General features: G+C 40.5%; 3 protein-coding genes across 4 annotated transcripts; all 3 read right to left on the minus strand.

The window, feature by feature from the left end:
- Positions 1–10,245: 10,245 nt before the first annotated feature.
- LOC104222347 (pentatricopeptide repeat-containing protein At4g02750-like) lies at positions 10,246–24,359 on the minus strand. 2 transcript variants are annotated; one of them, XR_709918.2, is made up of 3 exons: positions 22,831–24,359; positions 10,605–11,836; positions 10,246–10,540 (listed from the first exon to the last, which is right to left on the minus strand). XR_709918.2 is itself a non-coding variant. In XM_009773575.2 (2 exons), exons 1-2 carry the CDS (start codon positions 23,639–23,641, stop codon positions 10,857–10,859), a joined length of 1,791 nt encoding a protein of 596 aa, XP_009771877.1. In that variant the 5' UTR covers positions 23,642–24,359; the 3' UTR covers positions 10,246–10,856. The 2 variants fall into 2 exon arrangements, 1 of the variants encoding a protein (XP_009771877.1); XM_009773575.2 differs by having other exon boundaries at positions 10,246–11,836.
- A 714-nt stretch (positions 24,360–25,073) lies between these two features.
- On the minus strand, positions 25,074–26,755 carry LOC104222346 (histone H3.3). Its single transcript, XM_009773574.2, has 5 exons — positions 26,596–26,755; positions 25,969–26,040; positions 25,806–25,882; positions 25,635–25,725; positions 25,074–25,513 (listed from the first exon to the last, which is right to left on the minus strand). The coding sequence occupies exons 2-5, from the start codon at positions 26,038–26,040 to the stop codon at positions 25,343–25,345; spliced, it is 411 nt and encodes a 136-aa protein (XP_009771876.1). The 5' UTR covers positions 26,596–26,755; the 3' UTR covers positions 25,074–25,342.
- A 1,616-nt stretch (positions 26,756–28,371) lies between these two features.
- On the minus strand, positions 28,372–35,974 carry LOC104222345 (uncharacterized). Its single transcript, XM_009773572.2, has 9 exons — positions 35,094–35,974; positions 32,256–32,462; positions 31,931–32,173; positions 31,390–31,456; positions 31,101–31,292; positions 30,535–30,626; positions 29,299–29,478; positions 29,085–29,221; positions 28,372–28,982 (listed from the first exon to the last, which is right to left on the minus strand). The coding sequence occupies exons 1-9, from the start codon at positions 35,580–35,582 to the stop codon at positions 28,802–28,804; spliced, it is 1,788 nt and encodes a 595-aa protein (XP_009771874.1). The 5' UTR covers positions 35,583–35,974; the 3' UTR covers positions 28,372–28,801.
- Between the last annotated feature and the right edge of the window lie 36,115 nt (positions 35,975–72,089).

The following is a 72,089-nucleotide window of genomic DNA, read 5'->3' on the forward strand; positions in this document are numbered from 1 at the left end:
TGAGTCCGAGTTAAGTGAGAGTAAGGTCTTGAACTCCGCATGCATTGGCCCTTAGGCACTTTTATATTGGGCCTGAGGCCTTTTTAGGTCTTCGCATAGGCTCTTTAAGTTGGACCCTTCAGCCTCTAAGACGGCTATAATTTTTCCCTCTTTTCGGCTAAAAGACTTAGTTAAAATTTCTTTATGCCTTAGCATGTGTCCTTTGTACCTGTTGGGTTTTTCAAAGGTTCGATCAATCGGAACCTCATTTGTAATTCGTTTGTGTTACGATAATTGAATACCTCTTGAGGCTTTTTTCGAAGACTGATTTTATCGAAGCCTTTAAATTATTCGAGGGCTGATTTTATCAAAGCCATTTTTGCTTTTGCCTAGGGTAGCCTAGTTTAACCGGTTTTTAAAAGTATTTGAAGGCCTTTAACTTATGGCGGAAGTCGGACGTCTTCGAACTGCACTATTTCGACTGTAGCCTTTAATATGGTCGTAACCTTCGGGTATGTCTCTTGGACTTGTTTCCCGATAACCCTTTGAACTTGTTCAAAAGGTTAGTACCTGAGTATGATGGCCTTGGCCTTTATGTCAAGGGGATGCCTCTTTGAGGTCTTATGAATTTGAGTTTAGATGACTCGAATGTGTTGACTTTCGATAAAAGTCCTCGAGTATTCGAGGTGTATTCGTGTATTGGCCCTTGAGCTGTTTCCTGCAAAATCACAAGTATGATGTTCGTATAGTAGCAAATTTCTTTAAGACACAAAGTGTTTTTTGATATAGAAAGAATGCTTCTTTGAATAATTTGATACATGCCTATATGTTTTGCCGTCGGGGCTCGACTATTCTATATGTACAAGGTTCATCTAACCGTTTGGTCCATTACAAAGTTTTCCTATCGAGGCCCTCTTTAGCGTGAAGTATTTTCCTCAAAAATATAATCTCCTAGGGTGATGCCCCCCAGTATTTGAGGTTGATTGACAAGAAGCCTTGGATACTGTTGAGTTCTCCTTAGGTAGCACATAGTTGTTGCATCGTTAAAAACCTCGCCGGTAAAACCCATTTGGGACAAAATCCGATCTATGGGAAAAAGAGTCCAATGCGTGCTTTAAAACCCAAGGTCTTTGTGTGGAAAGGTGCCTTTAGCATCGATCGAACACCTGCAATGAGTTAGCCTTAAATTTAAATGAAAAAAGGAGAAGGCCATATCTTAGCAGTGATATCGTTTGAGTAATGATACATTCCAATTGTTTGACAATTGCTCGCCTTCCATCATGCCAAGTTTGTAAGATCTTTTGCCGACAACTGCGATGACTCGGTACGGTCCTTCCCAATTCGGGCCTAGTTTCCCTTCATTCGGGTCTCGAGTATTGAGGGTGACTTTCCATAGAACTAAGTACCCGATTCCGAAGTGTCGAAGGTTGGTCCTTCTATTATAGTATCTCTCAACTCTTTGCTTCGTGCAGCCATCCGAACAAGTGATGCTTCTCATTTTTATCCAATAGCCCGAGGCTAGTAGTCATAGCCTCGTGATTTGACTCCTCCGATGCATGTCAAAACCTGGCGCTGGTTCTCCAACTTCGACCAGGATTAAGGCCTCAGAGCCATGTACTAAAGAGAACGGAGTAGCCCCTGTGCTGGACTTCGATGTCGTTCGATATGCCTAAAGGACCTCGGGTAGACCTTCTCTCCATTTTCCTTTTGCATCGTCCAACCTTTTCTTTAGGTTTTGAATGATAGTTTTGTTTGTTGACTCGGCATGTCCGTTTTCGGTTGGATGATATGGTGTTGATAAAATCCTTTTTTATTTTGTGTGCTTCGAGGAACTCCGTTACCTTGTTGCCGATGAATTGCTTGCCATTGTCGTACACAATTTCGGCGGGTATCCTGAATCGACACACGATGTGGTCCCAAATGAAGTCGATAACTTCTTTTTCTCTGACCTTCTCGAAGGCATGTGCTTCCACCCACTTAGAAAAGTAGTTAGTCATAAACAAAATAAATTTATCTTTACCTGGTGTCGTTGGTAGAGGTCCGACTATGTCCATTTCCCATTTTATGAAAGGCCATAGGGACAGGACTGAGTGTAGTTACTCTCCGGGCTGATGAATCATTGGTGCAAAACTTTGACATTTATCACACTTTTTAACAAACTCCTTAGTGTCTTTTTCCATACTATCCCAGTAATACCCTGCTCTAATAATTTTGCGGACCAAAGATTCAGCGTCGGAGTGATTCCCATAAGTGTCACGCCCCAACCTCAGGAGGCGCAACCGGATCGAGTGAACCCAACTGAGCAAGCCTTATCAAACACTTCCTACCCAACTCAATATGAATAAGGAAACCATGCTTTCATTTATTTAAATGAGGAAAGGTAGTACATTCAATGTTGTTAGTTCATTTTATATCATAACGTTAAGCTGTAGTTAAGTTCCAAGAATCCATACAATTACACTTTAGAGAAGCAAGAGTTAGAATTACAACATAGTTCGCAGGCCCATCCAACACCCGTACATAACCCACACATATGTCTACGGAGCCTCTAAAGATGTAAAAGACAAGTATGACAATGCCGTCAACAAGGCCCCGGCTATACCTCAAAAGTGGAAGTCCACAACAAAAGATGTGCAATATAACCCCTTGAAGGAGAAAGGAGCTCCCCAAGACTTTGAGAAGAAGGTACTCCGCTTCACGCGATCGACATTATCCGCAATGGAGCCACCTACATTCATTTAGAAATGTAGTGCCCTCGGCAAAAGGGACGTTAGTACCATGGAATAGTACTAGTATGTATAACTAAACACCATCTAGTTAGAAAGAACTTTCATACAAACATAAGGAAAGCACAAGTATAACTCAAAAGCTTTAAACGATCACAACATTATCAATGTAGAAGAATCATACAATTTTCGCATTATGTTTCCATAGCCTTTAGTTTGGGGCATTTCATACTGTTCATCATTTTTCGCTATACCACCGCTAGCTTGAGCGGAGTCCGATATCGACCCGATCGGCTAGGTTGCCTTATTTGAGACATACACTTCAATCACAATCTCATTTTCCCCTTTTTATCCGGGGTTCAATATCAACACAATACCACAATGTGTGCGGCATGGCGTCCGATCTCGGCCCGATCGGCTAGGATGCCTTACCAAGGCGTTTCCCTTTTCCATCAATCATCTCAATTCAATCTTTGTATCACATATATCATTTCATTGGCACTTGGGGCCACAACTATCACGTCATATATTTGGCACTAGGCAACATATGGTAATTTAGGATAATATGTGCATACAAGAGCAAATAAAGTTATAAATGTAGATGAGACTTCACATAGAGGACACAACATATACAGCTTCAATCTCAATTTAAGGTCTAAGCATTTCAGTACATGATTCATATCCCTGACACCCTTTCAAGTTAACAAGAATAGCACATTTATCATATTGAGACACATCTTTCACGCATATAAAGTTGCAACCCCAAATTCATGTGAAACAACAATCCATACAACCATTCAACTCTAATTAATCTTACCATAATTACGCAAACACCGACGGAGCTCGATTTCTAAAAGAGGGGTTTTTAGCCATACATACCTCAATTGAGCTTTCCTTAATCCTATAACGTTCCAGAATATTCACATTTCAATATCCTAGGATGAAGGTTTTGGTGCTCCACTTGATTATCTTCAATGTTTTTAACAAGGATTTGTGGAGCACTTTTGATAAAAGACACTTTTCCTCTCTTAGACCCTCCTTCTCACTCTAAAAGCACTAGAAAATAGGCTCAAAATGAACTATTGCACAGAATATAATGACCGGGGGGTCGGGTTTAAAATTTAGAAATCTGGAGCCCCGACTCAGATCTGCGATCGCATATGAGATCGCAAAATTGACACGCGGCCCGCAGAATGGACCGCAAAAATGCTCCCAAAAACCTGAACAATTTGCCTGGGCATGCGACCAGAATGCGGTCCGCATACCCGTTCTATGGTCGCAAAATGCATCACAGAACTGCTCATCGCAAAAGTTCCAAGGGGATTATGCGACAACTATGCGACCCGCATATCGATTATGAGATCGCATATTTGGCCGCATAGTTGACCTCAAAATTAACCTTCACACTGCCTGACTCTGCGGTGACTATGTGGTCTGCATAGCTATTATGCGACCACAGAGTTAACTGCAGAATTGCACTTTTCTAGAAAACACTATTCTTTAACTTTGAAGAATTTTATGGATTTCTAACACATGATCCTAACTTGGCACTGCAAGACTCGGGTTTTTGAGTAGAAATTTCATGGGGCCTTACAACAAGTACCTTCATAGATTTCTCGTATAACATAATCGGTGTCCCCCTGCCCTAAACATAACGCTAATGGTCCATCGAATGTCCTCCTGTACAATGTTCCATCTTCATCTAATGTGAACCTAGCAGCCTTGGTTCATAGAGCCCTTGACTCTTTGTGGTCCAATGGGAGTTTACATTTTTCAAATAGTCGATGTTCTTATTCCTCTAATCCCAAGTCAAACTTGTAGAATTTATCTCGGCATGACCCTCTTCAATCACAGACTTCGATAATTGGATGACAGTCTCGGGGACGATATCATCTTCTTCAATCGATGATCCCAAATTAGCAAGTGCATCGGCCTCACTATTTTGTTCTCGAGGCACATAATCTAGAGTCCACTCCTTGAAGCGGTGCAAAGTTACATGTAGATTATCCAAGTACCGTTGCATCCTATCCTCTCGAACTTCAAAACTTCTATTTACTTGATTAACCACTAACAGTGAATCACACTTGGCTTCAATGACTTCTGCCTCCAAGTTTTTAGCTAGCTCGAGACCTGCAATCATGGCCTCATACTCTGCCTCATTATTAGTCAACCTAGAAGTTTGATAGATTGTCTAATAGTACTACCTGTTGATGGCTTCAAAACAATGTCGAGCCCGGACCCTTTCACATTCGAGGCACCGTCCGTGAAAAGGGTCCATACCCCCGATGATGTACCGATATTAGCAAAAGTTCTTTCTCCACTTCGGGTACGAGGGTCGGCATAAAATTGGCCACGAAGTCAGCCAAGATTTGAGACTTGATGGTCGTTCGGGGTTGATATTCAATATCGTACCCGCTGAGTTTGACTGCTTATTTGGCCAATCGGCCTGATAGTTCGGGCTTATGCAAAACATTTCGGAGAGGATAAATAGTTAACACACATATTGGGTGACATTGGAAATATGGCTTTAACTTTCTAGATGCGCGTATTAATGCAAGTTCTAATTTTTCTAAGTGAGGGTATCTAGTTTTAGCATCTCTAGAGTCTTACATAATAAACAGGGAATTGCATACCTTGTTCTTCTCGAACTAGTACCCCACTTACCGCTATCTCTGATACTGCCAAATATAAGTAAAGCTTTTCATCTACCTTCGGGGTGTGAAGTAGAGGTGGGCTCGATAAGTATCGCTTCAATTCTTCTAACGCTTGTTGGCATTCCAGGGTCCATGCGAAATCCTTCTTCTTTTTGAGCAAGAAAAAGAACCTATGACTTCGATCTGATGACCTCGAAATGAATTAACCCAAGGCGGTTATTCGTCCTGTTAGCCTTTTCACGACTTTCACACTATCCATGATTGTGATATCTTCGATGTCCTTGATATTATCGGGGTTGATCTCGATTCCCCGATTAGATACCATGAAGCCGAGGAACTTTCCCTAGCCAACTCTGAAGGCACACTTTTTCGGGTTAAGCTTCATGTTGTACTTCCTCAAGATATTGAATGTTTCCTGAAAATGAGTTAAATGGTCATCTGCGCGCGGGGACTTAACCAACAGATCGTCAATGTAAACTTCCATTGATTTACCTATCTGTTCCTCGAACATTTTGTTAACTAGGCGTTGGTATGTAGCTCTTGCATTTTTTAGCCCGAAGGGCATTACGTTGTAACAATAAGTTCCAAACTTAGTGATAAATGAGGTCTTCTCCTGGTCCTTTGGGTTCATCTGAATCTGATTGTACCCGGAGTAGGCATTGAGAAAGGTAAGGATCTCATGGCTGGTTCTGGAGTCGATTATGCGATCAATGTTAGGCAGTGGAAAAGAGTCTTTAGGGCATGCTTTGTTTAAATCTTTATAATCTACGCACATTCTAAGTTTGTTTCCCTTTTTAGGAACTACAACTACGTTAGCTAACCACCCGGGGTATTTTACCTCCCGAATAGACCATATTTTAAGAAGCTTGGTTACCTCATCCTTTATGAATGCATGCTTCACCTCGGACTAGGGTCTCCTTTTTTGCTTTACTAGTTTTAACCTGGGGTCGATGCTTAGCCGGTGCATTGTTATTTCCGACGGGATCCTTGTCATGTCTAAATGGGACCAAGCAAAACAATCCATATTATCGATAAGAAATTGAATGAGTTTTTTCCTAAGTTTGGGGGTTAATCCCGTTCCCAGTATACCTTTTTCTCGGGCATGTACTCAATTAGTATGACATGTTCTAGTTCCTCGACCGTTGACTTGGTTGCGTCTGACTCTTTGGGAACAACGAAAGTTCGAGGAGTAAGGAAACCATCTTCTTCTTCTTCGACTACATGTTCCTCCGGCTCGATCGGGACTGGAATCGGTGATTGCTATTTGGCCGCCTATTTATCTTTGGCCCCCGATTTTCCAAAGTCGAAGGCACTGGAATCGGTGTCACTTCATCGACTGCAAACATTTACTTTGCAGCATGTTGTTCTCTGTAGACCATTTTCACGCCATATACTGTTGGGAATTTCATCATCTGATGAAGGGTTGAAGGTACATCCCTCATGTTGTGGATCCATGGCCTCCCAAGAAGTGCATTAGACCTCATGTCGCCTTCGATGACATGGAATTTCGTACCTTGGATGGTTCCGGCCACGTTCACTGGTAGGATTGCCATGTCGAAGCCATTTAGGACTCGGGATGCAGGTACAATTTGATCTTGTAGACTGAGCTGCTCTACGACCCTCGATTTGATTATGTTTGCTGAGCTACCTGTATCTACTAGAATACGTTACACTTGAATTTTATTTAACAAAATAGAAATTAGCAGGGTGTCATTGTGTGGCTGAGATATGCCTTCCGCTTCTTCGTCATTGAATGGTAGGATGACCTTGGACACATATCTTCGAGTCTGTTTTTCTCTGGTGATCGACACATTGGTGCGTTTGAACACATGCCCTTGTGGAACATCGACACCGCTAACGATCATATGGATTACATGTTGCGGTTCTTCCTGCTCATTTTTCTGTTTGTATCTCTTTCCTTTAAGTGGTTCTTGGCTCGATCATTGAGAAATTCTCGAAGATGACCCTAGTTGAACAACCGAGCCACTTCCTCCTTTAGCCGCCTGCAGTCTTCAATTTTATGGCCATGTGTGCCATGATACTTATACATCAAATTTGGATTTCTTTGAGAAGGATCGTTTTGAATAGGCCTGGGCCACCTGGTGTCTTTGATTCTTCCAATAGTTGACACGATCCCCGATGCATCTACACTGAAATTATACTCCAATAATCGAGGTGCTTCCGCTTAGTCGGTATGTTTATCGAACCTATTCTTACTCATGAGTCCCCGAGATTTTTGACCTCGATCATTTCTTCAATCATTCTGAGGATCATTACGCCCTGAGCCGTTGTTTTTCCGATCTACATATGACTGATACCATTCTTTGTTCGATCTTGATTCCCTGTCTGTATCCCTCGGGGGCTAAGTTGTCAATCTATTAGGATGAACTGAACCCGAGGGGGCTCCCAACTGGTCTTCCTCGACCTTGATCTTCGATTGGTTACGATTATGCACGCCTGATCACGTCACAGCTGGATACTCGATAAGATTCTGCTTTAATTGTCGAGACACGATCGAACTCCGCTCGTTCAAACCCTGCATAAAAGCCTGTACTGTCCAGTCATCCGAGACCGGTGGTAATTCCATTCGCTCCATTTGAAACTAGGATACGAACTCCTTTAACATCTCATTGTTCCTCTGTCTTATCTTAAAAACATCTGATTTCCTCGTTGCCACCTTTATGTCCCTTGCATGTGCTTTTACGAAGGGGTCTGCTAACATAGCAAACGAATCGATAGAGTTCGGGGTCGAGTTGTGATACCAAATCATGGCTCCCTTTTACAAAGCTTCCCCAAATTTCTTCAATAATACCGATTCGATCTCATCATCATTTAAATCATTTTCTTTAATCCCGCAAGTATACAAAGTAATATGCTCATTAGGGTCAGTTGTCCCTTGTATTTGGGTATAACGAGCATGCGAAACATTTTAGGAATGGGCTTCAGAGCTGCACTCGGAGGGAACGACTTTTGTATGAGCTTTTTGGCATCCAAACCTTTCAAGATCCGAGGTGCCCCCGGTATTTGATCAACACGGGAGTTATAAGTCTCCACCTTTTTGTCATTATCCTCAATCTTCTTTTTCCCGGACTCAAACCTCTTGGTGAGTTCTTCGAGCATCCTCATAATTGTGGGGTCAGTCCCCGAGCCACGACCATTTGATCTCTCTAGCGCCGGTTCAGCACGTCGAGTGTTTTCTGGTTCGGCTATACTCGAAGTTTTATTCTGACTTTGAAGTTGATCGATGGCAATCTGTTGAGCTTGAAGCATTTCGAATATCACTTGGAGGCTAACTCCCCCATCTCTTATACCCTGCGTTCCTTGGCCACCAGATCGGGCTTCCCTGCGTACACTTCCCACGTGGTTTGTGCCTAAATCTGCGTTCAAAGCAATGTGTGAACTAACATCAACCGGTTCCATATTTGGCACTTTCCTAGGGTTTATTGGTGGTACACCGACCCCTACATTGTTATTTTCTCCATGAAATCCAAGACCATCGTTGTCGTATACATGTGCATTTTGCAAGTTTGACATGTTTTAGCCTGAGAATCAAAAATTCTTGACAAGAACAAGTGTAAAAATAATGTGTGTTATGAGAATCGGCACTGAAATAATCACTATTATCTTTAGCCCCACGGTGGGCGCCAAACTGTTTACCTCAAAAATACGAGTAACAATTAAATTTGATTTATGATTTTAAAGATACGTGATTAGTTCGATACCAATTAATAACCAAGAAATCTAAAGTATAAATGAAAGGAACAAGTAAAATCAAACCAGAATTTAGACCAGTCTCAACCTCGAGCCAAAGTGACCTCGAGATGGATCAAGAACGATAAAGCAAGAATAATAAAGCTAAAGAACAATTCTAATAAACAATGAACGAAAAAGTAAGGGAGTATATTCTTTGCCAATGATTAGATGATCTTTACAAATAATTGGGGTCCCCTTTATATAATAGGGGAACCCTAAATAAGGTACATTTCTATTTACAGTAAAGAATATTATTGGGACAGTTGTCTAACTGCGTAGTACGGATTCGTACAAATCTATTCCGGGATTTACGCCATGGTAATCTTGCTCATTCTGTTACAAATCCATAACGGCATTATCTCGAGGCCAATCACATTAGGCTCTGACATTTCTCGAACACTAGATTCTTCGAGCCTCGTACTCTTTCGTTGAGCTCGATCTTTGTCCCTCGAGCTCAAACTCGATCCATCCCGAACTCGGGCTTAAGGTGACCCTTCGAGTCCGAAAAATCGGTCATACCTGATTTCGACTGTATACAGTTATAAGCCCAAATACGTTCGAAGTGATATATTTGAATATATCATTACCTTAGATGTTGTCGTACAAAAAATTAGTTATTAATATGGTTAAGTAGTTTATTCAAGGTTCTAAAATATTTCTACTGTTTTCTTTCTTCTATTTTTTTAAAAAGATTTTGTACCTTTTTCCTACAAACTTCAATAAAAATAATAAAATTCACTATTAAATTTTTGGAGAACTCAAAATTTTGCGGCCTAAAGAAAACGATTTATTAGCCTCCACCTTTGTGCAGCTCCTGCATCTAATAAATCCTTTTCGTTGTTCAACAGTTTTGTATTTATCAGAAATCCAAATTGCTTTCCTTCCCCTAATACTCCATTTAACCACTACAAATATCATTCTCAATACTCAAAATTTCAATAAACTCATGACGGTGCAAATAGCTTGAAAATTGAGATAATTTTATTAGAGCAGGGAGGGGTTGAAAACAATTGAAGTCGATTACTTGACTACAATAGTTTTCACTTTCACAGCTTGAATTTTGAATTTCAGGTTCCTAATTATGATTCCAAATATAAATGTGTAAACTCGTTTTCTTTCGTCCTGTAAATTGATAAATCAAACAGTCTTATTACCTTCATTAAAAAAATAACATACTGTAAATTGAGATAAAGGAAAGGTAATAATAGTAATTATTGTCGGAGGAGGAGGGGAGGAGTGGTTCAGGAGAGAGTATAAAACCTTTCTCTAAGGTTATAGTTAGAGAAATATTGTTACTGAATAGTGCAGTGTTCAAATGACAAATCGCCGCCTCCCTTTTTATCCGCCTCCTTCTTTCTCCCACCTGTGGGATTACACTGGGTTTATTGTTGTTGTTTCCTCTATTCATGGACTACAGCCCCTACATTTCTGTATCATCCAAGAGCGATTATTACCAAACAATATGAAAAATGGGAGATCAGCTCACAATTACCTTTCATAATCTTCCAGCTTCCATGGTCTAAACTCTGATCGCCAAAGTCTATCAGTTCCCCAGAAATCGCATAAGAATGACCATTCTGCTTCTGCCTATTTAAAGACGATCATTGTGCTCCTGGTGGAAAAGTTTCATTTTGCTTGGACAAGAACTTGGTGCTAAATGAGCATTTCAGGCAGTAGTGATCCTGAACTTTCAGGGAGAGTCCAAATTTTGCCAAATTTGAATAGTTTACAGGACATAGATATGTTAATTACATGCGCATTCCAGTTCATCCAGGAAGTAAAAGTCGGTGAAATCCAGAACTTTTTCCTGGAATTTCATCTGCAAGTTCATCTGCTTGAGTGCTGTACGGATTTCTTGAATATTTGGATGAGAGATATCCCCTCCCAGAAAATAATGTACCTTATTTTCAATCTCCGTCCAACTATATGCCGGTTTCTTTTTGATGCCATGTTCTTTCATCAAGCCTCTCACTCTTGTAACCTCCTCCCACATACCTGCTTCAGCATATATATTAGATAACATAATGTAAGGCCCTGAACTATCACCACCTAATTCCATGACTTTCTCTCCAGAAAGCTGCCCTAGTTCTACATTGGAATGAGCGCGACAGCCAGCAAGAAGGGCACCCCAAGCAGCTAAATCAGCTTTAAAAGGCATCTCTTGTATAATGTTGTAAGCCTTGTCCAGCTGACCAGCTCGGCCAAGTATATCAATTAAACAAGCATAATGCTCCGGTCTTGGAGTAATTTTGTAGTTTTTTACCATTGAATCAAACCAAGAAATACTCTCACTAACCAACCCTGCATGGGCACAAGCAGATAATAAGCTGAGGAATGTTATACCATCTGGTTCACATCCTCTGAGAACCATTTGCTCCAAATATGCAACTGCTTTCGCATACAACCCGTGTTGGGCAAAGGCAGCAATTATAGTATTCCAAGAGACAAGGTCTGGACTTGTTATTAATTCAAAAGTCAACTCACACTCAAAAATGCTGCCACATTTGCTATACATAGTAATTAGAGCATTACATATGGAGACGACGGAGTCTACCCCAAATTTAATGACAACTGCATGAGTTTGTCTACCAACTAAAGGAGATGCAAGAGCAGCACATGCAGAAAGAACTGAAGCACATGAAGACTGATCTGGTCGAAGAGACACCCTAAGCATCTCAACCAGTAACTTGAGTGCGTCTTCATTTACTCCATTTTGTGCATAACCTGTGAAATTCCAACAGAATGAATATAGGAAAGTGTATTGGCACCTGAAAAACAAATTATGCAAAAAGCGACCACACATCCAATATGCTGATACTATTTTTTTCAATTGGAGAAAAGGGGTTTGAACTCTAATTTTCCCTTGCAAGAGAATTATCATTTATTAAGCTAACTCCTGGAATCGTAGTATGTTGGATGAATGCTATCCTCCAACATTACTTGAGTGCTCAAGAAACGCATTTAATTTTATACCACATAAGGTGATTTTCTGACATCCAATAGTTACTTGACCCAGCTATATAGTCACTCAGCTAACTACACAATAGAGGATGTTAGACTCAGAATAGTAAAGCTGAAGCAATGTTAGTTAAGCTAATAAAATGTCAAATCTAATTGCTTTGTAAATGTGTATACGGCGAATCCAGGGGCCCAATTTCCCCATCATAGAGTCATCTCGCGGTCATGCTCCTCGAAGCTCGAAGCCAAGGTCGAGACTCACCCTCGGGGGTGGTCAGGTATCGGTCCGGAGGGCATCGCGTTCCAACAGCTATAGCGGGCTACAACAGGCAAGAGGGGAGTTCCCAAGGCACAAGGCTTAATCTGACAAGGCTGACCTATCCGGGGCCTATTTCGAGATGTCATATCCAGCCATCCTATCTCCACGCCTTCACAGTTACCACATTTTGTACTATAGCGGATTTCCCTCCTATATAAAGGGGATCCCCATTACTTTGTAGTCTCTCGGCTGACGTTGCTCCAACTATTCTCCACAAGATCAATAATATTTCTCCCTCTCTTCTCTCTAACTTGTTCGTTCTTATTAGCTCGAGGTCACTCTTAACATTTATTGCTTTCATACTTGTTCTTCATTTATTGTTTGGTATTGGCCATAAAGAGCCTTGCTTGATCATATCTCAACTGTTATCCCATCCCGACTACCCCCGATAGCTCGAGACCGAGCTGAATATCGGCCCCGAGGCTCCTTCATCAACCAGTCCGAGGCTCGGGCGACAAGCCCCTGGGTTTGATTACTGCCCCGTTTCAGCTTGTATCTCTTCATTAAACTTCATACTCTTAGCTTCAACTGCTCTAACAACTAGCATAAAAATAGATCACGTATTTTTAGAATTTCATTTACAAATTTATTTGTTGTTACTATTTTCACGGTAAACAGTTTCGCGCCCATCGTGGGGCTAAAAATAATAGTGATTATTTTCTTGCTGGTTTCATTTCAAAAACGCAAATTATCTCTCACACTTTTTCTGGCCTAAGATCTTCGGTTTCATGACAGAGCGCCTAGCTCGGCGAGTAAAATGGGAAACCGGAACCTCGAAAACAACAGAGAAAAGGACACGATAGCCCTAGAGGCCGGTACACCACCGGAGCTAACCCGGACAGAAGGGAAGGTTCTCCAACATAACGTCCACACGATTATTGGGGGAACCAACGATCCCCAAGGACCCATGTTCAAACGAATGAGAATGTCCGCTATGGGAGAAGGACCGACCCGAAAACGCGTGCCCGAAGATACCCTTGTATTCAGCGAGGAGGACCTCGAGGCTACGATGGAACCGCACAACGACGCGCTAGTGATCTCGTTTCTCTTAAACAACACCAGGATAAAGCGCGTGCTCGTGGATCCAGGCAGCTCGGCCAACATAATTAGGTCAGAAGTAGTAGAACAGCTGGGGATGCTCAATCAAGTCGTTCCCGTCCCTCGAATCCTCCACGGCTTTAACATGATCGGCGAAAGAGATCACCCTCCTGATCAACACGTCTGGCGCAATCCAGAACATCGAGTTCCAGGTCATCGACGGCGACATGAGATACAACGCCTTACTCGGCAGGCCTTGGATACACAACATGAGGGCAGTGCCCTCAACCTTGCACCAGGTGATAAGGTTTCCCACGAGGGATGGCATCACGACCATACATGGAGAACAGCGGGCAGCAAAAGAAATGTATGCGGTCCACCATGAGACGCCAGCCTCCACACGCCCAGTCTCAGACAAGGAGGGAAGCATGCAGACCCTCAAAGACGACGAGGAAGACTTCTTCGTCCCCCGAACCTTCGTCGCCCCCGAGGAATCGGATGCGACCAGATCAACAGTCGAAGAGCTGGAGCAAACCGTTTAGATTGAGCACCTCCCGGATCGCAAGGTATACCTAGGGACGGGGCTGACCCCCGAACTCAGGACAGGGTTTATTCAATTTCTTAGAAACAATATCGACTGTTTCGCCTGGTCCAACCTAGATATGACAGGAATCCCGCCGGAAATAACCTCCCAGAGGCTGAGCGTTGATCCCAAATTCAAACCCGTAAAGCAAAAAAGAAGACGCAGTCCGAGGTAAAACATGCCTTCATCAAAGAGGAGGTAGCGAAACTTCTTAAAATTGGATCCATTAGGGAGGTAAAGTACCCCGAATGGCTAGCTAACGTAGTAGTAGTTCCAAAACAGGGGAACAAGCTAAGAATGTGCGTAGATTACAAAGATTTGAATAAAGCGTGCCCCAAAGATTCTTTCCCGTTGCCTAATATCGATCGTCTGATCGATTCTACGGCCGGCCACGAGACCCTCACTTTTCTCGATGCCTACTCGGGGTATAATCAAATCCAGATGAACCCCGAGGACGGGGAAAAGACCTCGTTCATCACGAAGCATGGTACATATTGCTAAAACGTAATGCCCTTCGGGCTAAAAACCGCGGGAGCAACATACCAGCGCCTAGTTAATAAAATGTTCGAACATCAAATAGGTAAATCGATGGAAGTATATATTGATGATATGCTAGTCAAATCCATGCGTGCGGGACCATTTGACCCATTTGCAGGAAACTTTCAACATCCTCAGAAGCTACAACATGAAGCTCAACCCCGAGAAGTGTGCCTTCGGAGTAGGTTCGGGCAAATTCCTGGGCTTCATGGTTTCAAACAGGGGGATCGAGATCAACCCCGATAAAATAAAAGCCATCGAAGAGATCACGGTAGTAAACAATGTAAAAACCGTCCAACGGCTGACGGGGAGGATAGCAACCCTGGGCAGATTCATATCAAGATCATCATACAAGAGCCACCATTTCTTCTCCCTACTCAAAAGAAAGAGCAGCTTCGAATGGACTCCAGAATGCCAACACGCCCTAGAAAAACTGAAACGGTACCTGACTAGCCCGCCTTTGCTGCACACACCCAAGGAGGATGAAACGCTATACCTATACCTAGCCGTGTCCGAAATAGCGGTGTACTCGTTCGAGAAGAGCAAGGTACGCAATTTCCTGTTTATTATGTAAGCCGAACCTTTGGGGACACCGAAACCCGATATCCCCATTTGGAAAAATTGGCTCTCGCACTGATAAGTGCCTCGCGCAAGCTGAAGCCTTAACTTTATGTCACTATATCTGTGTTCTGTCAACTTATCCCCTTCGGAGCGTACTGCATAAACCTGAGTTATCGGGTCGATTGACCGAATGGGCCATTGAACTTAGAGGGTATGACATCGAGTACCAACCTCGGACGGCCATCAAGTCCCAAATCCTGGCGGATTTCGTGGCCGATTTCTCGCCATCCCTCGTGCCCGAGGTAGAGAAAGAACTTTTATTGAAATCAGGTATGTCCTCGGGGGTATGGTCCCTGTTCACGGATGGTGCCACAAACATAAGAGGATCCGGACTCGGTATAGTCCTAAAGCCGCCCGTCGGCAGCATCATCAGACAATCCATAAAAACCGCAAAACTAACTAACAATGAAGGCGAGTATGAGGCTATGATTGCAGGTTTAGAATTGGCGAAAAGTTTGGGGGCCAAGACTGTCGAGGCAAAATGCAATTCGCTCCTCGTACTAAGCCAAGTGAACGGAAGCTACGAAGCCCAAGAGGACAGGATGCAAAGGTATTGGACAAAATCCAAATCACATTACGTCGCTTCAAAAAATGGACCTTAGTCCATGTACCCCGAGAGCAGAACAGTGAGGCCGATGCCCTCGCGAACATGGGGTCCTCTGCTGAAGAAGAAGAAGACCTGCTCCCCGGAGCTGTCGTCAAATTGTTCAAATCTGTGGTCGAGGAAGGTCACGCGGAGATTAACTCCACCAACCTGACATGGGATTGGAGAAATAAATATATCGTTTATCTAAAGGACGGGAAGTTACCCGCAGATCCAAAAGAGTCGACAGCCCTGCGAACCAAAGCAGCCCGGTTCTCGCTCGACGAAAATAGGGCTCTGTACAGGAGAACTTTCGATGACCCCCTGGCGGTATGCTTGGGACCGGACGACACAGATTATGTGCTCCGAGAGATCCACGAAGGCACCTACGGAAATCATTCCGGGGTCGATTCTTTAGTCTGAAAGGTGATCAGAGCGGGCAACTATTGGGAAAGCATGGAAAAAGACGCCAGGGAATTCATCGGAAAATGCGACAAGTGTCAGAGGTTCGCTCCCATGATCCACCAGCCCGGCGAGCAACTACATTCCGTTTTATCACCATGGCCATTCATGAAATGGGGAATGGACATCGTCGGCCCTTTGCTGACGGCGCCAGGTAAGGCTAGATTCATTCTATTTATGACTGATTACTTTTCAAAATGGGTGGAAGCGCAGGCCTTCAAAAAAATAAGAGAGAAGGAAGTCATCCATTTTATATGGGATCACATCATATGCCGGTTCGGGATCCCGTCCGAAATAACGTGCGATAACGGGAGGCAGTTCATCGAAAACAAGGTAACACAGTTCCTTGAAGACAACAAAATCAAGAGAATCCTGTCAATGCCATACCACCCGTGTTCAAACGGCCAGGCCGAATCGACGAATAAAACCATCATTCACAACTTGAAAAAGAAATTGGAGAGCGCCAAGGGAAAATGGAGGGAAACGCTGCCCGAGGTGCTGTGGGCATATCAGACAACTTCTAAATCGGCTGCCCGAGGTGCTGTGGGCATATCGGACAACTTCTAAATCGAGCACCGGGGAAACACCTTTCTCTCTAGTATATGGCGCTGAAGCACTGATACCAGTGGAAGTTGGGGAACCAAACGCCAGATTCCAGCACACTAATGAGGGCTCGAACAACGAGGCCATGACAACGGCCCTCGAGCTGCTCAACGAAAGACGAGAAGCCTCGCTGGTTCGGATGGCTGTCCAGAAGCAGAAAATCGAAAGATACTACAACAGAAGAACAAATCTCCGATATTTCGGGATCGGGGACTTGGTCCTAAGGAAGGTTACTCTCAACACCCGAAACCCTAATGAACGGAAGCTGGGCCAGAATTGGGAAGGGCCATACCGTGTCCTTGGGATAGTTGGCAAAGGATCCTATAAGCTTGGCACCATGGAGGGCGAACAGCTTCCGAGCAACTAGAATGTATCGATGCTTAAGCGGTATTGCTACTAGGGCGTCCGATTGCAAAATCCTGCAAATATCCTCGAGCAGACGTCGCACTCTTTTCCTTCGACCGAGTTTTTTATCCCGAAACGCTTTTTTACCGGTAAGGTTTTTAACGAGGCAACGTCCACGCATTTCCCGAGAAATGACAAACGAGGTTCCAATAGGAAATAATGTACCAGGCCAAACAGTCGAGCGAACCGTGTCCGCCTGAGCCAGGCTTACAGCAACCCAGCAACATGTATTTATGCCAAGAAATTAAAGAATATCTTTTCAACATCGCATACTCCAAAAAGGAAATTTCAGCATGCTCACGGCAGGGATCCCTCCACCAAATGCGTCCCGAAATACTCGGAGACTTAGCGTCAACAATTTGGCACCCGCACGACCCCAGGGTCGGAACTCCGGGCTCATAAAGCCGCAACAAGGTAACTCCGAGCTCTCGAATAACGGCCTTCGAGCCTAAGCAAACTCGATGACTCGGAGACTGTCGCCAATCGTCGTACACTGGAAAACCCGAGGCCGTAAGACCCCGAGCGGACGGACTCGGTATAACCAGATTTATTCTACATAGCAACAAAAACTGTAAGACCTCAACAGGCATGACAAACTGTAAGACCTCAACAGGCATGAAAATTTGTAAGACCTTACTACAGGCATAAAACGACTACGGCCAAACACATACGACTACGGTCAAAACGGCTGCACCATCCAAATTAACGCGACTCGGGGACACCCGACTGTCACTAACAAAATCGCACGCCATTACTTCGAATATATTTCGAAAAGAACCGGTTAAAACAGGCTTCCCTCAACAGGCAAACAAGCTTCGACCATGTCAGCTCCAAATCACAAGGTTTCAAGCTACCCAACCTACGAGCTAAAAACCTTCCGAGGTGCTCGAACATCACCGCTAACGACTTGAAATCGAGGTTCTTCCTAAACCAACAATGGGTCAGGCAAAATCATTTTAAAAGGACCTTAACGAGAGGAAAACAAAGCCTACAAAATGCCCACGGGCAAAAGCGTAAGAGCCACTGTCGCCAGCCAAACGATCCTCCGGGCCGCACACTAAAAGTTCTCAACGACCAAAGAGCGTAAGAGCCACTGTCGCCAACTTGAAAATTGAAAACTTGAGGATTAAAATGAGCTCGAGTCGTAACCCGATTCAGAGACCGGATCCAAAATAGTTAACTACACATGCCTAAGGGCACAGCGTAAGTTCCATTGTCGCCAACCAAACGAGTCTCCGGGCCACACACTCAAAAGGTCGTTTCGACCCAAGGCGCAAGAGCCATCATCATCCGCCCATGCAGGCACGAAAAAGCTTGAGGGTCAATTGAAGCTCGAGTTGCAACATGACTTGGAGACTGAACCCAAAAACAGGCAAAATACTAATACCCAAGGGCAAGGGATGAGAGCCATCATCACCCGACCGTGCAGGCACATGAGATTGAAGATCGAGTAGGCTCGAGAAAAAACTCGACCCGGAGACTCAACACAAAACAATTGGGCAAAATTGCAAGAGCTCTTGCGGCAGTTCACACTGAAGGCCGCATCGACCAGCCGTGTGACAACTCTCAAGCCAGCCCGAACGGGCCACGGCGCTATATCGCGGGTCTAAGGTTCTTTCGCCAATTCTTGCTGAATTCAAAGTAGAAAGGGGAATAAGGGAAACAAAGCCGCAGGATTCTCTTTATACATATGCCAAAATAAAAGTACTATGTACAAATAGGGAGATCGACAGGAAAGAACAACAAAGAACCTAATCTATTGCCGAACCGGCAGCCTCAATAGCTCCCCAAGGGTTGCACCCAGGCAATTACGAGTCCCCCGACGGCCCCTTCTCAACGGCGTCCTCTCTCCGGGGATCCACCCCCATTTTTAAACACTACTCGAGCTGCCTTCCAATGCGCCCCCAATGGTCTGCTTTCGGGAACTCGGCCAGGCACGATTCGCGGCTCGAGGTAAAGTCGGGCCAGCCCCCTCAAACGTCCTCTCAACGCAAGAATCTGTGATGACTGCTCCTCCCCCATGCAAAGATACAAGCGCCTCGGCCTCAGCTTTGATCCGAACTAATGCGGCCACCAGTTCGGAATGGAGGCTCTTATACTTGTCACTATCCTCCTTCTCCTTCGCGTCCTGGAGTTGACGCTCGATCAAGGTAACTCTCCCCTGAAGGTTGTCCCTCTCGGAAGCCATCTCGCTCACGTGCCGACTAAGCTCGGAGATTTCAGCATCTCTGGCCCGAAGCTCCCCTCTCAGCAGGGCATTCTCGTTCTCAAACTACAAAAATCAAGGCCCGAGAAGTTAGAAGCAATGAAATCTCACAAGGGCTCAAGTAATAGTAAAAACAAGGGATGAATAACCTGCTCGGTAAAATAGGCTTTCTCGCGTTCGCAACGGCTCACCTCATCCTGATACTGGGCGAGAGCCTGGTTATAAAGCATTTTTGCCTGAAACCATATAAAGAGACAAGTTAGAAGAACAAAGGCCGGAGCGGCCCAAAGCGGCGAACAAGGTTAGCAGGAGTTACCCGCTCACAAAGTCTGCCCATCTCGCCAAAAATGGATGAAGCATCGACCTCAGAACTACCCTCGAGAACGGTCGCCGGCCTCTCGAGTGCATCTCCGCCTTTGACCAATGCTCCTGCCTCAGAAGGCTCCTTGCGAGGGGAATCTTGCACTTCGTAAGATGGAAGGATCTCCCCTTGAAGAGAATCGACAACAATCAACGGGCTAGCAGGGTCAGCCAAAATCTCCGTCCATTGTTCACCTTGGGTCCCAGATCGAGGCCCCTCCGAACTGCCTGCGAAGGGCGTCCCAGCTCGAGAAGAACTCCGGCCACCTGCCAATTCAAGGGCAGTGCTCGATACCCCATCCATTGCCTCACCGCCACGAAGTTGGGCCACGACGGCATCAGACTCCTGTCCGGGAACATCCATCCCCACGGCCCGAGGATCGATCAAGTCCAAACGCTCTTCGGGAGTTGCCGGGAAGCTGCTTTCTCCCTCACCTTCAGCACGGGGATTTCCCGTCGCCTTGGAGGACGGAACTGCTGGGTCAACCTTAGAATCCTCCACCTTGGCCCTTTTGGGCTCCGGTGGCCCAACGGATAGACTCCCTGCCTTTTCTTCTCCTCGCCAAACACCAGAGCGTCCCCTCCAACGGACGGTGCCTCCCTCGTCAATGGGATTTCTCCCAGACCTACATGGATGCAGAGGTTAAATGCGAAGGATGGAGAAAGCTACTAACAGCAAACTGCGTCAAAAATACACGGATGCATCAAGGCTCGAGGCTCACCATGGTCTTTGGCTTCCCACCGAGCTCGGGATAAATTTCACCACGCTTGTTCGATATACGGACAAACTGAGTATAAACGACCAACCCAACCTTGGAGATCCGACACCGCGCCAGGGTAGATCGCTACGGCTGAAAAGACAAGAAAAACAGAGTTAGACGCATAGGGAAATATCGCCAAGAAGGAGCAAAGACACCACGTTTACTTATGCCCGACGTTCCACTTTTCAGGGAATGACATCTTATCCACTGGAATCAGGTCAGACGCCCTCACTCGGACGAATCGGCTTAACCATCCCTCGTCCCCGAACTCCTCGATGCAGGCAAAAAGGGATCTCGGGGCTCGGCAACGAAGCTTGATTAAGCCCCTGCGAAGAAGTCGGGGACTATACATCCGGATTAGATGGTTCAGGGTGAAGGGCATTCCCTCTATCATGCTCGAGTAATGCCTGATCATATAAACCACGCGCCAGAACAAAGGATGAACTTGACCCAAAGTTACCTGATAACTCCGGCAGAAGTCGAGAATCACAGGGTCGATCAGGGGCGAGGATGACTCCACCGGCCCCAAGGTGAATGGGTAAGTATACACACTCAGAAATCCGGCTCATAGTAATATCTTCCTCCCGAGCGGGAATCTCCATGAGCACGGTATCCCCCCAACGACAGTCGGCCCTTACTCTTTCGATATCCGTCATAGAGCTGATATACCGAGTTACAGGCTCGCGGCGCCCTGACTTCGAGGAAAGTCTCTCGACCCTAAAATCAGAAGTCATCACAAGGATCCTGGGACACACTCCTCGACACAGGGGGAAGTGGCCCGCAACCTCCTGGGAAGCAGAAGTGGAAATTTTCGCCATCCTTGAGAGAATCTGAAGGAAGAAGAAGAAGTGGTTGCGTTCTTGAAAAAGAGCAAGAACGAGGGAAAAATAGACCTTACTAGGGGGTTTTTGGCACGAGATGGAGTCTAGAAAGGAAGAGGTGAGTATTTATAAAAGCGTCGTGGATACATTGAAGGAAGCCAACCGCCGCAGTCAATGCGAAAAACCTGCAAGGACAGCACGCATGGTGCACCTTGGCATCTCGTAGCCGTTTGCAAGAACACCAAAGGAAGCAGGAGTTCAGGACCGTTTCTTATCATATCCTGCCGCTTTCACTCTAAGAAACGCGGAGACTATCTGTATACGGCGAATCAGGGGCCCGATTTCCCTGTCATAGGGTCGTCTCGCGGTCATGCTCCTCGAAGCTAGAAGCCAAGGTCGAGACTCACCCTCGGGGGTCGTCAGGTATCAGTCCGGAGGGCATCGCGTTCCAACAGCTATAGTGCGCTACAACAGGCGAGAGGGGAGTTCCCAAGGCACGCGGCTTAATCTGACAAGGCTGACCTATCCGGGGCCCATTTCGAGATGTCACATCCAGCCATCCTATCTCCACGCCTTCACAGTTACCACATTTTGTACTATAGTGGATTTCCCTCCTATATAAAGGGGATCCCCATTACTTTGTAGTCTCTCGGCTGACGTTGCTCCAACTATTCTCCACAAGATCAATAATATCTCTCTCCCTCTCTTCTCTCTAACTTGCTCGTTCTTATTAGCTCGAGGCCACTCTTAACGTTTATTGCTTTCATACTTGTTCTTCATTTATTGTTTGGTATTGGCCATAAAGAGCCTTGCTTGATCATATCTCAACTGTTATCCCATCCCCGACTACCCCTAATAGCTCGAGACCGAGCCGGATATCAGCCCCGAGGCTCCTTCATCGACCAGTCCGAGGCTCGGGCGACAAGCCCCTGGGTTTGATTACTGCCCCGTTTCAGCTTGTATCTCTTCATTAAACTTCATACTCTTAGCTTCAACTGCTCTAACAACTAGCATAAAAATAGATCACGTATTTCCCGCCAAACACTTTTTTAGCAGTTGATTCAATAAAATTTTGAGCTTTCATAGCACTCCAAATCCAGATGCTTCAGCTTGTATTTAACTGATATTTTGGACCAGAATCAAGTGAATACAGTGCAGGAATACTTAGGCCATTCATCAAATTAATTTAAACAGTAAAGGGTGTCTATCTCATCATAAATTAGATTGATTCAGTTCAATAAAATCTTAAAGTTACTAAGTAAAAGATTATGGTGCACTTGCCTGACAAGAAGTGAACACAACTCTCCAGTTCTATGCTCAATTACCGTAATCACATTACATATGAAAATAATGAATCATCACTGTCTTTAATTATCAACTTAATGAACCACGATAAAAGAAAAAAGAGAATCAACCACAGGGATCACACTATCTAAATCTCGAAAATCATACTTTACATACCTGAAATCATGGCATTATAAGCAACACTATCTTTACATAGTATTCCATCAAACAAAATCCTTCCTTCCTCCACCCGTCCCTCCTTGCAATACCCAATTACCATAGCTGTAGTCGCAACAACATGCTTATTCTTAGCTGGCATCTTTTCAAACAACTCTTTTGCCTTATCGAAACACCCGTTCTCTACATACCCATTAATCATCACAGTCCAAGAAACCTCATTTTTTTGTGGCATACGGTCAAAAAGTGACTTTGCCTTGTCAATCTCACCTTTCTGCGTATACCCATCGATCATTGCAGTATAAGAAATCACATTCTTTCTAGGCATCTCATCAAACAACCTCGCCGCCGCCTCCACCATACCATGTTTAACATAACCCGAAATCATTGCATTCCACGATGCAACATTCTTCTCAGGCATAGTGCTAAAATATAAGTAAGCATCATCAATGCTATCATTTTCCACGCAACCTGCGATCATAGAATTCCAAGACACTACAGTCCTCTCAGGCATTGATAAAAACAGTTTCTTTGATTCACTGAGACACCCATTTTGCCAGTAGGCTGTAATCATTGAATTCCAAGAAACAACATCTCTGTGTAACATTTCATCAAACACCTTCTGAGCAGATTGGAGTTTACCTTCTCGTGCCAGCTCATTGATCCTGATGTTGCAGTTGTAGACAACCTGAGGTGATTTGGAGGGTTTGCTCGTGCGGCGGGAAATATAACGTTCAAAGCTATGGCAGCAAGGGAGGTTTAATGGTATGAAAGTTTTGAGCTTGTAGCTCAGGAAATGGCGAACAAACATTAAAGATAAGGATATATGTAGAAATGTTGAAATGGAACCACCTATTGCATGGGGCAGCAATTAATCAGTAGTATATTTGGGCTAATTAATCAGCTCTTTAAGCCAGTTGGTACTGTAATTAGGGGAAAAATTTGAAGGACAAATATCACTCAAGTTAATGAGATAGAGGCGTTGTTTTGTATTTTTTTGGCTTAAGAACTTTTGGCAAAAGTCCTATAGAGTTATCAATCTGGTATCCTTGAAAGTAACTTGAAATTCTTACAGCTTGTTTGGATGGTTGATACCTATGGTTTCATAACATATCGTACCTTATTGTAATATATTGTACTGTATCGTATGATGAATATAACATTTGGATAAATTCTATTGTTTGTCAATCACTCTATGATATCTCGCACCAGCAATGCTCAAACTCTCTTTTCAGAGTTATTCTTTTCCCCAAAATCCGTGGTACATCCTATATACTTTACGTCATCTATAGGAGTACTACTACGGGCTCTTGGTAGTTTATGGTTCTCAAACCCGTTTCTGTGAGTTTATTTGATTCAGGAGACACTCATATTGTCAATAGACTGTAATCGTTGAATTCCAATAAACCACATCTCTCTCGGTAACATTTTATCAAACACCCCGCGCAGATTGGAGTTTACCCTCTCGTGCCAATGCATTGAGATCTTGATGTTCTAGCCTTGTGCCTCCAAGGATAGAAAGTAAGAGCTTGTGTCCTCCTATTTAAGATAATTCCAATTCTACAGAAAATGAGATTTTCTGTAGGATATGACTTATATGGATGTTGTGTTTCTTTGGCACTCCTTATGACATTGCCACACAGCAAAATAGTGCAGTTTCATTCTCTGCATAGTCCTACGCTCAAACTTCCCCGAGTATAAGATAAAACAAAAAACATATGTACCATCTACCTTTGGGATAATTTTGTACACGTCTACAATTCCACTCATATGTAACACCTACACCTACACCTACACCTACACCTACCTTTGGGATGATTTTAAACAAATTTCAAGTGCCACACTCACAGAGACGTGGATAGCACGAAGTTAGCTCTCAGATTTAAGAGCCTGCCAGATATGTTGCGTAGGTAGATTTTATGAATCCATCTCGTAAGAATTAGGCTAAGAGAGTCCAATACTTTGCGCATTAAGAAATGATGACAAGGCAACTTATTATAAAAAGGGTCAACTGAGGATCCCTTTGACATGCTTTTAAAGAAGCTACATGGACAAAAAACCCTTGTGCCAATGCCACGTTCGACTATACCAGGAAAGTTGCAACGACCAATGCATCAGCACTCTTAAGGCGTCGGATGCCTCTGCCAATGTCAACAAACATTTAACACCAAACTCCAATTTGGCCCTAAAAATATCATTGCAATGCTAACAATAAGACTATGAAGTGAAAGATAAGATGCAAATACCAAACAGTTGAACTAAACATTAGATGCAAATTCTGAAACGTGTTCAACACCAGTGGTGTGACAACAAAACATTAGAAAGATTCAACAAATACTATGCTTCTCCACTTCCCAAAACAGAACAACAATTACAGCACACCTCCATCCACCACACAAAATAAGATCAACATAGCATATCATCCCTATTACTAAATTTTAATACCATCATTGTCTTATAAAAAAAAAAAAAAGATCTAAAAGCACCACCAAAGCTACCACACTTGATCAAATTAAGCACGCTCGCCCCTGATACGCCTAGCAAGCTGAATGTCCTTTGGCATGATAGTGACACGCTTGGCATGAATGGCACAAAGATTTGTGTCCTCAAAGAGACCAACCAAGTAAGCCTCAGCAGCCTCCTGCAGAGCCAACACAGCATGACTCTGGAAACGCAGATCAGTCTGAAACCAAAGAAGCCACACAAACAACCAGTCAATCACCAAGTAAACCATTAAAGCTACATCCCAAGACAACATAGCAATGTAGAATCAAAAACAGATTATAAACCACCACCATATTTACCTTGAAATCCTGAGCAATTTCACGAACAAGCCTCTGGAATGGGAGCTTCCTGATCAGGAGCTCAGTACTCTTCTGGTACTTACGGATTTCACTGCAGAATGTAAGAAAGAATAATTGATCATATGCAAATTGGGCATACACAACTCGTATTTTACACAAGATGTAACTTACCGAAGAGCAACAGTACCAGGGCGGTATCTATGAGGCTTTTTCACTCCACCAGTAGTAGGAGCAGACTTACGAGCAGCCTAATTCAAGTACCACACAAAATTAGCTACCAAACAGAACATAAGGTTACAATTTCATATACAAACATTTTTAAGGAAAAACTGACCTTAGTAGCAAGTTGCTTCCTAGGTGCCTTTCCTCCGGTAGACTTACGAGCAGTTTGCTTGGTACGAGCCATCTGAAATGCCACAACCAACAATTTAACATAACTAAAACAAAAGGTTCAATTTTCCCTAATAACTTGAACTATAACACAAAAAACTCCCCCAAAAAAAAACATATACTATGATCTAGCAACTTAAAGCTGTACCTAAGAATTTCTGACAAAGAAAAACAATAATTTCACCGAATTACAACGAAAGAATCAATTTGCACTTATTAACTCCAACCATAACATGAATACCAAAGATATGTTCAATTTATCTCTAGTAACCTAATTGTGTCTCCGAATTTATGACAAAGTAACAAAAAAATTCACATATTTATGACGGAAGACTTAATTCCAGATATATTCATGAGATCCAACATTTAATCAAAAGCCTATCATGAGAGATTATCAGAAACCCTAAACCCTAGAGATTATAGACAGATCAATCATTCTATAAATTAAATAAAACCTAAATGATATTAAAATGTTAATAATAAATGAAATACAAAGAATAATTCAAAAATTAATGGCGCGGAAAAGAAAAGGCAAAAAAAATAAAAAAAAAAAGGAGATAAGATAATTTACCTTCTCTGTATTCTATTCTATTCTCCTTCTTCTTCTTTCTTCTCTCTGCTTTTGTGGAGCGAATGCGAAAGGTTCAAAGTATTATAGGTTGACAGCTATATATATTTTTGTGGATGTAGGCGATGGATAAGATCGGACGGTTGAGATTATCTATCCGTGTGCTTTCTTGGGAGAATATCGAGGGTTATAAAAGGTGGGTGTTGTGTTTTCTCCAGCTCTTTGGACGGTTGAGATTCTAAGTTAGTGGTTGTTCCCGGATCGAGAGGACTGAATACTTGATTCTTATTGGTTGAAATTGTTAAGTGGTGTTTGATTGGGGTATTTTCTTACTTTACTTTTGCTTTTGGGCGGTTAACTCCACAAACAAGATAATAGGATTAATGTAGTACTCTCTCTGTTCACTTTTACTCGGTATTTTTTGGCTTTTTATGTTCCTTAAGAAATAATAAATAAAATATATAATTTATCATAATATCCATATTAATTGATGTATATTTTATTGGATTTGAGAAAATAATTTGAAATGAGTAATAAATAATGTGTTATAATAAGAAATTTTTTTTGTCTTCTGTTGATATGCGTAAAATGACAAGTAAAAATAAAAATTTATTTTTAGTATACATGTCAAGTAAAAGTGAACGGATGAAATATTTAATATTTTTTCGGTGATAACAGCAAATTAGGGGGAAGGGTATATTTGAGTTGCTTCTTCCCTTCAAATTCATGTTGCCTTAGATAACAGTAATGTTCGGGTCAATTTGTTTATGGACCTCACTATATTCATCGTTTACTGATCACTAGACTATTCTGTAAGATCGTTTGGTTGGGAAATAAGTTATCTCGAGATTAGTTATTCTGAGATTTATTATTACACCCTTCAATAGGGATAAAAAATATTACAATCCTGATATAACTAATCTCTAATCTCAGGATTAGTTATACTCCAATTTTATCTCAACCAAACATGGAATTAACTCATTTCAAATGTTATCTCGGGATTAATTATCCACTATTCTTCATGCCAAACGAGCCCTAAAAGCTATGAATACTACTTCGTTTGAGTTGAATTACATCCACCTTCGCACGGCCAAAAGCTCCGCAACATATTGGAGAGCTTTTAGATCCCGCCTAAAACGCTCATTTTCCTAGAGTTCCGAAGTGATTCTCATTCTCACCGCATAAACTCCTAAGATGATTGTGGTATTGTTTTTAGTGGCATATTGTGAAGCATAGAATTCAAATTCATCATGTTCATATTTTAGTTGTGCCTTGCAACAAGACAACAACATGTATCATTAAAATGGGCGAATTGAATTGTACCCTGCATCATTGAAATGTAATATTCCCAAATGCAATTCCTTCCAGACTCCAGTCAAGTATCTTAGCTACCCATATTATGTTGTACAATAACATCATTTCTATTATCCACCTTATGTGTTGGTATCTCTCTATGACAATGTTTTAGAAGATATACCATTGCACCAGTTAACTCTGTATACATAAAAATAGCTTCCAACTAATTTCTAAAAGAAAACATCTCACTATGTTTCCTATTATCCCTTGAATTTTTGCCTCAAACTAGGTGGGTATCTGTATTGAGTGGTTAGCAAAAGAGAACTTCCAAATCTACAACACTTGAGAAAACCCTGAGACTCATGGACAAGAGCAAAAACTATTTTCTTGCGCCACAAAATTATTAGATAGTCCCCTGTGGCTGTTAAAACACAGAACCTCGCCAGTTTCTCGTTCAATCAAAAAAAAAAATTGGAAGAGAAGTTGCTCAACAAATGATTGAAAAATACTGCCTACTTCTATATTACAGGATGGTATGAACAAATTAGTACAAATTCCTGTAGAAACTAAAACAGAAACCAAAAACCCAAGTAACCCTCTTGTATCCAACAGCGACTGTATCACCAACCAAAAGCTTGCTATCATTCTATCAAAAGATTAAACAATGAAGAAAATCCCCAATTTCTGCACATGAAATGAGAAGATATTGCTGTAAACTAAGTAAACCCATCACCTAAAAGAATGCCTTTTTACTTCCAGCCTGGACTTGGGTTACCAATGTGTCTTTCTTAATCAAAACGCCGACCGGTAAGTTTCAGGTTTCTCTATACCCATTTTGTGGTGCAATCTTTTGTACATCATAAAGGGAGCATAGGTTTCACGTTTCGAATGCACAAATGCTAATCAATTACTATTATTCAAATCGAAAACAATCTGAAACTTGTAGAAGCTTTGCAAGTCGTCTGATAGCTGATTGCACAGTTTCAGAGTTTGGTGAGAATGTATCAGGAAGCTTTGGTAGACAAGCAGGCAAATACTGATCTTCACGTTCCTGCAAGCAAAATAGAGCGAGCACAGCACGGCAGAATATGAATCTGCACAAGAGGAACAAAGCATGTGGTTAATATCCAAGAAGGCTCCTAAGGTGACTTGTAACTGAAGAATTTACTTGATTGGTACAAACAGAAAATGCTTACCTGAGAATAAGCCGTCTCAGAAATGGATCAGAAAGAACTTGAGCCCAAACCAAATCTAGGCTAGTCGATGTACAGAGGTTTACTTCCCACTCTGCAAATGCAGTTGAGATGATGCCATCAGCCTCATCAGCACAATCCTGAAGAGCAAATTACCAAGAAAGTTAGACCGAGTTACAACTGCTCAGTAAAGAAATTTGCGTCACGGTCTACTTACCATATCCTTATCAGAAGAGACAAGGCCAACCAACTGGCAGAAGGCCTGTAAGGGAGCAGCCAAGAACAAGGTGAACTGACTTCCAGATTGTGTTACATCAGTACCTGAATTCTTGAATGATGGCCTCAGGGGAGAGAGAAATAGAGCACTTTTTTCTCCTCTTTCTGCCCCATGTAGAACCTGGAGAGCAATTGGAGATGTATCAGCAACGAAACAGTCCTCTTCTAATGATAATTTTCAAAATTGAACTTGCGAATAAATAAGTCATACATGAAGTGCAATATTTACAACAGTAGTTTTCCCATAACCCCAATAGATGAGAACAAACAGCTAATCCACACTAATTGACATTTGGTAAGAGGCAAAATTGATCTCTGAGTAGCTAAAAAAACTGTACTTCATAAAGTGGGGAATACAAGCAACTATAGATTTGGAAAAATTAGACTCCCTTCTTTAACAGCATACCACTTCTAGATGAGTCGGATTCACATAATTCAACAAAAGCAATCAAGAAAAAAAAAGCACAGAATTATTGGCAATTCAGAAGTTCAACATGTTATCAGGCACAAAAAGGTGTCAATCAGAAGAAGACAGTACAATCATTCAAAGGTCTCAGGATATGTAGGGATTTGGAAATCTTAGACATGTGTAGCTCAGGTAAGGACTCTCCGGATAAGCTAACAGGGTAGTGAATGAAACTGAATCCTGACAGAAAAAGTGCAGGATTCTCTTTGGCTTTTCATGCCTCTCTTCCTGCACTTCCCACTACAATTTTATCAATTGATTGTAATTTATGAAAGCAAAATACTCCTGGGGAACAGCTAAAGCACAATCTGAAGAAGGATAGATTATATATAACACATGTTACCACCGAACCAGCCCAAACATGTATTCCACTTATTCTCTTGGGAGCAAATGAGAGTAAGCTAGCTTTTTACTGGACAACCACTCCATAGTTTCATAACGTATGTTGACACAATCTCATTATATGCTTAGTGTGTTTTGCCTGGACAATATGCCAGATTAATCCATAAGAAGCTGCGCTAGTGCAAAGTTTTTCTCGCTGCAATTGTGTTACATAAGAATCAACACGCCAAGATATTTCATTTTGTTTTCTCAAAAGCATTACACATTTTTTAGACAACAACTAGAATCCAAAACACATTGGAATCTGTGTCTTACTCAAGGACAGGTCATCATGGTTTAATGGGTTAGACACAGTTCTGACAAACCTGCCTTGAATGCATGGCTGTTGTCACTATCAATTATCAGGAATAGAGGTCTTCGTGTGAAAGGAATTAGATCTCCTGGATAGAGGTTATTTGAACCTGCAAAAATACAAAAAGTAAATGTAACCTAGTTGGGTTTAGAACAATTTGAGATAATCATGAACCAATTTATGGACAACAACAACAACAACCCAGTAAAATCCCACAAGTGGGGTTTGGGGAGGGTAGTGTGTACGCAGGCCCTAACCCTACCCCGAGGGGTAGAGAGGTTGTTTCCGGTAGACCCTCGGCTCAAGAGGTAATGCATTTACGCACAGTTAATAATTCCATACTTAAAGTTCAGTCAATAAAACTGTTCATTGACGTAAGATTGAGTTTTAACTTGCAATCTTCAGTTTTTAGTTTAAACTCTCAAGGTCAACTACTAAACCAAGATGAACACATAATGTCCTATTAATTCAAAGGAAACACGAATTCAAACTATAACATATCCAAAAGCCTTGAAAGAGGAGATTATCAGACTAATGCACATAAATTTATGGACTGCACATAAATTAAGTTCTGATGGTGTACCTCCACTTCTGCTAGGACCTAAGCACAAACAATTCTCAAAATATTGACCCGTATCTCCATTGGTGTTGATATAATTTTCATGTAAAGCGCCCTTCTGTTCATAAGAAGTACGAGAAAGAGCAATGTTCTTTGAAGATTTTCTAGAACTTGAAGAGCTTTCCGTGTGAGAGGCGGTACTGGGATTTGTATTTCCTGGAAATCAATACAGAACTGAGATTTCTGCCACAATGAGGATATTGAAGCAGCTAACCTGCTGTTTCCGTTAAGGGAAAAAAAGAAGGTCGCTAACCTGATGCAGAAATATATATTAATACCACACTCTCTGGAGGAAGCTCCTCACACATTGTAGCGATGACCTGCAGGTGCCAGAACAAGACCAACTAAGGATACACACTAATAGCGTCCAAATGTTAAGGAGGAGTGCCAGAAGCAATTACTCGGATCCTATGTTATTCCATATTCGACGTAGATATGGGCAGGGTTCAACCATTAATTAGAATGTCCTAAATATTGTGGTTTAGGTGCAAAGAAATCATCATTAACATCGAGTGTTCAGGCAACATATGGTGGGCGACATAAGCTACAAGAGTACTACTAAGAGATTTCAAATTTTACTCTCCATGTGTAGTATTGTATTACCATGTGCCTCTAAGTTCAGTTGTCCAATTAGTTCCCAACACAGGGAACCAAATAACTTAACCAATAAATCAATCATCAAAGATGAGTTTCCACATTCCCCTTTAATTAATCAGAAGCAGTATTTCATTATATGACTCCTTAGATATAGATTAATCAGAACAGCAACACAGAGTAAACATAACAGAACTCACAGATATCAATAGCGGAACAGAAGGACGGTAAAGAACAGCCTTCTTGGGATTTGGAGGCAAAGCTGGATCCATCATCTCAGCAGCCAAGTTTATATCTATCAGTCCAGAAGTTACAGATTGGTCAGTAACAGCACCATTCTCTCGTGGTTCAACTGGACTTCTTTGGTAGAAAGATCCACTGGGTTCCCATTCCAAACATTGCAGCATTCTGTAAGTGTCCAGTGTTAATTCTGCAAATTTGACCTGAAATAAAAGTGAGGAAAGGTTAATTGTGCATTATAATTGAGCACAACTGAACACTGAAGTATGAGGATGTCGTCGATACCTCACTTTTGTGATAACTTGTCAGAAGTGCATCTCGAAATTTTAGCACCTTCTTAGCATGGAAGCGAGCTACATATGGACGAGATGACGGATGTGAATCAAAGAGAGCACAATATCGTAGAGGCCTGGCATCTGGAGATGGAGAATCAACTCTTGTAAACCTAACAATTTCTTGCACCACCAGTCTCCACTCTTTGAAGTTAGTACCCTGTGGTGAAATCATTTCTACAGTTCATCTTATGGAAAGAGATACAGAATTTCTGTTCTAATATAGATAGTAAGTACAGGGCTACAGTAGCCGAAGCATCACTTTATTCTTTAATGGAATAGGAAGATGCAAAGGTGCTCCAAGCACAATCAAGTAACTTCAACTTCAAGCAACTTCTCTACCCGAGATGCATAGGATATATGAAAAGAAAAGGAAATCAATGGGTAGTTAGTTCAGTGCTCAACACTACACTTCTGCAGATAGTTCCAGAACCTATCTCCTCTGTATTCTGCGAAGTGCAAATCATATGATTGCTCAAATGTTCATGAAGTGGACGGGCATAACAAATCTTGGGTTCACACTCAGAGATTTAGAAGATAATATGCAGAAAATCTTGCTTAATATATGACCCTTGTTTCTTTAGGAGCATGTAAACCATATCCCTAGACACACTTCAATTTTGATTTTGAAGTAACGAGCACTACCATCAATAGAGCAGCATACAACTCAACCAAGATTCTTAATGTCTCTCTCTTTATATGTATATTTTTTTAATGACGATGGTATCTAGGCCAGCTTGCGCGCACGTCGATTATTCCACGGGAAACCAAGTGCTTGCTACCTCCCACCATACAGGTACTGGATACTGCCCTCGAAGGCTTAGGCAAATGGAAATAAATCCCCTAGTGTTTTTCGCCGCCGCTGGAATTTGAACATATACATATATATGTGGATATATACACAAATAATGTGTGTTTATATATACAAACACTAAATATATATAGAGAGAGAGAGACACACACATATATACATACACACATGTGTGTGTGTGTACGGATGAGTAGCTCTTAGTCTCTATTTTTTTGGTAACCGAGAAAACCCAGAAACTAGTGTAGCACAGTCCACAACTCGGTGGATAATAGGACCACCCATCTACCCTTCTTTGTTTAAATACAAGCTTTTTTATTGCAATGGCAGGGTTCGAATATGTGACATGTGCCCAACTGACGCATCACGAATTGCACTCTTACTAGACTAAAGCCTTTAGCCGTAGTCTCTATATTTGTTCACACTTCACATTGTACAACATGTAAGCAAACAAAGAGAATATGCCTTGACACCAAATAAAAGGCAAAAGAATGCGACGAAACAAGTCACCAGTTGCTTGCGCAAGGTTCACCATCCCTAGCGCACCTCCCTCCAAAATTCATAAATACCAACCTTATCCGCCTTACAATGGTGCAGGAAGATGTAAGTTAAGTATTAAAGAAAGATTGATGAGTTAATGCATTTTGTCATTCACCCTTATGTGTTCCTTCTACAGTAGAAGGTACAGGGGCAATTAGCACTTTTTGGCAATTCAGCTAAAATAAAACCACTTTTGTAGAAGACACCAAGGTAAATAGCGTAGAATTGTCAATGATTTAGGTCTGAACACTAAGAAAGTCTTATCCCAGCTCAGCTCCGGAAGAAGTCATGGTATATTAATCAGTAAGAAAAAGGTCATTCCACCTGAAACTTATCTCAGTTTTTTCACAGATTGACCATTCTTTACTATGACCAATAACGACAAGTTCTCCATCACTAAAACACAAAAAGATGGTCCAGAGAAGCCATACTACATGTGTCAATTGTTACATGTTCTCAGTCACTGCAACCAAAAACATGATACATGGCAGAGCTTAGTCTAGAGAAGATATATTACATGTCTCAATAGCTCAGGTTACAAATTCCAGAATTTTGGCGTGTATTAAATTTGCTTTACTATCTGTATGCGCCCCCCCCCCCCCCCCCAAAAAAAAAAAATCATTTACTATGGTAAGGAGCTAGAAGAGGTGCCTAATTTACTAGATTAAAGAGACTCTCGCTTTCCAAGCAGAAGGAACGTAGCAAACTCAAGTGATCTACTGAAAAATGTTTTTAAAACTATGTCAATTCTTCAATCTGACGGGTAAATTTGTGGATTTCATCATACATCTGATAAATTCCTTTTCTGGACTTCTCACCAACAGTCTGACCAAAGCTAACTTAATAAATCTATTGAAATATGTAAGAAATTCTTGATAATTCCTCAATCTAGTAGCTAAACTACTGGATTTTTATCATACAAATGATAAGTTCTTCTTAAATTACGCTTCAGCTCCACTAAATTAGAAACAAATTTCAGAAATAGCAATGAGTGAAACCTAACAATTCAGATATAAAGCTATTGGAATATCTTAAAAATTCGTGTTAATTCCTCAATCTGACAGCTAAATTACTGGATTTTTATCACCCATGACAAATTCTTGTAAATATGCATTCACTTTACCAACAAACTGCCAAATTATTGTCAAATGAGCTTCAGAGCCAGAGAAATGGAAGCAAAATTAACTAATAAAAGGAACTAGTATCGGAAAAGCAGCTTTATCAACAAAATTCAGAAGATAAATTCTTCTTAGCTAAAGCTTCAGTTGCAAATAATTAGAAACAAAATTCAGAAATAGCAATGAGCGAAACCTAAGAATTAAAATATTTACTCAGATTGCTTTCATTTTAACCAAAAAAAAAAAAACTACTTAATTGTTAAAGATGAGCTTATTAAAAGCACAAAATTTGGAAGCAAAATTAACAAGGATAATGAACTAGTACCGGAAAAGCAGCTCTACTGTCATCAACAATAGCTTTAAATTGTTCCATAAGCAGTTTCACCATTTCCGATCGATTTAAAATCAACGAAACCATTAAAAACCTAGCATAGAACCTCAGCTCTTTAAACCTCACCATTCGTTCTTTCCCAGAACCTTCGAAATACTTCCTGTGCAAAATCGCTTCGTAAAAAATATACGATTCGAGTAAAAACCTAACTTCGCTAGTCCTCATGTACTGCGTAAAGTAAAGCTGACCGATTCTCGAAGCGATCTCGCCGATCTCCCATCGCTGTAAACCGCACTCCGTTAGCTTCGCTCGATTCTCCTGCTGGTACTTCCATAACCTCATATACGCTTTAAACACCTTGTGAAAGTAGTGGTTGCTCGTTCCCCACCGTCCGTACGCCGGCAAATCCCGTACTCTGGCGTACTTCTTCTCAGCACTTTCTACTAACGCTCTAAATGTCTTCGGTACTACGTCGTCTGCCATCACCGGAAAATTTGTACCTCAGCTAAGGAAGAAGAAGAAGAAGAAGCATTACTCGCCGGAAAATTTGTATAAATGAACCTATAGATACATATATAATGGCTAGGTAGGGGGTTGGACTTTTATTGGGGGGGTGGGGGGACAGGTAAGAGAAGCTGGTGAAATTGAGGGAATTTTGTGAACTGTGATGATCAAAATATTCTGTTATTTTGTTTTTCTTTGTAATATTATTTGGTTTTTTCTTTGGCTTTTTTTTCTATTTTTATTTTATTGGCTTCGGCGATTTATATAGGCGGCGTCAGTAAATCGGTGGTGGGGCTTAAAGGGGGAGAGAGATTTGTTTGGAAGTTTTAGAAGTGTGAGCTGTGTAAAGTGGACGCCGATTACAGAGTAACGATTCCGGGAAGTAGAGGATTTGTTTTTGAGTTGTTGAGGAGCACGATTGGGAGTGACTTAGGGGTCGTTTGTTTCATCAAAAATATTTTAAGTAAGAAGTACTAGGAAATTAGGAATTTTAGTTGGCTTTTGGACATAAGAATGATAAAATTCCAAAACAAAAGTGGGAAAAATAATTTCAAAGTGAAAATAGTATTTGAAAATTAGAATTGTGTTTGGACGTGAATATAATTTAGGGTTATTTTTTATTTATTTTTAAGTGATCTGAGTGAAAATTTTAAAAAATAGCTTTTTGAGTTTTTCGAAAATTTCAAAATTCATCTTCAAGTAAAAATTGGAAATTTTATGGTCAAACACTGATTTCGAAGAAAACAAATCGAACAAAAAGTGAAAGAATTCTTATGTCCAAACGGGCTCTTAGTGGGCGTTTGGGCATAAGAATTGTAAAAGGCCAAAAAAAGGGAAATTTTTTTAAGTGAAAATGGTATTTAAAAATTAGAGTTATGTTTGAACATGAATATAATTTTGGTTTATTTTTTAATTTTTGTGAATGATCTGAGTGAAAATTTCAAAAAACAGTTTTTTGGATTTTTCAAATTTTCGAAAAATTTCAAAATTTATCTTCAAGTAAAAATTAAAATATTTATGGCCAAACATTTATTTTGGAAAAGTAAAAAAAAAAATCGAAAAAAAAAATAAAAAAAATCTTATGTTCAAACAGGCTCTTAATGTTGACATAGGGATTAAGGATATCATACACTTCTGATGAATATTTGCGCATTTAAAGTAGGGTATCTAGTGTATAATTAAAAAATATGGGTTTGATTTTAAGTTGAATAAAATTTTATTTCGCAAACGTAATTTCATAATTGGGGTTTGAGAAAGGTGGGTAGAAATGGCGTGGGTAGTCACTGTTTAAGCTGGTATTTACTTTTTATCCAGCATTTTTAATGCTTAGCAATAGTGCCACTAGTCTATTAAAATTAATGTGAAAAGACTGTGTTACCCTTTCTTCTATCTCTTTTCCCAAACGAAAATGCAATGTATTTATACTGTTTCATTTCCACATCTAAGGTGCGCAATCGTGTATTCGGAACCTCACCTTCACCCATTGGTAAGGAAGGTCAACAAGAGCACCAAATGTTACTTCTATTAATGCTACTAAATGTTAAATGCTTTTGGTTATAGTTCTTGTTGATAAGCTAAACAAGCATGAAGAACATAAGGGAACGATTACAAAAGCAAAAGGAGAATGGGGAGAGGTTCCATATTTTAAAAAAAAGATTAAGATCTAAAAGTTGTGAAAATAAGAAAAAAAGTGATGAGTAAACAGGAAATGCAATTCCTTCCCAGAAGTTAAGGACATGTAGTCCTGAAGTCCTAAAGTTAAATTCAAAAGTTAAGAACATGGTCATGAACTTAGAGTTTCAAGTTCAAAAGTTAAGAAAATGTAGTCTTGAAGTCCTAAAGTTAAGTTCAATAGTTAAGGACACAAGTTCAAAAGTTAAGGACAGGCAGTCCTTAACTTACAGTTACAAGTTCTAAAGTTAAGGACAATGGGTCATTAACTTTGATTTCCAAGTTCAAAAGTTAAAGACAGACAGTCCTTAACTTATAGTTACACGTTCAAAAGTTAAGGACAACCAGTCCTTAACTTACAGTTACAAGTTCAAAAGTTAAGGACAATAGGTCCTTAACTTTGACTTACAAGTTCAAAAGTTAAGAATGTTTGGTCTTGAAGTTTGAGTTCCAAGTTCAAAAGTTAAGGACATGTAGCCTTGAAGTAATGAACTTAGAGTTCCAAGTTCAAAAGTTAAGGACCTGTAGTCCTGAACTTAGAGTTACAAGTTCAAAAGTTAAGGACATGTAGTCCTGAAGTCCTGAACTTAGAGTTCCAAGTTCAAAAGTTAAGGACATGTAGTCATGAAGTCCTGAAGTTAAGGACATGAGCAGAAGGGTATTTTCGTCCGGGCAATTAAAGTTTATTAAAGCGGTGGCTAAAGACTAAAGACATTTTAAACGGTGGCTTAAAAGTAAATACATGTGTTATTAGTGGCCAACCGTACACCTCCCCTGAAAGGTGGAGCGTAGACCTTAACCCTACTTTCAGTGGCAAATCCATATTTTTAAAGTCATGGATGGTCGCTGATAAAAAATTCTAAAGAAAAGAAAAAAGGTGTTTAGCAATGGATGCTTAGTCAATATTTATCTAAATATTTTGCAATTACCGATGCAATTTACTAAGTCTAGTAAAAAAAAAATAATGTGTTCTTGAGCACCCACAAATTATCCATGTAAATCCACCACTACCTACTTTGTGTGAGATAGAAATATTATTTAGCTATTTTTTGTTTGGAAACTTTTAATCTAAGTATTAAAATTTCATGTTGAATCCAATATTAGTTAGCAAACAAAAATTATATGGAGTAATTGTGGTATAAAATTATTCTAGTATTAACTTATATAGACAGAAAAATCAAATTAAACACGAGATAAAAATATTTAATTGTACCAAAATTAATTTTCTAATCTCAATAACCAAATAATCCCTTATTTGTATAGGTGATAAATCATATTTTTCTTTTATATTTTATATTCCCATCTCTTAGTACGGGTGACTTGAATACCTTACCCGTCATTAAAACACATGCTGGAGACGAACGACCTATATTTCTACTAATGTGATCCCTATTACTAATGAACAAATCTGATTTTTTTATGGTGTTATTTGATTAAAAGCAAAATTTTAGGAGAAATAATCTTTAGAAGTTTATATCTTTAATATGTAATGATATTTGTGTGGTTATATGTATGAGCATGTTATTAAATGCAAAATAAAAAAAATTAAACTTATAACGTTTGAAAATATAGAAATGTAAGATCTTTTTGGAATAGATTAAAACTAAACAAATATCATAAAAATATTACAGATGAAATATTGATTTACTATAATCAAAGTGTAATGAAAAAGACAGTTATTGCCTGCGGTATTAACTTTTACTATACCTTCTTTTCTTTAATTCACAAGCATACAATATCAAATATCGATTGTTGCGAAAGTTATCGTGTTATTTTACATTAAACGTCTCTGTCCAGATTAAAATGGACAAATAAGGATGTTGAAATTAGGTGGAGAAAGTCCACTTAGAAAAGGCAAAGGGTCAAGATTAATATAAACAACCTTTAGAATTAGTAAATGAAAAAGGAGTACTGGAGTAGGCGTTGATCTTGGCACGAAATCACAATGATTTATTAAAAATTGTCGTTGAATTTCTAACGTGCATAAAGCCAAAATTGACTAGCTGTTTAAAAGGAATCTAATATATGAAATTGTATTTTAATAACTGATAGCTACTCCATTTTCTTCTTTGTTTTTTTCTCTTTTTCTTTTGTTTAATTCTTTTCATAAGAATGTCTTTAAAATTCACTTGCTTTGGCAGGTCGTATATTAATCCATTGACAGTATCAGTACTGGAATATTCAGGTAAATAAATTAATAACTTTCCTTTAATTACAAAAAGTACTAGCTACTCTTTAATTAATTAGGGGCTTTTGAATTTAATTTTTGGTTTTGTTTTGGGAGAAACTGGTTTTTGAAAACTAATATGAGCATTCGGAAATATTTGAAAGAATTTTGAGGAAAATATTTTTGTTTAAACATTATAAATGCTTTCATATAGTTGAAAATTAATTAAATGCTTTTGAGGAAATTATAAATGCTGCTAAATATACTTATTGTTACTAATATTTCCATAATATATGTGCATGTCTATACTACTACTTCAGATAGGAATATGAATATACCTAGGCGAGGTGAGAGTGGGGGTGTTATTTATTAAAAAAAATTATGAGAAGTACAACTAATCATATGAATTTTATTTTCAAATTTCCAATTCATAATTCAATTAGTGGTCCCCTTCGAAAGAATCCTTTACGTTGATTTAATCATTCACAAGAAATTATTTTCAAATAATTATGTATTTTTTAATCTTTTATTAACTCCATCTTCACCAGCACACGACACTATATTATAATAGGTCATGTTTGTCCATATTGGGCCATTTTGAGTTAAAATGTTAGCACACTTTTATATAAAAAAAAGACTACGTAGTATAATGTTTATGCAACTTCCTCCTCATAGTTCTAACAACAACATTGTAAATGTATTCCCATAATGTCAAGTTTGGGGAGAGATTATGTGTAGTTGTGGATAGACATACTCCTATCTTGTGGAATAGAAATATTGTTTTCTATAGACCTTCGGCTAAAAAACATATGTCTCAACAGATTGAACAAGAAAACAACAATAAAGAAGCAACATGTTAGAAAATACTAAAAATACGAGAACATCAAAATAACAATGCAGTTGGAAAATTGAAGCAGGGGAAACAACATGCAGTAATAGACATCGAATGATAAGAAAATACGGGAATGATAACAATATTAATGATATGAGAGATACAGGATAAATACGGTGTCCCAGACTCTATGACCTACTTATCTTCTACTGTCACGACTGTGAGCACGTGATTTTTGCCCTATATATGAATTATTCCCAAAATTCAAACAAAAATGATTTTCTTTTATTTCTACAATTTTGGTGAAATTTTTGTGTCATTTTTCTGTTAATTGTTTGCATTTTATTTGTGCTTGATCAATTCATAATTCATATAAAATATGCATTTGCATTTAGGATATAATTTCATACTTTTAGGATCAATTAGGGGTTGGTTTATTTTAGAATCAAGCATGAAAAATTATAAAATAGTTCACTTTTGCATTTTAATTGTTTTAAGTCGTGAATTTGGCGTAAAATAGGTTTAGATAGTTTTAGAATTTAATTAGTTTAGCTTGGGAATATTAGGACTCTATTTTAATTAGGGAAAAAAATATAAAAAAAATAGTATAAAATGGAAAACAAAAGGAAATAATAAGATAATAAAAGAAAAAGAAGAATGATAAAACAAAGAAGGCTGCCCGAAATTGGGCCATTTTTGTGGTCTCAGCTTGGCCCAATCCCAAGCCATGCACCGTTCAATTAACACAACCCAAATTCCCCAACCCGGTCCGGTTCCTAACAAGTCCAAACGACGCCGTTTCTCAGTGCACCTGATCTCAGCCGTCGAGGTTGTTAGATCGAACGGTCCGGAAGCCCCCACTATTTAATATATATATATATATATATATGTCCGAAACATTACCCCCCCCCCACCCCGGTCTCTCACCTTCCTCACCCTCCCTCTCCTCTCAAACCCTAATCCAAGCCGCCCCCAAACCCCTCGCCAGCGGGAAACGCAACGTACGCCGTTCAACCCCAAGCTTACACCACAGATCCCTCATGAACTCCTCTTTCCAACCATACCGTTGGTTTCCCTCGAATCACAATCAAGGCCGTCGAATATAGATTTTTAGTTTTCCGGCCGAGTCATTACTTTGACCAAACTGGCCCAAAATCACACAACACCATCCCCAGACGTCCCTCAACCCAAATCCATGACCATCTTCCTTCGAATCTCGGTGAAGCGGCTCGAATTTCATATCTAAGAATTTCTGGTTAGAACCCTAACCCAAAATCTTTGTGATTTTGGACCGTAAAATGCTTAACCATGTGTTCTCTTGTAAAAACACATGGTTAGGGATGTTATGTGTCAAAAATCTGGAAAGATTCGGACGTCAGCAACTGGCCGGAGTTTCTCGTGCTTCAGTGAGTTTTCCTGTTTTTTTTTACTTGCATGGTTGAAGTTTTAGTTATAATTTTGATTTCATTAAGTGTTATGTTAATTTTACGATTTATTTTTGTATATTAGTATAGTTTAAATTTTCTTTGTTCCTTGTTCCATCTGTTTTAATCAGTGAAGCATCTTCGCATTTTTAGTTTTGTTTTAGTTTGATGCATGTGTCATTTGTTAGTTAATCATAGTTTTAATTTCAGAATCGGCATAATTGATTAGTTTGGATTCGATACCATTCTGTCCATTAAATGTTAGCTAGAGTTCAAGTTAATTTCAATTTCTTTTTAGTTCTGAATTTGATGTTCGAATGGTCGATTGTGAGCTTATTGGTTAAAAGTTAGTTTAATTTCATTTAATGTTGACTATTAGTTTAAGCTTTGCTTTGATTGATCATGGTCTCTGGTTTTCCTAGTATGTTTGAGTTTGTGTGATTGAACAATTGGGATTGGTTAGTTCAATTAGTTAATTTCTGAGTTCTAATTAATCAGTCCTAGTTAGTTTTGAATTAATTTAGGGGATTGGTTATATCTGTTGAGAATGTAGGTAGAATCAGTAACTTTGAGAAGCTTTCAGGGGTAGTTTGGGCATGGAAAAGGGTAATTCTGATAGGAATAGTAATTTCAAAGTAAAAGAAAGGGTAGTATAGGTATTGCATGGGTAGAAGAATACCCTAGGGCCTTCTAGAATAGGATTTTAGTGTACATTTCAGCACAATAGAGGTGTTTACTTGAGTAACAAGTTAGAAATAAGAGGACAAAACTGAAAATAAGGGAGGGACTAAAAAGAAACCCAAAATCTGATTTACTCTTTGGTAGCACCTATAAAAGGGCATCAAATGCCTTGAGGAGGGAGGATCTTTTTCAGCAAAAAATTCACATTTCATAGCTAGTTTAGCTTTTCCAAAAAATTTCCCTTCTAAGTTCTAGATTCAAAGTAGAAGTTAGAAATTCAAAAACCAAAAAAAAGCAAATAGATTCATAAAAAACTCAAAAAGCATGTACTTTTTCATTCAACCAGGAAACTGATTTTCCAGTTTTAGCAACTGAGTTACAAATCTCAGTTCCTTTTCTGGTGATTTGAGTATTCAGAGAAATTTCTGGTTGTTTCAAGTAATATTGGGGTTTCAGTCAGTCTGTTTGGTTCCATTTGTTGAGTTTTCAAGTTTGGGGTGTTCTAACTGTTTTTTTTAAAACTTAGTGTTGAGTCAAATTTTTGGGATTCTGAGTTGCTGGGTTATTGATTCCTCTGTTTGGATTATGAATTTGCTGCTGCTGCTCACTATCGTCTTAACTAACCTCTCCTTTTCCATTTCTATTCAATTTCCAGGTATTCCTCATGCTCAAGCAATGCTGAAAATTACTGCCACTTGTAGAAAATAAATTTGAAGTGTGAATAATAGGAAACATATGCTTACACTTGAATATTTACCTTTACTGTTCATTTTTGTTGGTTGATTCATTTGGACTGGAATTTCAGTAATGTTAATGAGATTACAAGCTGTATAACTGGACAATGTTGTGCGGTTTTAATTTGTGGACTTGTGATTTGAATTAGATTAGAAATAGTTAGTCCACTTTGAGTTTGGGTCATTAACTTGTTCATGTCCATGTGATTAAGTGAAATAATGAAATCAAGTTGCTATCACATGTTGTTAAATTTAAACTGTTTCTGATTGCCATATTTAGTAATATGTAGGAGCCACCAATAGACGAAAAATAATTTGTCGCCTATGTTTTGCATTGAATGCAACAGGGATCAGGAATAAAAAATGGCATTAAAGTACAAAGTTGGCTTCTATAATTTTAGGTAAATGCAGTGCAAATTGCACCGAATAGCATTGGGGACTAATTGGGCCGTTTGGTGTTGTGTTACCGCCCAGGCTCGATCCCTGATTGTTTCTGCAAAGACTTGAAATAAGCCTCCTTTTAAGGGCCTAATTTGTGAGGGGTTGGCAACTTATCACGTGGGGCATCCCTATGGGCCCAAATTCACGTGGGTGTTGGGTTGCTCTAACAAGTAGTGTTAAAATTAAATTAAATAAGTAGAGATAACTATTAATAGAAGAACCACAAGACCTTTTAGGATACCTTTTTTTTTTTTAAAAAGAAAGAGAGAGATAAATAGAATGAGACGAGCCTCGCCAAATAAATAAATAAATTGCGAGGCCCTCAACGAATGATTATTAAAATAATTAAAATTTTGGAAGGGTTGTTTAGTGAATTTCACGGCCTTCTCCAAAATATTAATACGTTAGAATCTTTAGGCACGCTTTAATTAAATTACTCTCTTAAATCCGGGTGCGCATTGATGTGGCCCAAATCCAAATCTCGACGAAGTCGAAATGTGTCGACAACCACGGGTGCATTGATTGCGACGTGGTTCGAAACGCGTTTGCACGACGTCGCAATTCTTTTAGAATAAACAATGATAAAAAGCGGTTTACGAATAAAAGACACATAAGCTAGCATGTATCAAAGTCCAATAAAATCAAATGCAACAGTTAAGCGACCGTGCTAGAACCACGGAACTCGGGAATGCCTAACACCTTCTCCCAGGTTAAAAGAATTCCTTATCTGGATTTCTGGTGCACGGACTGTAATACAGAGTCATAAATTTCCTCGGTTCAGGATTCGATCGGTGACTTGGGACACCATTAATATCCCAAGTGGCGACTCTGAAATAATTAATAATTAAATCCTGTTTCGATTGTCCTTTAATTGGAAAAACTCATTTACGCCCTTCCGGGGGTGTAAGTGAAAAAGGAGGTGTGACAGCTCTGGCGACTCTGCTGGGGATCGAACCCAGAACCTCTGGTTCAGGGTTCAGAATTCGAGCTTAGATAAATTGTTGTATTTGATTGTATCTGATTTTCCTACATGTTTTGTGCTGAATGTGCTAAATGTTACCGCTTTGATATTATCTGAACTGTATATAAACTGTGCCGACACCCTTCTCTCTTCACCTCCGGGGATGTGCTTACTGGTTGAGACTCCCTATTCTGTTAGTGTCATACCTTGAAATAAGAAAGAGGCTGACAAGTTACGAAGCCGGATGGCCTTTTGGTTCCCGGTAAGTTGCCCCCTCCTCGACTCGAGTTGTCCGCTCGGGTACATAGTCTAGAACACCGACTCAGGTTTTGAACATAGAATAACGTGACTTCATGCCGGATCCCTAGTAGGAACGCTTAATTGCATCACGTTGCATTTGACTTAGGGGACTCAACACAGGGGTTGGGTCCGTCTAGGACTAGCAACCTGAAATGAAAAGACCATCCTGATGCATTCTCTTGTGTTGTGCATTTATTTGTTCCGAACCTGCATGTTGATCGGTTTCTGAATCTCGGGAACGTTGGAAAATTGAAGAAAAAAAGAGAAAAAGAGAGAAATAACAGTTAGGGGGATTAATTGATTATTTTAGAAAAACCCAAATACTGTCGAAACTCTGCCGAAATTTTGAGAAAACGAAAAAGAAAAACGCTTTATTTTAACAGTTTGTTTTACTAAAGGCAAAAGAAAATAGAAAAAAAAAATCTTTTATTTTTGGAAAATTGTTTGTTGAAAAGAAAAAGAAAAGAGTCTTTATTTTAGTCTGGGAAAAATAGGTTGTTTACTGAAAATGAAAAAAAGAGTCGTTACTTTGTCTTGATTTCAAAAAAAATATAGAAAAGAAAAAATAGTTTGTCTTGCCATGGAAAATGAAAAAAAAAAGAGGGCCTTGTGTTTAAAATATAGTTAGTTAATTCGCCTGAACTACGCCGGTTTGATTCTCACAGGGTGTGGGATACGTAGGCAACCCTCAACGGGTCCAACCTTTCCTTTGCAAAAATAGCCAAAAAATGTCAGAGTTTTTATTTTTCGTTATAACAAATTGGGTGATGCTGTTTTGTCAAAAATAGCCAAATGTTCCCAAATGGAACGTCGGAAGGCTGACCTTGCATAAATAGTCACCTTTGGTCATGTTTTCATTTTTTCGACCCTCACAGCCTTAAGTTTTCGTCCTCGAGGCGTTGAAAGGCCGTGTTGCAATACCGGGTATTTTTTATCTTAAATAAAAACAAGTAAGAATTGTGAATAAGCTAAGTAGAGTCGTCTTGTCATAAATAGCCTTAAAATCTTTGTTCCCAAAGTGCTGAAAGGCCACGTTTGAGAATCGAGTTCTTTATTTGAAAATATATAGGTAATTTTGAGTCGAAAATATAGATAGTTTTTTTTGAGTCGAATAAAAGTTTTTCTTTTTGCTTAAACGCTTTAATAAATGTGCAGGATGAGCACGATGATAAATGAGCCCTTTTCAATAATGACCAAAATCCCTTTTGAGCTGCAATTATGGTGGAATGATTTAGGCAAAGAGGGGCAAGACGAAGTGAAAAAATATTTGAAAGACCTTCCGGATTTATTAAACATTCAGCCTCGGGGGATATTATCAGGGCATTGGTCGCCTATTGGGATTCGGCACATAATGTATTTCATTTCTCAGACTTTGAGCTCACCCCGACATTGGAAGAAATAGCGGGGTACATCGGAAGTGATCAAGCTCCGTTGAGGTTCAAATACTTAATTGCTCCCAGGGCCATTACCATACACCGGTTTTTGGATTCCTTGAAAATACCCCGAACGGTTCATCATCCAGACTTTGCAAAGGGTTTCTGCAGTTTCCGCTTCATATATGATAGATATGGTCACGTGGGCGGGTTCAATAATCCAGACTTTAAGCTATGCAGCAGAAGTAACCGACAAAAATGGGAGGAACACAGACGGGTGGCTTTTATGATAGCCTTTTTGGGCCTCATAGTATTCCCAAGGAAAGATGGTACTATTGATTTGAAAGTAGCGGGGGTCGTCAGTACTTTGCAAACCATGGGGAAAAGCACTTTAGCACCTATGATCGTGGCTGATATCTTCCGGGCTCTCACTGCGTGCAAAGCTGGGGGCAAATTTTTTTAGGGATGTAACCTGTTGTTACAAATGTGGATGACTGAGCATTTGTGCCCTCGCTCTCAGCTATTGGGTTATGGTTCGTTCGAGAAAACTTGTATAGGAGAATTTTACACAAGAATCAAAGGGGCTAGTCTACCTGAGGGAGTCACGGCCTGGACATCATTATTTCGGAACCTTACTGCCAGCCAGATACAGTGGGTTCTTGGATGGTTGCCCGTCGAAGAAGTCATATATATGCCTGAAACCGGCCGCATTTTCTGTTGATGGGACTCAAAAGCATCCAGCCCTATGCACCATATCGGGTTCTGAGGCAACTCGGGAGGTATCAAATAGTACCGAGAGATGAAGATCTGAGTACCCAAGTGGTCGAAATTAGTCCTGACGGTCGGTTCCCTGAGGAAGAGGTTCGCCAAATCTGGAGTGAGTGTCAACGTTTGATGGCGAACACTTGTGTGTCTGATAGGGTTAAAGGGGAAGTTGCCCCAAGGTATCATTATTGGTTCAGAGGTGACGTGGCATGTGGGAGACCGGCTAAACGACCTCATCTCTAAGATTTTGCCAAGTCGTCCCGAGAGTAGTGGGACTGGTTGGCAAATGAAGAAGGCTATCGAGTTGAGATTGGTAAACTGAAGCAGCAAGATGAGAGTCTGAAATTCGAGAACAGTGTACAGGTTGCCACGGATCAAGGTGAAAAGAACAGACTGACTCGAGAAAACGAAGCGCTTAGGGCCCAAATCCGGCAATTGAAGATAACCGTCGATAGGCAACCGAGGAGCCGATCTGATGAGCAATTGATAAAAAGATTGGAAAACGAAGTCAGGGAATGGCGAGATGAATTAGATAAATCCGAAAATATCATGGCAGAGCTTAAAGCACAGTGGGCTACCAGAATAGAGGAGCGTCGTCAGTACTTGAATCAGTTGAAAAGGGACCATGAGAAAATTGTCGCCGATTTAAAGAGAAAAGTGGTCGCTCTTGAAGGTAAAATAGTTAGGCAGGCTAGAGATTTTGGAATTGAAAGTGGACATTGTTACGACTTGTTGGCCCAAATGGAGGTAGAAGTGCAGCAGCTGCAAGATCAACACCTGCAGGACTCTCGAGCTTTAAAGACATGCAGTGATCAGATAAGACGATTGCTTATAGAAAAGAAGCAAACAAAAGACAGGATTAGAGCCATTGCTCATGCCATTTTCAGGAGATGCCGGGTTTGTGAAGACATGACCTATACTACTTTTGTCTCGGCAGTAACGATTTATGTGAAGCGAACCATGAATGAATTAGAGCAGCTTGAAAGGGATTTGGATCCTAGGCCCGCGGCGAGGCCGAACGACGCCCCGCGGACACCTAAGTTTGAAGTACTAGAGTATGCATAGGCCATGTCTGTAGTTTTCTACCTTTTGACTCGGTCTTTTGTACGTCCGTTATCTTTTCAGGTCAAGTATGTTTGCCGTCTTAGAGCCTATTGTTTGCTTTTAATTTGCGTTTGTTAGTTTCATTCTGGAAAGTGTTTAGTTTGTAATAGTTTGTTTTAGTAATGAAAATTGAAAATTTCAAAAAAAAAATCTTATTTTCACCCTTCATTTTTGCATTTATTTTCATGAACTATGTTTGGTCTGATTCATTCGGGGTCACGATACGTAGGCAATCTCCATAGGATTCGACCGTAATCGTAAGGAAAAAAAAAGAAAGAAGAAAAACCAAAGAAAGAGAGAAAGAAAGAAAAGAGCGGAAAAACAAAAAGAGAAATGAGCGGGAACACAAAAGAGAAAGAAATAAAAGAAAGAGAAGAGCACAAGAGAGGGATGAGGTGATGAAATTTGAAAAAAAGGTAAAAAGAAACAAGGAACGAAGTGTCGGGATGACGCATGCAATCAAGCAAACGCATAATAGAAATGATTAACTGTATAAATGCATTCATGCCAACGTGCGGTTGTCAAATCTGTTAAAACTTAATCGCTAACAAAGTGGTTGTCTAAATGTGTGAGTTCAGGCAGGTGGTTAGTTGATTGGCAACTCTAGTAACTCACCCGTACAACACCCGGTCGAAAGATAAAGTAAAAATGACAGGGCAGGATTCGGAAATCAGCATCGTAGACCCTTCAAATGAAGTTGAGATAACAAATGTGGGTGCTATGAAAGAAGAGATGAGGAAACTAAAAGCACAAATGGCTAAAATGCATCGGGCATGGTCTCAAGGACATCCGACACCACTATATCCCGCTAATTCATCTTACATCCCACCCCTGGCTCAAGCTCAGGAGCCCACCACTCCCCACGCATCTTCAGCCTTCCCCTATCACGCCCAGGGCTATGGTACCACTTCATATGCTCCCCCAGCTCCACCCCCTAAACAGAACCCCCACCCACCCATGGTTCCAGTCTTTATGGCACCTTCCCCAGCCCCATTACATAGATCGTCTAGTGAGCCGCTATTCCAAGCTTACGATACCCAATATTACCCTCCCGAACCCACTTTCAAAGCGCCTGAGCCATATACCTATTCTCCCCATTTTGAAATCCCGGGAGAGGTTGAGAAATCGGTTAAGAATACAGAACAGGAGGAAGTGATTCGTAAAGTCAAAAGCCTGGAGCAATCCTTCAGGAACATGCATGGTTTAGGTAACCAAGTCAGCGTCGCATACAAAGATTTGTGCCCTTTCCCTGATGTTCAGTTGCCTGCGGGGTTTAAAATGCCGAAGTTTGACTTGTATGAGGGGCACGGTGACCTAGTAGCCCATCTGCGTGGCTTTTGTAGCAAAATGAGAGGTGCTGGGGGGAAGGATGAATTGTTGATAGCATATTTCAGTCAAAGCCTGAGCGGATCTGCACTAGAATGGTACACGAGATAGGACCTCGGCCGATGGTATACATGGGATGATTTGGCACATGCATTCATTGGCCATTTTCAATATAACCTTGAGATAGTCCCCGACCGTCTGTCATTGTTGAAACTGGAAAAGAAGCCTGGGGAAAGTTTTAGAGAGTTTGGTTTCCGCTGGAGGGAACAAGCAGCAAGGGTTGATCCTCCAATGAGGGAGAGTGAGATGGTAGATTACTTCTTGCAAACATTGGAGCCTACCTATTTTGGTCATCTGGTGACATCTGTCGGAAATTCGTTTAATGAAGTGGTAAAGATGGGAGCCATGATTGAAGAGAGATTGAAATCTAACAAGATCTTGAGGTACTCGGCATTGAAATCAACCACCCAGGCCATCCAAAGCAGTACTGGTGGTGTGCTTGGAAAGAAAAAGAAGGAAGAAGTTGCTACGGTTGAAGCTAGTGCTTGGTCCAGGCCCAATAACCCTCCACTCTACTACAACCAACCCAGACCCCACCACCCAAACTACCAATATACCCTATATGGCCCACCGCAACACTACTATCCACCATCAGAACCACACTTTTCTATCCACCACGCCCAGACCTACACTCAGCCTCCGGTGCACTCGCAATGGCGTGCACCGAATCCTCAAAACGCACATCCACCCCCACAAAACACTTATCCACCTCCCAGGGCAAACAGACCAGGAACCAGCTTCCGCCCAAACCAAGCTTTTAGAAGTGAGAAGGCCCCAAACAGAAAAACATTTACTCCGCTGGGAGAATCTTACACCACTCTCTTCCATAGATTGAAACAGTTAGGAATGTTGACCCCAATTGAGTCCAAAGCACCAAACCCCCTTCCCAGAAACCTAGACCACTCTGTTAGCTGCGATTATTGCTCAAGGATGCCGGGGCACGATACTGAAAAATGTTGGAAGTTGAAAAATGCGATACAAAAACTCATTGATAATCGCCGGATTGAAGTACAGGCTCCATAGGCCCCAAACATCAATCAAAATCCGTTACCAGCGCATTATGAAGCCAACATGATCGAACTGATACATAAGGGGACAAAGACTAAAAAACCCTCGCACGTGGTTATGGTGATTCGTTCTACGGAAGCTAAGGTCAAAGAAAAGACAGCGAGTGCATGGCCAGTGGTTCAGCTAAAAGCAATAAAAGATAAGCCAGTTTTGGTAATGGGAAAAGGACCATTTGTTGCTGCAAAAAGGCCAGAGCCAGTCAAGTTAGTGGTACCAGGGTCATCATCTGCACCCATGGTTGTTGTGAAAGGGGCCCACATAGAACCAGTCATCATAAAACCGGTAGTCCAATTACCCATGGTTGATAGCAAAGTCGTACCGTGGAAATATGACAAGGTAGTGGTGACATACAAAGGAAAGGAAATTGAGGAAGAGAGTTGTGAAGCACAAGGACTAACTCGGTCGGGACGTTGTTTTGCTCCCAAAGATTTGAGAAAAGCTAAGGGCGTTAAAGACAATCCAGTGCTAGTCAAAAAAGCTGTGACAGAAGAAGAGGCAGAAGAGTTTCTGAAAAAGATGAAAGTGCAAGATTATTCCATTGTTGAACAATTGAGAAAAACACCAGCCCAAATCTCGTTGTTGTCGTTATTGATCCATTCTGACGAGCATTGCCGAGCTTTGATGAAGATATTGAATGAAGCTCATGTGCCGGACAAAATTTCAGTGAACCATCTAGAGACAATTGCCAACAAGATCTTTGAAGTGAACAGGGTAGCATTTTCTGATGATGAATTGCCTGTGGAAGGCACAGAACACAATAAAGCTCTCTACTTGACGGTCAAGTGTGAAGGTTCAATGGTTACTCGGGAACTGATCGATAACGGGTCGAGTGCTAATATTTGCACGTTGTCCACATTGAACAAGTTGAAGATTGATGATGATAGAATCCGCAAAAATAGCATTTGTGTTCGAGGGTTCGACGGAGGGGGAACAAACACAGTAGGGGATATTGTACTCGAATTGACTATTGGCCCAGTCGAGTTCACTATGGAATTTCAGGTGTTGGATGCTGCAGTGTCCTACAATCTTTTGTTGGGTCGACCATGGATCCACGCGGCCAAAGCAGTGCCTTCCACACTGCACCAAATGGTCAAGTTCGAGTGGGACAGACAAGAAATTGTGTTATATGGGGAAAATCCCACATGCGCCATGAGTGATGCCATTGTGTCCTTTATAGAAACTGAAGATGATAAGGGACCATGGGTTTATCAGGTCTTCGACACGGTCCCAATGAGCAGAGTGCCCGAGGGTAAAAGCATTCCATGTCCCAGGATGGCAGCTGCGACCGTCATGGTAGTATCAGAAATGCTGAGTAATGGGTTCGTGCCAGGAAAAGGTCTAGGGGCTAAACTTCAGGGCATTATTCAACCTGTTTCTCTGCCCAAAAATCTGGACACCTTCGGATTGGGGTTCAAACCAACAACGACAGATGTTAGAAGGGCTAGTAAATTGAAAAAGAAAGCTTGGGTTCTCCCCAAACCGATTTCACGCTTGTCCAGGTCCTTCGTCAGGCCGGGTGGAAAGAATCAGTCATTGGCAAAGGTGTCAGGTTCACTGATTGGGGCAGAAGGGAACTTGGATAAGGTGTTCGAGAGAGTATTTGCTGAAGTGAACATGGTTGAGGCCGGGGAAGGGTCAAGCGGAGCAGATATACAATACATCGGACCACATGCTAACATCAACAATTGGGAAGCTACTCCTCTTCCAATTCGGAGGGAGTCGTGGTAGTGGGTTTTGTTTTCCTTTTGTCACCTGGATTATTCCGGGGTTTGTAATCCAGTTGCTATGTTCCGTCCGTTTGGATGAGTTAAAACCTTGTTATATTTACATTCAATGAAATGCAATTTTCTTCGTTCCTAATTTTGTTTCCATTTTTTCTTTTCTTTTGTACAGTTCTTTTTATGCTGATATCAATGATATGACATGCATGAGGAATCTTCGGCCTAGTTTTAAAAGCCAATCTAGCTCGGAAGTAATAATACAAGAAATCGAGTGTGATGATAGGGTGGATTGTAACAACGATGATGCTTATGAGGAAATTAGTAAAGAACTAAGTCATTTTGAAGAAAAACCCAAACCTAACCTAAATGACATAGAAGCAGTTAATCTAGGGGACCAAGACAATGTGCGGGAAACTAAAGTAAGTGTTCATCTGGAGCCACAACTCAATGAGGAGATAATTAAAGTATTGCATGAGTACAAAGATGTTTTTGCATGGTCATATGATGATATGCCAGGTCTAAGCACCGATTTGGTGGTTCATAAATTACCCACTGATCCGGCACTCCTCCCTGTCAAGAAGAAGTTGAGAAAGTTCAAAACGGACATAAGTGTGAAGATCAAAGAAGAGATTACCAAGCAGTTTGAAGCAAAGGTCATTCAGGTTACACGGTACCCCACTTGGTTAGCTAATGTCGTGCCTGTGCCAAAGAAAGATGGCAAGACCAGGGTGTGTGTCGATTATCGAGATCTTAACAAGGCGAGTCCAAAAGATAATTTCCCACTGCCCAACATCCATATACTGATTGACAATTGTGCCAAACATGATATTGGCTCTTTTGTGGATTGTTACGCGGGTTATCATCAGATTCTAATGGACGAGGAAGATGCAGAAAAGACGACATTCATCACGCCGTGAGGAACGTATTGTTATCGGGTCATGCCGTTTGGTTTGAAAAACGCTGGGGCAACTTATATGAGGGCCATGACAACCATATTCCATGATATGATACACAAAGAAATCGAGGTGTATGTGGATGATGTGATCGTGAAATCTAGATAGCAATCCGACCATGTCAGAGATTTGAGAAAGTTCTTTCAAAGGCTTCGCAGGTACAATCTTAAGCTCAATCCTGCAAAGTGCGCTTTCGGGGTGCCATCTAGGAAGTTGCTGGGGTTTATAGTCAGCCAACGGGGTATTGAATAAGACCTGTCGAAGATCAAAGCTATTCAGGAACTGCCACCTCCAAGAAACAAAACCGAGGTGATGAGTTTGTTGGGAAGATTGAACTATATCAGCAGGTTCATTGCTCAGCTCACGACAACTTGTGAGCCGATTTTCAAATTGTTGAAAAAAGATGTTGCGGTCAAATGGACTGATAAATGTCAGGAGGCTTTTGATAAGATAAAGGGGTATTTGTCGAACCCACATGTGTTGGTCCCGCCAGAACCAGGGAGGCCCTTAATTCTATATCTGACGGTTTTGGATAATTTATTCGGTTGTGTACTGGGGCAGCACGATGTTACGGGTAGAAAGGAGCAGGCTATCTACTATCTCAGCAAGAAGTTCACATCTTACGAGGTTAAGTATACTCATCTGGAAAGGACATGTTGCGCTCTAACTTGGGTGGCACAGAAGTTGAAACATTATTTGTCATCCTACACTACTTACCTCATATCTCGCTTGGACCCGTTGAAGTATATTTTTCAGAAGCCCATGCCCACAGGGAGGCTTGCAAAGTGGCAGATCCTGCTTACAGAGTTCGACATTATCTATGTGACACGGACTGCGATGAAAGCACAGGCATTAGCCGATTATTTGGTTGAGAACCCCGTCGATGAAGATTATGAACCTTTGAAAACTTATTTCCCTGATGAAGAGGTGATGTACATTGATGAATTGGAACAAGCCAAGAAGCCGGGATGAAAACTTTTCTTTGATGGGGCTGCAAATATGAAAGGTGTGGGAATAGGAGCGGTACTTATTTCTGAAACCGGTCAGCATTACCCTGTTACAACTCGGCTTTGTTTCTACTGTACGAACAACATGGCAGAATATGAGGCGTGTATATTGGGATTGAGATTAGCGTTGGATATGGGTGTATGGGATCTTGGTCATGGGTGACTCGGACCTACTGGTACACCAAATTCAAGGAGAATGGGAAACACGGGATTTGAAGCTTATACCGTATCGACAGTGTCTGCATGAGCTTTGTCAACGGTTTCGGGCCATAGAATTCAGGCATATTCCAAGGATTCATAATGAGGTTGCCGACGCTTTGGCTACTTTGGCATCGATGTTACATCATCCAGATAAGGCTTATGTTGATCCATTGCAGATTCAGGTCTGTGATCAGCATGCTTACTGTAATATGATAGAAGAGGAAATTGACGGCGAGCCGTGGTTCCATGATATCAAAGAGTACATTAGGGCGGGAGTATATCCGATACAGGCCACTGGTGATCAGAAAAGAACGATTCGGCGATTGGCAAGCGGGTTTTTCTTTAGTGGAGGAGTGTTGTACAAAAGAACTCCAGACCTTGGGTTGTTGAGATGCATGGATGCAAGACATGCCACATCTATCATGACTGAGGTACATTCTGGAGTTTGTGGACCGCATATGAGTGGGTACGTTCTAGCAAAAACGATTCTCCGAGCAGGTTATTATTGGCTCACGATGGAGCGGGATTGTATCAGTTTTGTGCGTAAGTGTCATCAGTGCCAAGTGCATGGAGATTTGATTCATTCTCCACCATCAGAATTATATACGATGTCCGCACCATGGCCTTTTGTTGCATGGGGCATGTATGTTATTGGGCCAATTGATCCAGCAGCGTCAAATGAGCACAGGTTTATTCTGGTAGCTATAGACTATTTTACCAAATGGGTGGAAGCTAAGACGTTCAAGTCTGTGACTAAGAAAGCTATAGTCGACTTCGTGCACTCAAATATCATCTGTCGGTTTGGGATTCCGAAGGTAATCATCACGGATAATGGAGCTAATCTTAATAGTCATTTGATGAAGGAGACATGTGAGCAGTTTAAGATTACCCATAGGCATTCTACTCCATACCGTCCCAAGGCAAATGGTGCGGTTGAAGCAACCAATAAGAATATAAAGAAAATACTCCGGAAGATGGTTGAAGGGTCTAGACAGTGGCAGAGAAATTACCGTTTGCATTGTTAGGGTACCGCACCACCGTTCGTACCTCGGTGGGGGCTACTCTTTATTCATTGGTGTATGGCACCGAGGTAGTAATACCTGCAGAGGTGGAAATCCCGTCTCTGCGAATCGTTGCGGAGGCCGAGATCGATGATGATGAATGGGTGAAAAGCCGTCTTGAGCAGTTGAATTTGATTGACGAGAAGATATTGGCATCAGTGTGTCATGGTCAACTGTACCAACGAAGAATGGCAAGAGCATACAACAAGAAAGTGCGTCCAAGGAAATTCGAAGTCAGACAGTTAGTACTGAGGCGGATTTTGCCTCATTGGGCTGAAGCAAAAGGAAAATTTGCCCCAAACTGGCAGGGACCATTTGTAGTAACCAGAGTGTTGTCTAACGGAGCATTGTATTTGACAAATTTGGAAGGAAAATGTATAGAAATGGCCATCAATTCCGATGCGGTCAAGAGATATTATGTATGATTTTTTTATTTCTGAATGCATCTGTTTGTATTTGGCATATCTTAAAGATTGAAATGATGAAGGCGTTTTGTCCTTCTATCCAAACACTTTTATCTCTTGTCATCCCCTTTGAGCCTTACTTATTTTTCATACCCTACTTTCGGAATCAACGGCACTATCAGGGAACACAGGTGCCGAACATAAAGAAAGAATAGAAAAACAAAGGGAAAAGAAAAATAAAGAAAAAAAAAGAAAGAAGAAGAAAAGAAGAGAAAAGAAAAATGAAAGCGAAGGAAAAGAGAAAGAGAAGAAAAGAAAAAGAAAGAAAAGGAAAGAAAGAAAAATACAACAACAAAGGTAATTATGATACAGTGAACTACGTTTGACTTGATCCCGAAAGGGTACGTAGGCAGCCTTACTCCGAGGTTCAGTCATACCAAATAGAAATCCAAAAATCCCCAAGCAAGAAACTGGGGCAGAAGTTGTGATTGTTGTGAAAGTTGGATTCCGAAAGTTGTAATTTGAACCCATTTGAATTGTTTTGAGCCTTTTATACATTTTTTTCTAACCCAATCCAAAAGCCTACATTACGGTCCAAAGAAAGACCTTATGATCAGTTTTGAGAAATGCCAAGATGAACAGGTAGGAATAACCCACGACAGGGGCAACACTCTGGTTCGAGCAAGAAGAACAAAAATAAATGAGAGAGTCTTATGGGTGAAAACCCTCACGGGCACCGTAAGGCGACGGGAGCTGAGAGAAAAATAAATGAGAGAGTCTTGTTGGTGAAAACCTTTACGGGCACCTCAAGGCGAAGGTGAGGTAAGAAATGGCAAACTGAGAAAGGTCTGTTGATAGAAACCGTTTCGCAGTACTGCAGGGAAACAAGGTTAAGGTCTGGGTAAATCAAACAAGTGATGGAAGTTCTGGGCAATGAGGTACGACAATTGAGAGTTGTTTGGTTGGACAGATTGGGCTGATTAATCCAAAATGCATGTCATGACCATTGGTACCAGTTGTCTCGCTCAGATAAGTTTCTTTTCCTTTTCTTTTCAAACAGTCATCTGGTTTTGGATTCTTCTTATCCTTAACTCAAAAATTATTGCATTTCATTTTCTTTTGAGGGTTTTATCTAGATGAGATGTTTCAGTGCCAGTTTTGTTCAATGCAAGCAGAAAGGACTTCAAAGCTCACTACCAGATTCTAGAATTGTAAAGCACAATGTGGTCAGAGCATGTCAAAAACAACTTGATGTCAAGTGGAATACAGGGAATTAACGGAAGTTTCATCGGTAAAATGATTGGGGAATGTCGTAGGAAAGGCAAAAGCTCAAACAAAAAGGTCAGAAAAGTGAAATAACAGTAGGGGTGTAAAACATTTAGGTCGCCAGATGTTGGGAAATTTAAAAGTTGGTCAGAAAGTCAAGCGGTTCAGGGTCAGTGCGTGGAAGTCAGTCAACACAAAGCAATGCAGGGGAAGGATTTTTCAGCAAGAATGCCATCAACTAACCACCGTTTTAAACTGACGAAATTTTCTTTGATTGAAACAGGGGCAGAAAAGTTAGCTGTTGAGGAGGAATTCTCCAGGAGGGAAAAACAAGCAGTAATCAGGTTTGACCGCAAAGTGCGTTTTGATTAAATATAAGATAATCATGAATAGCATAGGGGAATATAATTTGGTTGCAAAGTTCGCATGTTTAGGGTAAATGCAAGTTGTCAGGACCTTCCTGGATAATAGGACGTAATTCAAATACCCGGGTAAGATAACATGGCATAGTGAGAAGTAACACCTTAGGTTCAAAATTGTTTGGAGTTGTCAGGATCTTCCTGGATAAAAGGATGTAGTTTAAACCCTTGTAGATAACATGATGTAGTGAGGGTAATACCTTAGGTTTGTAATTATGTGGAGTTGTCAGGACCTCCCGGGATAATAGGATTTAGCTTTCAATTCTTAGTAACATGTGATAATATGATTCAGTTCAACACTCACCCATACACCCAGCTTCAAAACTGGGGCAGAAAATTTTTTTGTCGGTTGATTATTTTGTTGAAGTCAGGAGTCCACCTGGAGAACAGAGACATACTTTTCAAGTTTGATGTCAAGAGTCCGCCTGAAGAACGGAGACATACAGTTTAAATTTTAAAAGTCAGGAGTCCGCCTGGAGAATAGAGACATTCAATTTCAAATTCAGAAATCAGGAGTCCGCCTGGAGAACAGAGACATACTTTTCAAGTTTGATGTCAGGAGTCCGCCTGAAGAACGGAGACATACAGTTTAAATTTTAAAAGTCAGGAGTCCGCCTGGAGAATAGAGACATTCAATTTCAAATTCAGAAATCAGGAGTCCGCCTGGAGAACAGAGACATACTTTTCAAGTTTGAGGTCAGGAGTCCGCCTGAAGAACGGAGACATACAGTTTAAATTTTAAAAGTCAGGAGTCCGCCTGGAGAACAGAAACATGTATTTTTAATTTTTAGCAATCAGGAGTCCTCCTGGAGAATAGAGACATACAATTTAATTTTAGCAATCAGGAGCCCGCCTGAAGAACAGAGGTCACACAATTTAGATTTTAGTTTTCAATCAATTTCTTGGTGTGCTCAAAGTCAGGAGCCCGCCTGGAGAATGGAGGTATTAAAATTTTTAAGTAGTTGAAGTCAGGAGCCCGCCTGGAGAATTGAGGTTGTTATAGTTGTAGTTGAAGTCAGGAGCCCGCCTGGATAACAGAGGAATACATACAGTTCAAGTTTCAGAAGTTGGGAGCTCGCCCAGATAACAGAGGAATACATTCAAGTTCAAGTTTATTCAAGTCCCGCAAGTTGAAGAGAAGGAACAACATCTCAGTTAGCAATTTGAAGTAGCTGTAAGCACGTGATTTTTGCCCTATATGAGAATTACTCCCAAAAAATTCAAAAATAAAATAATTTTTCTTGGTGTGCCATTTTTGTGATATTTTGTGACATTTGGAATAATTATTTGTATTTGTTTGTGCATGTTTATTTGCTAAATTAATAAAAAATACAAAAAATATGTCGCATTTTGCATATAGGATTTAATTCTACAATTGTTAGTAATTAAAATTGTTTTACAAAAATTAAAAATTACAAAAATAGGCATCGTTTGCATTTTTAGCATTTAATGTCCAAATATACAATTTTATGCTTAATTAATACTTAATTGTGCGTTAATTGTTATTGGGAGTTAATTTGCGCTTTTATAACTTAATTTAGTTCTTAATAATAGTTTAAGTATTTTTATAATTTAGTTTTAGAAAAAATAAAAGAAGAAAAGAGAGCGAAAATATAAAGAAAGTCGGAATTGGGCCTCTTCTTCAATTTCAAGCTATAGGCCCAAAAAATGGCCCAATCTTCCCTACGACCCAGTCCATTTCGAACTGGGTCGACCCAGTCCATAACCCAAAAGACCCAATACCCCTATCTTGCATTTCAAAGACACAAAACAAAAGAAAAAAGAAAAACAAAAACCCTAAAACTATCCTAAGCTATCCGCCCCCCTCCCTTTCTTCTCTTTCTCTCTTTTCATCTTCTTCTCCTCAAAACTCCAAAGCACAACCATGGCTACCCAGCAGCCACCCCCCTTCGTTGAACACCACCCAAGCACCGTCCAAACACCACCAAACGACACAACCTCTTTCGCGACCCCAACCCTATCCGCCATTGATGAAGCTCATCGAGCTCAAGCTCGTTGAAGCTCGACGTCTATGTCGTTGTTGCTTCTGTCTCAACCAAACAACCAAACGAACATAGCCTCGATGAGTCAGCTGTTGATCGAAGCTCCCATCGCCGCTGCTCGTCACGACCAAGCTCGCACGCTGCCATCGAGAGCAGTCCATTCCGCCATGGACGTCGTCGACAGTTGCTGCTGCTCGCTGCTTCGGACTGCTGCTGCTTCTTGGCGTCGTGTTGTTGCTCGCCGCTTCGTACTGTTGTTGACGACACAAGACAGTCCGGTTAAAGTCCGGCAAAGGTCGAGGGTTTTTCGTCAAGTGAAGATACTATACGTCGTAAGTTCATCGTCAAGTTCGTTGTTTGTTTGGTCGTTGTTCGTCTTTCGATCCGGTTAGTAGTTTTTGAGTTTTATTTTGTCCATATTTTGTTTTGATATTTTCGAATCTAAAATCAACAAATGTTTGTTTTGTTTATCGTTTGAATTAATTTTTAGTTCATGTTCATGTGTTATTTGTTAAATCAATTTTCAGATTTTAAAATGGAAGTTTAATTAGTTGTTTTCATGTTTATTTCATGTTTGTTGTATTGTTTAAGTAAGAATTTGTTAGTTTGATGTTTGTTAGATTCAAATTGAAATTTAATTAATTGTTTCTTCAATTTGTTTCATGTGTTTATGTATTGTTAGAAATTGTTAATATTGTTAAGTTCAAGTTTAAGTTCATAATTGTTTCTTCGTCGATCTTGTTATTTGTTTAAAGAATTTAGTTGTATTAAAGGAATATATTGTTTTAATCGTTTAATCCGTCATGTTTGTTGTCTTAAAATAGATTAATTCATGTTCATACTTTGTTTGGATGATCTTGAATCCAAATTTTGTATAGTTTGATTTCTTGTTTACCATTTATGATTATTTCTTGAATTGTTCTCATAATCTTGTTTAAAGTTTAATATAAGAATTGTTTGTTGTAATGTTGTTAGAGTTGATTTTAAGTTCAATATGATTGAGTTTAGAAATCTTCATACTTTGTTTATTGTTGGTGTTGAATCCGAAAATAGGATTGTTTGTTGCTAAAATATTGTTCAATCAAATTTTAGTTGTTCTTGGTTGTTCAATTTGTGTTCATGTGATTTGTTGTTGAAATGTTGTTAAAATCATGTTCATGTGATATTGTTGTTATGATGTTCATCCGTGTTCATATTGTTGTTTGAACATTGTTAGAAATTGATCATATTGTCTATATTTTGGTTAAGTTTGATTAATTGATGTGTTATAGCTGATGGGTAGTTTGGTAAATTTGTAATACGTTCAGGGGTAGTTTGGTAATTTCAGTAAGGTCGGAAGGGGTAGTTTAGGAATTGTACATTTTGAAATTGTTTATTTGAAGCATGGGGGACAAAATGAAATGGGGTGGGTTGTGATATGATTATTTAATATAAAGGGGGGACAAGATTTAAATTAAAGGGGAATCTTGCATTATTTTAAATAAAGCATGGGGGACAAAATATAATGGGGTGGTGTGATATATTTATTTAATGTAATGGGGATGAGTGGGAAGATAATGGGTTTGGTAGAGAAAGGGATTGATTTTAATTGATTTATGGGATGGGATATATATATGTGAAGTCTTGAACACAAGAGGGGGGGGAGAAGAAATACAGACAGAAAAAAAAAGAGATTGAAAAAAAGCTGAACATTTATTCCGAAAAAAAAATTGAAACTCTCAAGAAAAGAAAAACATACAAAGAAAAAAAATTGAAAATTAGAAGAGAAAGTAGTACACACCTGATAAATATTCTGGTATACAGGTGTAGAAATTAAGGGTTGAAGATTAACTAGCCTTTCAAAAATCTGAAAATTTCCCTTGGTTTCTGTCCATTATTTTCGGCATTCCTGGATTTTATTTTGAATTTTTCAAAGCTGTCACTGGGATTTTCGTTGACTGGTTATTGCTGGTTATTGTTGTTGTTGCTGTGTTACGTATTACGTTGCTGACTTTCTTCTTCTTATATTGACAATATCAGGTACACAACTGTAATTTTGGCATTTTGTAAGCTGAAATGAAGAATGGAGTGTTAAATTTTTAATTTAGTTTAATTTAATTTTTTGTATTGTATTTAGGTTATTCATGTATTATTATTCCGTAAATCACTGTCATCGGCATAACTAGGCATATTATAGCGACATATTAAATAACGTCTTTACCAGATTATTAGGAAATATATTTAAACCTGATTATTAATTAAAATTGTTTAAATAAAAAAAATAGAAGAAATAACGTAAAAATGGCGTTATTGAATCAGTTTGGCAAAAATTAACTAAGTTCCTTATTCATAAGGTTCTTCGTCAACGATAAGTTAATCCGAATCATGTAGTCAATTTCAGTTATAACATGAATTAGTTTGCGAACAAGTATTAGGACATGATGAATTAAAACAAAGTTAGTTAATGTTAAATTGTTTAAATCTTTAGAAATATGATTTAGTACTCAAGTTTTTATTTTTATTTCTTTCAATTTTCAGTATTTGTAAATAATTAGTTTCAATAAGCTTAAGTCTTACTAACAATTTGAATTTTAATCCAACTATGGGATAATTAGTTTTTTTATTTTTATTTTTATTTTTTACTTTTCGATAATTCCATGTTGTATTTATGATTATAATTTTATTACTTTCTGTTAATATTTGTTTTTCTCTTCTATTTAATATGTCATTTTCAAGAATGTAGATATTGATTTTATATTTATAAAAAACTTAGTAATAATAAAAAGGTAGTCATTAAAGGATATTCTTAAAGGATTTCGCTAAAAATAAATAGATAGTCTTACTAACAATATGAATTTTAATCCAACTATGGGATAATTAGTTTTTTTATTTTTATTTTTTTTTACTTTTCGATAATTCCATGTTGTATTTATGATTATAATTTTATTACTTTCTGTTAATATTTGTTTTTCTCTTCTATTTAATATGTCATTTTCAAGAATGTAGATATTGATTTTATATTTATAAAAAACTTAGTAATAATAAAAAGGTAGTCATTAAAGGATATTCTTAAAGGATTTCGCTAAAAATAAATAGATGTAAATAATACAAATTTACAGGATTCTCCAATCTCATTTATTTATTTAATTATTTTAAAAAAATTACTTAGAATTTGGGATGGATTGTTTAGTGAATTTCACTTCCTTCCCCAAAGATAATGACGCGCTAGACTCTTTAGGCGCGATTTAATTAATTTTACCTTCTTAAACTCGGATGCGCATTTCATGCGACCCAAATCTAAATCCTAAAACATCAAATAAAATATGTTTCGTATTGTGGGTGCATTTCATGTGACACAATCCAAAGATATGTTTTAAGCGATGTTCACATTCCTAAAAAATAATAATTATAATAATAAAGCGGTAAAAGATAAAATTTGCACATGGTTCATAATTGTATTAAAAATCAGATAAATAAGCCGAATATAACAGTTGAGCGACCGTGCTAGAACCACGGAACTCGGGAATGCCTAACACCTTCTCCCGGGTTAACAGAATTCCTTATCCGGATTTCTGGTACGCAGACTGTAATATAGAGTCATTCTTTTCCTCGATTCGGGATTAAAATTGGTGACTTGGGACACCCTAAATCTCCCAAGTGGCGACTCTGAAATAATTAAACCAATCCCGTTTCGACTGTCCTTTAATTGGAAAAAAACTCCCTATGCACCTCGCGGTGCCGGAAGAAGGAGGTGTGACAGCTCTGGCGACTCTGCTGGGGAATCTTAACCCAGAACCAGTGGTTCAGGGTTAGAAATTCGAGCTCATATAAATTGTTATATTTGGTTTTATCTGATTTTTACATGTTTGAGCCTAATATGCTAAATGCTGCTTTTACCGCTTTGATATTACATGAACTGTGTATAAACTGTGCCGAAACCCATCTCCTCTCTGAGTCTTCTAAATCATGAAGAAGGGTGTACTTCGTACGACTTCTTTTCTGTATAGTGTAAAATCCCAATTTAGAACGAGGTTCGGACAAGTTGCTAAGCCGGTGAAGCTTCTGTATTCCCGGTACGCTACCCCCCCTCGGCTCGAGCTGTCCGCTCGGGTAAGCCAGGTCTAGAACAAACACCCAGGTTCTGAACCTAGTATAACAAAACCACATGTCGGATCCCTAGTAGGAACGTTTGTTTGCATCACGTGCATCTGACTTTGGAGGCTCAACACAGGGGTTGGGTCTGTCTAGGACAGGTGCACCAAAAATGAAAATGACCATCCTGATGCATCTTATTTGTTTTATGTGCATTTATTTGCTCGGTCTTGCATGTTGACCGGCTTCTGAGTCTCGGGAGTGTAAAAAATAAAATAAAATAAAAATAGCAAGTGAAAAGTTATTTGATTAATTTAGAAAAATCAGTGTCCAAGTACTGTCGAAGTGCTGCCGAATTTTTTTTAAAAAAAACATATATATTTTTACTTTTAGAATTGTTGGTTTGCCTAGAAAGCAGAAAGTGTGTAGGAATAAGTCTTTTATTTTAATTTGCTTTATTTAAAAAAAAATGAAAAAGGAAAATAGTTTTTTTTATATAAAAGAAAAAGGAAAATTTTGTTTGTTTTCAAAAAAAATTAGTTAGTTTATAGCCTGAACTACGCGGGTATGATTCTCACCGGATGTGAGATCAGAGGCAAACCTCTTTGGTTTCGGCTCACCATATTCAAAAAAAAATCCAAAAATATTTAACATTACTCACTTCTTTAGAAAGTTTTTCTTTTAGACCTCAATTTTTTTTAAAAAAAATATTTCCTTTTAATCTCAAAATCCCAATTATTTGTTTAAAAGATATTCAAAATAAAATTCAAAAAATATTTTTTCTGTAGTATTTCTTTCATAAATTCAGAATATTGGTTCAAAAATATTTCCTTTCTCCTTAAAAGTTTTTTTTCAAGAAAAAAAATTTATTAAAATCCAAAAAATATTTCTTTAGAATATAGATAGTTTTTAAGTCAAATAAAAGTTTTTCCTTCTTTAATCACTATAATAAATGTGCAGGATGAGCACAAGTCAAAATGAACCATTCTCAGTGTGTAGCGAGGTCCCTTCGCAACTCCACATGTGGTGGAATGATATGGGAAAGGATAGTATAAAGATAGTGGAAAGAGTTTTGGGAGGTTTTGTCGATCTGTTGAATATCAAGCCAAGGACAGATATCATCGAGGCTCTAATACCGTTCTGGGACCCAACACGCAACGTGTTTCGTTTTGCTGACTTTGAACTTTCACCTACACTAGAGGAAGTCGCCGGATATGCGGGGTTGAATGGGAAACTAAGAGGGCAGTATTTACTTTCACCAAGACCAGTATCTCCGCACGCGTTCTTGGATTTGCTAAGCATTAGTCGGAAGGTACAGAATGATGATTTGTCGAAGGGATGTTGTACTCTCCAATTCTTGTATCAACGGTACGGAATTCCTCAGGGTTTGGAAGAACCAAACCTCGGATTAATTCACACTGGGAACAGAATCAAGTGGGAAGCAAGACGTACTTTGGCATTTATCACAGCATTTCTGGGAGTTGTGGTCTGTCCCCGCAAAGATAAAAAAATAGAGATAGGCCTTGTAGGGATGGCCGATGTTGCAATCAAAAGAACCGACAGTACTGTGGTTCCTTTGATTTTGTCTGAAATCTACCGAGCTTTAACTATATGCCGAGAAGGAGGCAAGTTCTTTCAGGGATGCAATCTGTTACTCCAGCTGTGGATGCAAGAACACCTCCATCACCGAGTGGGATACATGAACCACGGGTTGACTGAGAAAAACTGCATTAGCGGCTTTGAGAAACGAATGACAGGCGTCATATTTCCCGAAGGCGTCGAAGCATGGCTTGCACAATTGAGGTCAACAACAGCCGACCAAGTTGAATGGGCATTTGGGTGGTTGAATGATACTGAGGTAATATACATGGCGGCCGAGGAATGTCATGTTCTTTTGATGGGACTTCGTAGCATCCAACCATATGCTCCTCATCGGGTACTGCGCCAACTAGGAAGATTTCAGGTAATTCCCACTGATGAGGATCTAAGCAAGCACGCCATTGAGTTGAGTCCAGGAGTCGTGTTCCCCGAAGGAAAAATTAGAAAGCTGTGGCACGAATGTAGATTCCTTGAACCCAAGACTATGGTTCGAGAGCTGGCTAAGGGTGAGGTAGACCCAAAATACGATGTTTGGTTCGGGAAAAGGTTCCAGATTCGTCAGAGGCCTGCCAAAAGAGCTCACGTCCAACAATTTACGGATGATTCGCAGGAACAGTGGGGCTGGTTAGTGAGAGAGGAAGGCTACCGGGTTGAAATCGGGAAGCTGAAGCGACAAATTGAAAGGCTTATGTTTGAAAACAACGTTCAAGTAGCCTCAGAGCAGGGTGAGAAGAACAAATTAGCCAAAGAAAACCAGGCACTGAAAGCCCGAATTCGCCAAGTCAGTAAGAGTGATAGCGACCGACAGAAACGTCGCTCTGATGAAAGGTTGATAGCGGAATTGAGAAATCAAGTCAGCCAAAGCCGAGAAGACTTGGAGAGATCCCAGGCTTGTATAACAAGAATGCGGGTCAGGTGGGCTACAGTTACAACATCACGGAGAGAGCACCTATGGCAAGTAAAAAGGGACTACGAAATGAGTGTTGCGACATTGAGAGAGATAAACTCCATTCTCAATAATCGGGTCCTCAAACAAGCCCAGGATGCTAGAACATATAGAGAACACTACCATGAGTCGATAGCCCGGATGGAAGAACAAATGGAGAGGTTCCAAGAGCAGCTCATTGACAATACTCGAATATTGGGACTAAAGAATCAACGGATAGAACAGCTGTGCATAGAGAGGGATAGAATCAGGGGTAGGATCAATGATATAGGGCGCTATATCACCACAAAGTGCCTAACATGTGAAGAGATGCCTCGTGATGTCCTATTTGCCTCAATCATGGGTTATGTCCATCAGATCATGGAGGAACTAAAAAGCTTGCAAAGAAGCCTGGCCCCCAAGCCCGCGGAAAGGCCGAATGATGCCTCGCGGGCACCAAAATTCAAAGCTTTAATGTATCCCTAGTTCAATCTTGCACTTGTTTGTTTTTCGAGTCTGTTGTCTACCCATATGTTTTTTTTCCTTTTCTTCAAACATTCTCAAAAAAATATATATATATATATATATATAAAGTCTGTATATATATATATATATATATATATATATATAAAGTCTGTATTTTTTGTTTTTTTTGTGATGGCTTGTAATAGCATTATTTTGAGTAATAAAAAAAATATTTGGTCTTATGGCACGAACTACGCTTGGTCTGATTCGTGCGGGGTCACGATACGTAGGCAATCTATAGGATTCGACCGTAAAAAGAATATATATTTGTCAGAGCAAAAAAGAATAAAAAAAGAATATATATTTGTCAGAGCAAAAAATAAGCCGGGATGATGCATGCGGTCAGAGCAAAAGCATGTTAGAAATGATTAACTGCCTAGGAGCATTGCATCCCCCTAACGTGCAATTACAATATCTGTTAAGACTCTAACACTGACAAGTTTGTTGTTTTTCCAATCAATATCAGTTAGTTGTTAGAGCGTACTGGCACCGTACCATTATCAGACAAGATCAAAAGGTCCTATACCAGAAAGCATGACTGGGTCAGACAACAGCGTTGAGTCAGAAAAAACGGCCAATCAGATGCTGAAGGAAGCCCTGGAGAAAATGGAAAAAATGAGGCTAGAAATGAATGAAATGCAGATAGCCTTAGCTAGAGCCCAGAAGGGGCAAGAACTACCCGTTACTCCTACCCTCCAACCAACACACACGCCGGAATACCCCTCTCCCGGTCCTTCAACAAGTTTCCCAAGCCATCACTATTATCAGGGAAGAGAGGCTTATGATTCCCAAGCTCCACCACCCACTCAAAACCCTCCTCCACCAAATGTTCCCGTCTTTGTGGCACCTCCCCCAGCCCCATTGCACAGATCATCTAGTGAGCCACTGTTTCAGGCTCACGATACACAATACTACCCCCCTGAACTCACATTCAAAGCACCCGAGCCACATACCTATAATCCCCACTTTGAGGTCCCGGCGGAGATTGAAAAGCCGGCTAAGAGCCCAGAGCAGGACGAGGTGATGCGGAAATTTAAAAGCCTGGAGCAATCCTTCAGGAACATACACGGGTTAGGTAACCAGGTCAGCGTGGCTTACAAGGATCTATGCCCTTTCCCTGACGTTCAATTACCAGCAGGGTTCAAAATGCCCAAGTTCGATTTATACGAAGGGCATGGTGATCCTATGGCACATCTACGAGGTTTTTGTAGCAAAATGAGGGGAGCAGGGGGCAAAGATGAGCTATTAATAGCTTACTTTGGCCAGAGTTTGAGCGGGTCGGCGTTAGAGTGGTATACAAGACAAGATCCGAGCAGGTGGTACACCTGGGATGACTTGGCACAGGCTTTCGCAGGACATTTCCAATACAACCTTGAGATAGTCCCAGACCGTCTCACATTGCTAAAGCTCGAGAAGAAACCCGGAGAGAGCTTCCGAGAATTTGGGTTCCGATGGAGAGAACAGGCAGCCAGAGTTGATCCCCCAATGAGAGAAGGAGAAATGGTGGATTACTTCTTACAAACTCTCGAGCCAACTTACTTTGGTCACTTGGTGACGTCAGTTGGCAAATCATTTAATGAAGTTGTGAAAATGGGAGGTATGATAGAAGAGGGACTTAAGTCCAATAAGATCCTGAGTTATTCGGCAATTAAGGCAACAACTCAGGCCATTCAGAGCGGCACGGGAGGTGCGCTAGGGAAGAAAAGGAGAGAGGAGGTCACGACATTAGAGGCCGACAATTGGTCCAGATCTAGAGGTCCTTCCCCTCATTACCAACCCAGACCCCATCGTCTAAACTACCCACACATTCCAAATTACCCTCCACAACCCTACTACCAACCACAAGAACAACATTTCACCGTCCATCAAGCCCAGACATACACCCAACCTCCGGTTCGCCCACAATGGCGCGCGCCGGTTCCCCACAATACATACCCACCTCCACATAACACATACCCACCACCACAAAACACCTATCCACCACCAAGAGCCTACAGGAACCCTCCAGGGATGGGTTTCAGGGGAAATCCGGCCGCCAGAAATGAAAGATTGCAGAGGCAAAGAACTTTTACTGAGTTGGGGGAAACTTATATTGCCTTGTTCCACAAATTGAGGCAGTTGGGTTTATTAAATCCTGTTGAGCCTAGATTACCAAATCCCTTACCCCAAAATATGGATCACTCGGTAAGATGTGAATATTGTTCGGGAGCTCCCGGACATGATACCGAGAAATGTTGGAGGCTGAAACATGCAATACAAGATCTTATTGATACCAACAAGATCGAGGTACAGGCACCGGAGGCACCCAACATTAACCAGAACCCATTGCCAAAGCACCCTGAAGCCCACATGATCGAGCTTGTGCACGAAGGAGGGGAGCCGAAGAAACCCCCACAGACAGTGATGATGATCCGTGCCACTCCAAAAGAAAAATCGATCAATGAGGAAGCAGGGGTACAGTTGAAGGGGAAGATGTCAAGCCAGTGGTGATATTGGGGAAGAATCCATCTGCCGCTACAAGGAAACCAGAACCAGCCAAGTTGGTAATAACGGGAGCATCATCTGCACCCGTGGTTGTTGTGAAAGGGGTCTGCAGGGAACCGGTCATCATAAAACCAGTAGTCCAAACACCAATGATTGATAGCAAGGCTGTGCCTTGGAAGTATGAGAAGGCAGTGGTGATGTACAAGGGACAACAAGTGGAGGAGAATAGTTGTGAGGCGCAGGGACTGACTCGATCAGGACGGTGTTTTGCTCCGGCGGAGTTGAGAAGACCCAATCCAGCTGCAATAAAGAAACCTGTGTCAGAAGAAGAAGCTGAGGATTTCTTAAAGAAGATGAAAGTGCAGGATTACTCCGTGGTCGAACAGTTGAAGAAAACACCGGCCCAGATCTCACTGCTATCATTATTAATCCATTCGGATGAACATCGTCGGGCCCTGATGAAGATACTGAATGAAGCTCATGTGCCCAATGAGATTTCTGTAAATCACCTGGAAACGATTGCCAATAAAATTTTCGAGGTGAACAGGGTAACATTTTCAGATGATGATCTGCCAGTGGAGGGCACGGAGCATAATAAAGCTCTCTACCTAACTGTCAAATGTGAAGATTCGGCAGTTACTCGGGCATTGGTGGATAACGGCTCAAGTGCCAATATTTGTCCATTATCCACCCTGAACCAATTGAAGATCGACCACGGAAGAATCCAAAAGAATAGCATTTGCGTCCGAGGATTTGACGGAAATGGAACAGCCACCGTGGGGGATATTGTACTTGAGTTGACCATCGGTCCAGTCCAGTTTACCATGGAATTCCAGGTATTAGATGCTACGGTATCTTATAACTTTCTGTTGGGACGACCGTGGATCCATGCAGCCAAAGCAGTGCCATCCACCTTGCATCAGATGGTCAAGTTCGAGTGGGATAGACAAGAGGTCGTGTTGCACGGCGAGGACACTGCGTGCACCGTAGGAGGCGCCATTGTACCCTTCATAGAGACCAATGATGACAAAGGTCCCTGGGTCTACCAGATTTTTGATGCAGTGTCGGCAAACAAGATCCCCGAGGGTGAAATCATTCAGCATCCTAGGATAGCTTCCGCAACGGTTATGATGGTTTCAGAAATGCTGGGTAATGGGTTTATGCCAGGAAAAGGCTTGGGAGCTGAACTTCAGGGAATTGTTCAACCTGTTTCCTTGCCCAAGAATTTGGAGACCTTTGGGTTGGGGTTCAAACCGACTGCGGCAGATGTAAAACGAGCTCGGAAAATGAAGAAGAAAGTTTGGTTTCTTCCCAAACCTGTGCCACGTCTCTCAAGATCTTTTGTTAGAGCAAGCGCCAAGGGGTCACCAGTCCCGAAAGTTCTCGGGCGATTGATTGGGATTGACGGGGATCTGAATCAGAGTTTCGAAAGATTGTTCACTAATGTCAATATGGTAGAAGTCGGAGAGGGTTCCAGCGGAACAGACATACAGTTTATGGGGCCTAAGGCCAAAACCAACAATTGGACGGTTACTCCTCTTCCTACTCGGGGAGAGTCCTGGTAGTAGGCTTTGATTTTTGCTTTCTTATTTTTCGGATTATTCAGGGTGTAATCCAAATCTTATTTTATCTTGTAAAAGTGTGAACCCTGTTATCCCGCATTTTAATAAAATTCTTTTCTTGTCTCATTTTAATTTTGTTTTATTCTTTTCTCTTTCTGAACAGTTCTCTTTTTACTGGTTCTAATGACATGGCATGCACGACGGATCTTCGACCTAGTCTAATAAATCAATCTGACTCTGATTTAATGATACAAGAGATCGATTATGACGATGAGTCTGAATATGATGAGGATAAAGCCTTCGAAGAAATAAACCGAGAACTATGCCAATTTGAAGAGAAACCCAAGCCTAATATGAATGACACCGAGGCTGTAAATCTAGGGGATGCGGATAATGTCCGAGAAACCAAAATCAGCATCCACATTGAGCCTAGCATCAGGGAAGAATTAATCAAAGCACTCATTGAGTTTAAAGATGTTTTTGCATGGTCGTATGACGACATGCCGGGTTTAAGCACCAAGCTAGTGGTTCACAAATTACCCATTGACCCGACATGCCTCCCCGTCAAGCAGAAACTGAGGAAGTTCAAGACAGATATGAGTGTGAAGATTAAAGAAGAAGTAACCAAGCAACTGCAAGCAAAGGTTATTCGGGTCTCTCGATATCCTGATTGGTTGGCTAATGTAGTGCCAGTACCAAAGAAAGATGGGAAGATCAGGGTATGCGTCGACTACCGTAATCTGAACAGGGCAAGCCCAAAGGATAACTTTCCATTGCCCAATATCCATATCTTGATCGACAATTGCGCCGGGCGAGAAATCGGCTCCTTTGTGGATTGCTACGCTGGGTATCATCAGATTTTGATGGATGAAGAAGATGCAGAGAAAACAGCTTTCATTACGCCATGGGGGACTTATTGTTATCGGGTAATGCCATTCGGTTTGAAGAACGCTGGGGCAACATACATGAGAGCAATGACTACTGTGTTCCATGATATGATACACAAAGAGATCGAAGTGTACGTAGATGATGTGATCATCAAATCCAAGCGTCAGGAAGACCACGTAGCAGACCTTAGGAAGTTTTTCCAAAGACTTCGAAGGTACGACATTAAGCTCAACCCAGCCAAATGTGCATTTGGTGTTCCATCTGGAAAGCTGTTAGGATTTATCGTCAGTCGGCGAGGCATTGAGTTGGATCCGTCAAAGATCAAATCCATCCAGGAATTGCCGCCACCGAGGAACAAAACAGAAGTAATGAGTCTGTTGGGAAGGTTGAACTATATCAGCAGATTCATCGCTCAGCTCACAACAACTTGTGAACCCATCTTTCGATTGCTGAGGAAAGATGCCGCGATAGAATGGACGGCAGAATGTCA

Source organism: Nicotiana sylvestris, chromosome 5 (assembly GCF_000393655.2).
Source record: "Nicotiana sylvestris chromosome 5, ASM39365v2, whole genome shotgun sequence".
Taxonomy (NCBI): Eukaryota; Viridiplantae; Streptophyta; class Magnoliopsida; order Solanales; family Solanaceae; genus Nicotiana; species Nicotiana sylvestris.

What these genes read in the sequence shown, in the direction of transcription:
- LOC104222347 (XM_009773575.2), bottom strand. Translation starts at nt 23,641, where the DNA reads ATGTTTGTTCGCCATTTCCTGAGCTACAAGCTCAAAACTTTCATACCA. An exon ending in TTATAATGCCATGATTTCAG is followed by an intron (nt 11,837 to 22,830) that starts GTATGTAAAGTA and finishes GGAATTTCACAG; the next exon opens with GTTATGCACAAAATGGAGTA.
- LOC104222346 (XM_009773574.2), bottom strand. Translation starts at nt 26,040, where the DNA reads ATGGCTCGTACCAAGCAAACTGCTCGTAAGTCTACCGGAGGAAAGGCA. An exon ending in CCTGGTACTGTTGCTCTTCG is followed by an intron (nt 25,726 to 25,805) that starts GTAAGTTACATC and finishes TACATTCTGCAG; the next exon opens with TGAAATCCGTAAGTACCAGA. An exon ending in AAATTGCTCAGGATTTCAAG is followed by an intron (nt 25,514 to 25,634) that starts GTAAATATGGTG and finishes CTTTGGTTTCAG; the next exon opens with ACTGATCTGCGTTTCCAGAG.
- LOC104222345 (XM_009773572.2), bottom strand. Translation starts at nt 35,582, where the DNA reads ATGGCAGACGACGTAGTACCGAAGACATTTAGAGCGTTAGTAGAAAGT. An exon ending in ACAGTAGAGCTGCTTTTCCG is followed by an intron (nt 32,463 to 35,093) that starts GTACTAGTTCAT and finishes ATTTCACCACAG; the next exon opens with GGTACTAACTTCAAAGAGTG. An exon ending in ACAACAGCCATGCATTCAAG is followed by an intron (nt 29,479 to 30,534) that starts GCAGGTTTGTCA and finishes ATTGCTCTCCAG; the next exon opens with GTTCTACATGGGGCAGAAAG.